Source organism: Eublepharis macularius, chromosome 1 (genome assembly GCF_028583425.1).
Source record: "Eublepharis macularius isolate TG4126 chromosome 1, MPM_Emac_v1.0, whole genome shotgun sequence".
Classification (NCBI taxonomy): Eukaryota; Metazoa; Chordata; class Lepidosauria; order Squamata; family Eublepharidae; genus Eublepharis; species Eublepharis macularius.
In genome coordinates, this window is record NC_072790.1 from 226,345,724 (window position 1) to 226,415,872 (window position 70,149).

The window sequence follows — 70,149 nt, forward strand, 5'->3', positions numbered from 1 at the left end:
AATGTGGGATTTAAACCCCACACTGGAGTTTGAAGTGGATGTGGAGATGGCACAAAGATTTGAGGAGAGGAATGATATATGATCACAGAAACAGAATGAATTTAACAGAGGTCCATTTGGAGAGGGGAAATGTGACAGGAAGGATGGCCAGCCCAGCAGGATAAAGGCCTGCAGGAGCCCAAATGAGAAGGGCCAGTGCATGGGAAAAATATTTAGCCGTAGGTTGAGATAAAACACAGAACATCTTGAAAATGAAAAAGCGATATGGTCTGGTGATCAACTTGAATTGCTAGAGAAGGCAAGAAGAGATCCAGTGCAGCTTCCAAGGTTGTGACATGTCCATAGTCTAACCACGGTAGCTCTCATTTCCATAAGTCCCTCTGAGCAGGAAGATCAGATTAAGGGTGGCAGAAAAGTAACTCAAGCTCTCTTTTCTTTCCCTTCCAGAGAGTGGCAGCTTCTGTACAGGTATTTTCAGCTAATGACAGCTATCGAGACAAACCAGCATCAGTTCCGGGCTCAGACCGCCACCTCTGACAAGATAGTAGACACTTTCTTTGAGGTGGGAGAGTATGCAAAGGTTTGTGACTGCTAGAAGTTTTCCCAGTCTATTTCTTCTCATTGAAGCCAAAAGTTCACCTCTCATACTGTTTGTTGCACAATGAATCTGGAGAGCTGGAAATGAAACTGCCATTTGAGGTCAACCCCAAAGGCTCCATCTTGAACAAGAGTCCCGTCTGGTTGAGCCTGTGGACACTTCTGGAATTTTGAAGATAGGTAGCGGGCACATAATAATAATACAAGCTAACTCCTTCCCTTTCATTACAGGCAACTGACACTACCAGATGAAAGACTAAAGGTGCTTCCAGAGCAATTGCAGCTGGAGTTTGCCTATTCCCTCAGGATTTAAATTTTTTAAAGTACCTAATTGTGTTAGAGTTATTAAATAACTTTCTTCGTATCATGTTCTTTCAACATTTTTCAACAAAAAGCTAGCTATCGACGTTGGTTTCCCTATGAACAAGTACACTGCTAGGGCTTTGAAGAAGGGAAAATATCTGGAGAGAGGGAATGATGTTAGCTAGGAATGTCTTGAATCTGCTCTCCTTTCCTCAGGTGTGGACTTTGGCCTCAAATTAAGCACTGAGTCCCAAGATGCTTACATCCCATCCCTGTTACTTTGTCCTGATGAGCCACAATTTTAGTCGCAACAGCTTTGGTTGCCAGGATCATACTCCAAGGATCCTACCCACGTCATCAGAAGGACCATTTCCCCATACCCAACTTGGGTTCCCTCCATCCACAAGAGAGATATAGGGAGCAGCTTTTTAAAAATAAATGAGAGCCCAAACAGGCTCAGAATACCACTAGCAAGAAAGGTTTCCTTGCCGGGGGGAGGTTATTTCCCCATTTTTGCTGCCCAAACAAATTATTTTTACCTGATTTGGGTCCTGAAATTCTGAGAAGGCAGGCTTATAAGTCTTTTAAATACTTAAATATGACTGATTCATCCTCAATCCACTTTTCCAAATAAAGCTGCTGAGCATGCTTTTTCAAAAACAGCATGTGGGGTGGGCTCCTTAACTCTTTTCCTGGCATTGTCCCACTAAAAGATTCACAGAGCTGCTTTTATACCTATTGGAGAAAATGTATAAGTACTTGTATTTTTTCTCCAGCTGTGTGTGTACAAGCACTTTAGGGCTGGCTTTTTCAGTGCAAAAATGGTATAGAAGTGTTAAAGAACCTTCTCTACCCTTGCCATCCCATTCTTTGAAAAAGTAAGCCCAGTAACTGTATTTGGAAAAGAGCGAGGAATCTTTAAAAGTGAAAATAATGTATATTTTGTCCTCTGAGCAAGTTTTAGGGATCCCCTAGAGAGGAATATGGACTTACGCATCTTTCAGGCCTGTTGGGAGAAATGAAGCAAATTCGTCCCACCCTAGAAAGACAATCAAGCAGATGACTGTGCTGGTTTAGCAGAGCAATTGGAGTGAATGTGACATCGTGGCCCCTGTCAGTGGATAAACACTAACCTGAGTTTCATTTTAATGATTTTTATGATGCCCTTCAACCATCGAGTATCTAGAACGGCAAGCAGCTCCGTTTAGTAAAGCTAAAAGTTCGTTTTAGTTCTGGCAGCTGCCACAACCTGTACAGGGGAGAACAGGAACAGGAAAGGTGATGCATTAAATCAGTGTTAGTTCCAGCATGCTACAATCAATATGAAGCTTGGTAATATTTTTTCCATCTTGATACATAGGATACCTACATAAGGACATACAACAAACCAATTAGTCATGAAAGCACTACAAAGGGAAAAGAATAGCAGATTCCCACCCTCCCAATGTTGTCTGAAGATGGTATACTATATTTTGGTAGAATTAAGGAACTGGGAGGCTGACTAGATAGACCCTGTGTTACCTCACTAGAGAGACCTTCTCTCATGCTTTACACACGGATTGCCTGCTTTTGATTTTAATTTCTCTCTCAGTTACAAGTAAGACCTTTTCTCAGGCGTACAGTTTGCCTGCTTTTCCCTGACTGAATGTTCTTTCACAAACACACAGCTCAGGCTTCCACACAGGTTATATTTCTCTCGGACAACATAAACAAGCTCAGGCTGCACACAGCTTGCCTGCTTTCTCCTGACTCAATATTCTCTCAGAACTGCTTAAAAATACTCAGGCCGCACACAGCTTGCCTCTCTTACCCTAACAATCTTTTCTCTCCACTCTTCAGTCTAAAACAGCATTCACTCTGCCCACACTCTTAGTCATCAACCAATCATATCACTCATTCATCCCTCTCTTTCACCCTCTTCATCTATACCACACCAAACATTTAAAGACACACACACACATTTACTTAAAATCATTACACCCTGGTTCAAATTCCCCCCTCAATCATGAATTTTGTTCGTGACCTCAGGTCAGTTGCACACACTCAGCCTAACCTACCTTACAGGGTTGTTGTGAGATAAAATGGAGGCACTGAGGAACTATATATGAAGGCATCTGTTCTTAACCAAAATCATTATGGACTGCACCTTTTAAGTTTACTGCTCTGTGAAACTTTTATGAAATTGTATTCCAAACATCAAATCACAGGACAAAGTTCATGAAGTTACAATCCAACTGGTTAAGCATGGATTCCAGGAGGCCATTTCTATATGCTTTTACCCTATAGACCTAAGTCACCAAACACCCTAAACACTCTGAAGCTTCAGATTACATCAAGGAACCAGTGAAGCACAGCCTTACCTATTCCTGCTGATGAGAACAAAGAGCACCTGCAGATTGTGACTATAACATAGCTAACCTAAACTGAGCTTGACGCTCATTTTATATTTCAAGTTGAAGTCTTAATTATATTAACTACATACAGCAGTTGCACATACATGGATCAGGCCATTATATTGGTGCTGAATGCTAACTTTGGAGTGTACTCTCTCCTTTGCCCTTGACAGAAAAGACTATGGGCTATTTGGAGCTGACCACTCTGTTCTTCCTGCTCAGCCTAACCTAGGACATATTGGTTGCTAGGCAACCTTCAGAAGCACTTTTCAGCTATCTGCAGAGATCAGAAGACATTCTGCAATAGAACAAAGTGGTGGTGAGCAATATGAAAAGTCAAATTTTTAGGCCATGCAATCAGTTATTACATAAACCGATACAGAAATAGCTTTATTAGCTACTGCAGCATTAAAAAAGGGAGAATGCTGATGCAAAATTTATCTGTGATCCTACCAAAGTCCACCCATGCATTTCTACTATAAGAAAACAGATTGGAATTTTAAGGCTGTCTTTCAAATACTTCTTTGCATCATAGGAATATTTTGCATAAGTGAGACTAATTTTATATTTACACAGTATGATATTCAAAATGCCTACAGTGGAAGCTCCTTCAAAGTCAAATTTTGCTGGCACAAAACACTTTGAAGACTGGTTAGATCAGAGAAAGTGTAGTTGTGTCAGTTCTTCAATCTAACTTCCCAGCAGAACAAGCATTTCAATTTCCAAAGATAATTCCAGGGAGAAGGAAAAGATGAAATTCACTAGAAGTCTTCATTATAAAAATAATGCGTGGACATACAATATCCTACCTGAAACATGCTGGTTTACAAACAAAAGTTTACATGTTTCATGCTAATTAATCATATTTTATTTCCAACTGTATTTGCAACTAACAAAGTTTCCCTGTCCTTCGTGTGACATGTAAGCAGAACACACACATTTCAAGCCCAGAGAGGTACCATTTATAGGGCAAATTCAAGGAAAAAAGTAAGAGGGAGAATATGCTATTGTTCAGCTATACTTCTACTAGAAAAATAGCATACAGCTCTAAGTGTGCATTTGTGTCAGCCACCCACAGGACTGCCGATTAAATGATTGTCCCTACTTCTGATCTACAGTCATAGCAGGATGCAATCCATTTTCCCTCTGCCTTATTCATCCCTTCTCTATTCAACTTACATCTCTTCTTCTACCTGCTGCCATGGGAACAAGGAAGCATACTCTGCAATACCAAGAAGTCTTTTTAGTCTAGTACTTTGCATTTAAAAAGAAACATATGAACACCAATGTGTAAAAGCTCCTTGCAGATGGAGAGTTACTATGGCAGATCCACGTGTTCCACTAAGGTGCTAGCTTTCTCTTTGCAAGGAGTTCATAAATTACTACAGCTTCAAAAACTATAGAGACAGCTATTTCCATGAGGTATTATAGGTTTATTTCTTTGAAGCCATATACTTTTATTAAGCATTAGAAATCCACATACAAAACTGAACTTCAGCTCTGCATATAATAAAACAAGAATGGTCATTCCAAAAGGAGGTGCTGTGCTTCTATTAAGATACAATCCATGCCCAAGAGATTCTACATTGCTGAAAATTAAAAGTAATGCATTACAGCCACTGAGATTGTGTCTTTGGAAAACAGGTTTTTTTAAAGTTTTATTTTTAAAAATATTTTCATCATGAAAGGACACCAACTTGAAAAGGGGGTAAACAATTATTACACAAGGCAAAGTGTTACTTGGTTAATTCAAAACTTTTATAAAGAGATGTGGAAAAGTACCTAAAATAGTTTCTTCTTGTATAAAATTTCAGTAATAAAATATTGCTTGCAATAAATAAGAAATGTGAATTTCATGAATACTGGTTTCTCCATTTTCTTTGTACCTAAAAATTGTATTTCATCCATTGACCTCCCAGATTATTAACAAAGGGACTTCTGACTGCCTGTACAGTCATAATTTGTCTTCAGTGATTGGAAAGAATGTTCCTAGTTGTGGGAGAAAAGTTAGACGACTTCCAGAGTCAAAACTAGTATCAAGTTTGTTTTTTAAAAAAGGAACACTGTATGTAACTTCCTTTGCATCTTGCAATACAGACAAGCCTATGAGTCTTCCCAAACATTTCTTAAGTGCACACAACTCAGATCAAGGAAGAGGGTAAATGCCAAGGTTAGATGCTGTTATATGGATATATTGGATTTCATCGCTGCCCGTCCCATCTGCAGACATGGTAATTTGGAGCAGTTCTTTAGCAGCTGTTCAATGGCAATGTGCCGGACATTAAGTTGTGAAGCCAAGGAATCTTTTTCTTGCACTTGCTGAGTTAGCTCTTCAAACACATCTGAAAGAAGTTTTGGCATGAAATTAATCTATTTTCAGAAATGCACATAATGAAAGTTGAAACTATGACGCTATTTCACTTTATTCAATAGTCGCCATGTATTTGAGGAGGGTGGGAGTTACGTGTATGTATATGTGGAGAGAATATTTGCTAAGCTTAACACAGAAACACAGTGCTGATTTTGTTTGGAACATTTAGAAACTAAACCAATATTCTTGTTTTTGTAAACATCATATAATCCAGCTTTCTCTCACCTTGGATTTGCTTGAGGAGTTTCCCACTTAGTTGCTCCACTTCTCCAAGAGTCATCATACTTACTGAAACATGAAAACAAAAACAGATCACAGATATCGAAAGAGGAAAGACATGCTAGAAACAGTAATGCAAGCATTCCCCTTAACTACTTTTATTTACATATCCATATCACACAGCTGTGTAAAGTGTAACAAATTAATATGCTACTTGCTCAATTAGGCAGAGTTGGGTTTCCCCCCCTTCCACTGTAACTATAAATCAGAATACTGGAAAATACTATTTAATTTAAAAGTTTAATGAAAATAGTAGACTTCCAGTAATGCAACACAACATCCTACCATGGCTTATTTTTGTATTTCCTTCAGGTCGCCACTGTTATGCTGATATTTTTTAACCTTATGAGAACAAAAATCTATTGTTCAGCTGAAACTGAAATGTCCATTATTAACTCCTGAACCCCCAGAGCAAGCACATTCTGCTAAGAATCCTTCTTAGCCGGTAGAGGATTGCTATAAACAAACACAAATCCTGTGCCTGATATTCTCAAACTAAACTCACACAAAATGTATTTAGTTCTAAGTGGATGCAATGCTCACAAAATGGTAAACTGCATAAAACAGGCATGCAGTGACACCTTAGATTAAACAGAAATGATGTATGTGACTTTGAGAATCTAAAATAAAGCATTATTGGGTCTATACTAGCTCAAGCTTGGAAGATCTCAATGATGTTTGAAGTGTGAATTACTAGTGGCATAGGCTTATTACATTTGTATCTACAAACAAACTGGGAAAAGACAAGATTTATCTCATTTTAGGTGACACGGGTTGCTAAATAATCTTGTTAAATAATAATAATATTTGATTTATATACTGCCCTTCAAGACAACTTAACGCCCACTCAGAGCTGAGAGAGCTCCTAGAAGCTGTGACTGACCCAAGGTCACCCAGCTGGCTTCAAGTGGAGGAGTGAGGAACCAAACCCGGTTCTCCAGATTAGAGTCCCGCACTCTTAAGCACTAAACCAATCCTGGGGACTGTGGTGCAGTCTGAAACTTTTATTCTATTTTTACTACTTCTCTGACAATTAACTAGTTCCATTGGTGAAGATTATGAAACTGACTTTTGTTAAAGCATTATGAAACTGACTTTTGTTAAAGCATATCAAACAAAAATAATCACCACTTCTACTTACATTGCTCCCTGCTATACTGAGGAGTTCTTCGGATGCAAGTGTTTGAGTCAGTTTTAGCTTTCTCTACCTCTGATGTTTGGTTATGACTAGACCATAAAGTACGGCTGCAACAAAATGTAGCACCTGTTTGTTGCAACATGTCAAGTCTAAAATCTCTGGATTCTCTTTGTTCCAAAATACTTTGTGAACAGTTTGAAATATTCCCAGAATTTCCATCTATCCATTTTGCAGAGTATTTAGGAACCTGGGAATCAAACTGAGGAAGTAGCTTTCTCTCTCTTTGATGTCTGAAGCTAAAGAGATGGTGCTGCGTTTGTTTGGAACTTTCAGAATCCAAATCCAGATCTTTGTTTTGTGCATATTGTATAATCCAGTTGATTTTCTTGCTTAAGATGTTTTTCACTTCTGCATAAGTGCTCTTGGAGAGTTTTGACCGTGGACAACTCTGGTTTGCTATTAAGTGGAATTTTTCAAAGCAGTCTCTGTGCCCTCTTAATGACCTTGTATGCAGAAGATCAGACTTTGGTATTCCTAAGAAGAGAAAAAATGATTTAAAAATTACAGGTTAACTTATAGCAAAAACTATACAGTTAATTTAGGGCTTGCAAATATTTTGTAATCTCAAAGAAAGCAATTAAGGACCACCTTATGTAAATATCTAGAGAAAAGCTCTTCCCAAGTGCAAGAAACATAATCCAAGTATCAAGAATTTATTGTTGGATTTCCTATTGAATTTTAACACTGTTTTACAGTATCAAGAAAGATGTATTGAGATCTTAGTTTATCCTTGCAAACTTGATGTGATAACAATATCCTTATTAAGAAGCAGGCTTCCAAAACCATACTGAGAAGAGTGCTTTCCAATAATGAACTATTCTCCCGCAGTATCCAGAAAAAGATTGGTTGCATGTGTCAGAATTGAATTTACACAGATTTCAATTACCCACTCAACACCCCAATTCAGAATTTAAAAAGTTCTCCCAGGCACAGGAGGGTTAAAACAGGAAATGGTATATCTGGAAAGATGTCAATTTTGGACTTACGTGTAGTGAAAGGGTAGGCAACCTAGCATGTATGACAACTAGCAGCACATCAGACTGTTTTGCTCAGAGATCCAAGATTCTCTCTGTTGTTCTCCTCAGCATAGATATTCACAGATTTGCTGCCTCTGAGTATGGTGGATCCCTTTGGCTATTAGCATGATGAATATTGTTGAATATCCTCCATGAATTTGTCTAACCCTCTGATCCTCACTTCATTCTAAATTCTACAACTTAGTTTACTGCTGAGTGAAATAGTATTCTCTTGTTTACCCTGATCTTCTCTCTCCCAAAATTATTCAACTGTCATTTTCTCATTTTTGTCATACACTTGCATGGTATCCTACAGTAAGAGTTACTTATTTTGAGTGGGCAAAAGAAGTTATACTTGACTGGGTTCTTCCTAAAACTTCAAAGAACGGTTAACACAAGAGAATCTAACCTAAGTGGCATTTTTGAACGAGTCTGCATTTTTAGATGTTGTCTCCAACTTATGCACACATGAGTTCTTTTGTCTTGTGGTGCAGAACCTAGAAGCAATATGGAGAGCAGAAACCAGATGTCCCTTCTCAGTCCACCTATCTTACAAACACTTAAGATCCAGAAAAGTGGGTGTGTTTTGACAGTCTAGCCTGGATCCACTGGAAATTTCTGTGGACAGAACTTAACTCTCTCCTCTGACTTCAGCCAAAAATGCCCCATGAAATGCTGCCTTCTAGGGGACAGGGGACCCCCAGGAGCTGTGTGAGGGGATCAGATATACAGAAAAATAGAGGGATGGGTGAAAATCACCCTCCATTTGCCTCCAAAATCATCCATGAGAACCAAGCCTTTGCATACAACAAAGACTGCTTTTCTTCAAAAGATTTCAGTTAAGAGTGCATAAAAAGGTCAAAATACACAGCTAAATGTTAGATCCCCTTGAAATGGATAATTCTGAAGAACAGATTAATTTTAATGAGAAAAACTATTGTATAGTTCAATTTTCCCAACTATTCTCCTCTCAGGCTCAAGCCAACATTTATATACTTATGAGTGGAGAGTGCAGATAGTGATGAATCTTTGAGACTGGAGCTGTGAAGTCAAACTCACTATGTTTCTCTGCTTTTGCACTTTTAATAAAAGTGCAAGTCAAAGGGCTCTTGACTGGTATCACAGCCTAGGGCCCGGGGGTTTCACACAGTAGCAAGGAAGAGGCTTTAACCAGTAGGGGAGAGAATCCAATCATACACCTGGAACAGCACAGGCCTATAAATGGACTAAGACAATCTGTGGCCCATCGCCAATTAGCTTCTGGACTGCTTTTATGGGCTTCTATACAGTGTGCCTTCTAGTTGTACTGGCAATAGCAGCTTTTAAGCAATATAGGATGTTTGGTAACAATATTATTCCTGTTCAGCTGAGAGCTAGAAGTTATGAAGTGGGAGAATAGTTGTTTCTGTCTCAGTTAACTCCTGGTTATGAGGCCCTTCATTAACCCTACACTGGGGGACTGAGGTGGGTGCATGGAGTGGCTAGTATCCTCTATGACTCTTTCCCCATTCTCAGATTCCCAGTGCAAACTACTGCCAAAATTAGATTGTCTGTTCCTCATATCAGATTCCAGGGAAAGACTGGGCATTCTACCAGCCACTTAACTCCCCACTGGGCAACTTGCCTGACCTGAAAGAAGTAGTCTTGCATTTCAAATACCTACACTGATTTTTTTGGAAGATTTCAACATTCATGCTAAGGGCACCTGTCAGAACCTGCTCAGGATTTCATAGCCTCTTTGGCTACTATCGGTCTGACTCAAGTTGTGACTGGCCCCATGCATAATGAAGGACATACTTCAATCCAACTGGAATCTGGGATCTCCTAGGGGATTTTAGGATACCAAATGACAGGTCTATTGAGGGCACAATGGAAGCTTGGAATTAGAAGTTTCTGCAAGTTATTGACAGAGTATACTACCACGCTCACTGGGCGACCTCTGAGGTAGCAGGACTGTGGCAAAGAAAGCCTAGTTAATCACTAACACTCATCAGCTATTCTGCAGCAGCTCAATGTTTAAGGTATTTTGGCACTTTCATGAACTGATTATTAGTTTTGATGCTTTAATGAAATTTTCTGCTGACAAATATGTTCAGATTTTAATGCGGGTTGTAATACATCTGATAGACTAGAAGTGTCTAGTGGACTATTTTGATCAAGCTACTGTTATGGATGTCAACAGGATCTTGGGAAGACCACCACATATGCTTGACCCTTGTCCATCCTGGTTGCTGAAATCATGTAAGGACCTTGTTAATGTGTCCCAGATATCCATAATAAAATCAACGACTCATGGCACCTTTTCTTGGTTACTAAAACAGTCATCCACATAAAAAACTACTGCTCAAGAAGGAGGAGATGCTCAATGATTGCCTGGTTTCTAATGTGCCCTTTCTGGGCAAGGTAATAGAAAGCAGTGGCAGAACAACTTTAGATCTTCCTGGCTGATTCATCTGCTGTAAATCCCTTTCAGTCTAGTCTTGGGTCAGGCCATCGGAGAGAGACAGTGGGTGACATTAGTTTATGACCTTCACTTTAATGTACACAAGTAACATGCCTTTTACTGCTCTTACTGGATTTATCATCACATCAGCCTTTGATACTCTGGCCATGACATCCTGCTGAGGCATTTGGAGGTAGACATAAAGATTAAAGGAAGTGCTATGGATTGATTTAAACTGTTCTTTATGGACAAGGCTTTGAGGGTTGCTGTTCAAGACCAACTGTGATCAGTGGTGAAAGTGTCCTGTGGGGTTTCATAAGGCTGAGTCTTACCTCCAATCCTATTTAACCTCTATGAAAAGTTCTTTAGAGAAATCATTGGTGGTACTGAAGTAGGCTGTCATCAACTTGCCAATGACATCCTGCTTTTTATCTCTTCCAAATCACTCAATGTGGCTGGAGAGATCCTAGTTATTGTGGTTAAATCGCTGAGGGTGAACAAGTTGAAACTGAATCCTGACAAAAAGTACTGCTGGTTAGGAGGGCTGAGGACTTCAAGGACACTGTGCTTCTCATATTCAATGTGGGTTCTGCTGAGTGCTGACACCTGCTAATGCAGTGAAGTCCCTGAGGATTATACTGGGCTCAGTGTTATTATAGGAGAAGCAAATTAATGCAGCTGCAAACAACGTTTTCTTCCACCTTCAATTAGGCTGGAAGATGGCTCCCAACTTTTACTTGGCTGATATGGCCACACAGATCCATGCTATGGTGACCTCAAAGCTAAACTGTTATCATGCATTCTAGATGGATCTGCCCTTAAAATCAACTCAGAAACTCCAGCTGATACACAGCACTGCAGCTTGTGCTAGGCAGACCATGCATATTGCACCCATTCTGCAATCACGTCTTTACCAATCAGTTAACAGACATGTTTCAAGGTACTGTTTACCACTGACAAAGCTCTTAATGTCCTCAAACCCACATTCGCTATGCTCTCTCGTGACAGCTTTGCTAATCCAAACAAAGCCTTTTGAAGGTGCCACTCTGCCAATATCCAGAGAATGTGCATTCTCTGTTGTGGCTCCTTCTTTTGAAAGCGCCTGCCTGAGTAGGTCAGAGAGGCTCCCATATTATCATTCCGCAGAAAGTTAGAAAAATGTTCAGAAGGGCATTTTTATAAAGGAAGAATCTACTGCAATATTTATTGGATATATCATCTTCCTTTTACTGTACTGGTTTTGTAACTCACTTTTTGTACTGTTTGTGGTATTCTACACTACAATATTTTTGTTTGCTAGAGCTGTAATCTTGGCCCTACTGCACTGCATGCTGGATGTCTAATGCTGTCTGATCGCATTGCTTTTATATTTTGTAACTTGCCTCAGCAAGAAAAGGAGGCTATAAAGTAAAATAAATATTAGCCAGTCAGAGTCCTAAATCACCAACACAGATCAAGATGGACAAGTCGTGTTAGTTGTCTATAGCAGTAGAAAAAAGCAAAAGTCCACTAGCACCTATAAGACTAACAAAATTTGCAGTACGGTATGAGCTTTCGTGAGTCGCCAAGAAATGCCCAACATGAAAATCTTCACTTATTAGAGGGCAAGCAAACTATTTTCTATTTAGTGCTGATTCATGGTACGAAAAAAGCACATTTGTTACTATTTGCAACATAGCTTTAGTGTAAATGCTAACTTGAAGAATTATCTCCCTGTACAGCACCAACCACACTAACAAACAACTTTCCACCAGAAACCTATTTACCTACAACTGGATTCACACAAACACCAGGGGCAGTTTTCATCAAAATGAGCTGTGGAAGTTCTTATTCTCATACACTTTCTCCCTGACCACCCCCAGGCTGGAAATGCGAAAGTGATTCATTTGCAGCAAACTACACGGCTTGTCATTTCATCTAATCTACAAATTATGGTTGGCTCTCTTCACTTCAAACCAGAATTAAACCAGGGTGTGTAATCCTGATTTGGAAGCAAAATGAGCCATAGCCTGCAATCTGAATAAAATCACAAACAATGTTGCAAGTATAAAAGAATCTGTTTTTGAGCAATGTGCAAGAAGAGCAAGCCTGTTTTTCAAGGTTTGATCCTTTAACAAAACAACAAGAATGTGGTTTTCTTATATGCAAGGCAAGTCTGTACTTCTAACTGCTCTTCACAGAGAAACATTTAAATAAAAATCCTACAAGGAACTCTTGTCCCAGAAATCATGTATCTATTTTCTTGGCTGTACACAGAACACAATACTTAAAACAGCAAGTTGATACATGCAGAGGAAGTCAGAACTACTCTAAAATTATCTCTAACTTTTAATAAGCATTTCAGAACAGCTCCTCTCCACCATACTTCTGAAATAAGCATTAGTCATTTTTTTGCAGCCTTACTCAATTGAAGATCTGATTGTATGCACTACCGATTAGTTTTTGTACCCAGCTCATGTTTCTCTTAACATCTGCTGGGCTTGTTTTCTCTTCTGTGCAAGTCTCCACTCTCCTGAGTTTTGCGAACAGCTGGGCAAGTTCAGAGAACAAAGAACAAACAGAGAAAAATGCAGTTTCCCTGCCAGAACCCACCAACTAATTATATCCTCCTTTACATCTCTCTTCCCCTCAAATGAAGAGAGTTCTTTTAGGCTTTCATGTTTGAGGAGTGTGAAAATAGTAATTGCAATGTTACATTTTTTTATTGCTCATGCAAGTCAGTGGGACAAATTCTATTAAATATATTAACCAGTTTTTAAACTATGGGATGCATCCTTCAGTTAATCATGTGAATGAAATTTGTAACTGGCTAATCTTGCTATAAAATAAGGGGGCAAACTGATCAAATTATCAAAATAACATTGTGCTTGCAGGAACATGGCATGGGTTTCTAATTTTTGTAATTCTACTCCTACTGAATTGTTTATTGGATGTCTTCCACTGCCTGATTACATTGTTTTATACTGCATGATGTCTCGAGTCTTAGCAAGAGATAAAGTATTAGAAAACTACAAAATTACCAGTCTAGAAAAATAAAATTGCAAGATACATGAAGTTCAATTTATTGTCCTGTTACGAGCACGGTATCAAAAAATAAGTAGATTTGGGGTAAAGGCACAACAAAAACGCAACCTTTCCAGTGCTGGCTGGTATTTTGCATTGCATAATCTGGGGGGGGGGGGGACTGTCTTTTTTTTGTTCCTTCTCCCATAATTCTGGCGATGCCTGAATGGAGCCAAAGTTTCTTCTGCTAGTTATGGTAAAGAACTTTTAAATGTTGTGGGCTTCCACTTATCTTTTGGAATATAAAATGCCATACTGAATTTAGCTAGGTTATGAACTCCACACACAAATATCAGAAATGTAAACTGATCAAGCAAAACATGTTCAAGATTAAGGGCAACTCAGTTCAGGAGATGGCCTGAATATACAAGGGTTTGCAATTACACAGATATATGCACAGCTTAAGGGCAAAAGTATATATTGGTTGATATAGCAATTCAGATAATCAGACTAGAACAAGAAATGTTTATAAGACATGTACTTTTTAACCGTTATACCTGATGCTAACTCAGAGCAGTATTTTGTTCTTTTGAGAGGCAGGAGGGTTAAAGATTTCACCCTGCTCAATATCACATACAGTGAACTTGAAACAAATGGGGAAATTTGGGGATAGGCATCCTCTATACAAGCTTAACATTAACACATCATTATAGAGCCAGGTTGGATCCGGACCACAAAGTTTTCAACCTGACAGAAATTTAGAACACTGCTAGAATGTATATAAGCAGAGTTTCTGCTGCATGTTGCTATTTAGACACTCCACATGCTGTGGAGAAAATGAATAGATTGTATGACTTGGTTCCATTAGTGGTCAAGCCTTCCTCCCTACAGAACATATGGTTCTGCTCATAGTGGTAACCTTCCGGCAACAGAAAAAGTAGTAAGACTCATCCTAGTAATTTTAGTATACTTTCAAACATCTCAACCAAGAATAATAAGTACTCTTTAAAAATAGATATTTACATACTTGTGGTTATAACACAATGCTGTACCTTAAGACACAAGTCATATTTTGTTTAAACACCTGTATCACTGAAGTGAATAATCCGTATCACACAGAAAGAAATTCAAATTATTTAAGAAAAAAACCTTGAGAATTTCACATAGTCTAAAGTTATGTATCACTACTATCACTTCATCTGGCAAACTGAGCATATCTTTTCATCTAATCAGTGAATCATTTCCCTTCTCAGAATCTAGTTTTCAGATCCGCCCATTGTCTTATTTTGGGATTTTCCAAGGCTGTCCACAAATCTACTTGCTGCACGCTCCTCTCCTGGTGGTATGCAGGATGCCCATCAGTTTTTATGCCCTCCTGTAAGCTGTCGCACAGTGTTCTTTAGAGAAAGCTAAGGAAGCACAGGAGTCTCTCTACTGCAGACCTGTATTTTCTCTATGCTTCAGGGAAATTTCTTGCTTCTGTGCATACCAGAACACAGGAGAGGGAGAACACAAATAAGAGGCAGATAGTAAGCCAAGTCAATATTATGACCCCCTACTGAAAGATCCAATATTAAATACTGAACTGCACTTACCTTCAATGTTTAGCTCAAAACAAATGTGGCAGAACGAGAGAGTCTCTTTTTCCGTTCCTAATTTGCATACGCTGCAAACATTATCATCATTCAAGTCAATGTTAACAAACTGCTCTTCACTCATAGTGTCCCTGCAAAATAAGATGTTACCCTGTTATCCGAATATAGCTTGAAGAAAGCCACATCAGAGCACCTCCATATTGCCATGTGTCAAAATGGGGGGAAAGCACCTTTCAGGTATCTTTTTCCAGGAAAACAAGTCTATATTTTCATGTCCTATAGACTTAAGTTTAAAATCTGACCTCTAGACATCATTTTGTTTTCTACCATTATATAATTTAAGAAAGTAGCATTACAGTTTCTCCACAGCTAGCTTATTTTCCTTGACCTAAATGTTTTATAATTTACTATGCACGTTGTTTAAATTATGTCCTATAAATCCTCAGCTTGATATAAAAGGAAAACAAAGAACTCATGCCCTACTGCGAACAAGGAAACTGCTATGTAGGACTTAAAGGGTACGTGCCAACTTAGCTTGGTAATCGCAGCATACGGTTTTTGCATTATTTTTACATCTAAAAGCAGGAATGTGCCCAATCACAACTTTTAAACACACACACACACACTGAAACCCCTGGGCATTATTTTTCTGTAGTACACAATACCTGAAGCTCCTGGCACTTTGCAGATGTTAAGCTGTGATGGTTACAGATTCTTTAACCACAAATCAGACCCCCCCCCCCCCATATTAAGCACGAGGTATAATTAACTGGTTTCAATTTCATTTGTGTTCAGCATCCTGTTTAAACTACACCCAGAATACAGTTTGGTTTACTCAGAGGCAGCCATGCTACATAAAGCAATGCAATGCATTCTGGTTTATTTGACTGGAAAATATTAACTAGTAACAAGACCTCCAATTCCTTTTTTAGGCAGATACAAAAACCTGAAAATGCTGTATATTACTTTTTTGTCATCTACTCCAGGTTCATTAGTTTTCTTCAAATGAACCTTAAAACAGTGAAAAGCCAATTAAAACGCTCCCTTTAAAGTTTACAGAAACTACAATCATAATTGTAACCTTCCCACAGAGAGGACCAAGCAGTCAATAGTTTACACAGCTCCAGCCTCATAACCATTTAAGAACTAGATAAGATACCCCCTTTTTACAGAAAAGAAAGGCTAAAGTTCATCAGCAAGAAGACTATACAACAAGCAAGACAGAGCCTGAATTAGAACACACACCTTTGTGACTCAAGTCTAACTATAGATTTGAACTTTAAGGGAAGATGTCAAACCCCCTTAAGCATCCTAAAACAAGAACGTTTTGTTTCTGGAGGTAGGACCAAGGGGGAACTGACAGTTCCAAAGACGATGGGTATCAATACACTTGGAAGCCATGAACCTATTCTCAGAAGCAAAGGCCATGTCAAGAGAAATGTGTATGCAGTACCTGCGGAGAGCCAATCTTCACTACTACACAGATTTGATTAATCTTTTATTGGTTCTAGTTTCACATGATCTCTTCTTCTACATTCTCCCCACTTTACCCCCTCTTTTAAAATTTGAACTGTTAGGACAATCCATGCATCCAAAGAATTGAGCTCCGACTTACTAAAAAACTGAACCCATGTTAGTCTTTAAAGTGTACTGGATTTTTTTTTCATGTTCCAGGAGCCCGTGAGGGGATGGTGTGGTGGCTTAAAACTAAGACCTAGCAGGCCACCACTTAGGCCAGAACCTGCTGCCTCTCAGTTACTTCCACCTCCCCACCTGGTAGCCAAATACTGTTGGGAAGCCCCTACTTAGTTCCCAGAAATACACCCTGTAGAGTAAGAAAAGAGCAAAAGTAGAGGGGTAGTACAGACATGTGCACCGCTGGGCTGCGACTAGAGTTGCCAACCTCCAGCTACGACCAAAAGTTCCCCAGGAGTTCCAACTGATCTCCTGACTTCAGAGATTAGTTTCCCCTGAAAAAAAAGTCAAGGCCAGGGAATAGATTCTATGGCGCCACAACCCTCCCCTTACCAAACTCTGCCCCCCCCCGGAAACCACCCCCGAATCCCCAGGAATTCCCCGTAGTAGAGCAAGTAACCTCAGCTGCGACTGAAAGCGCAACAGCCGTCCTTGGAAAGCACACAGGTCTCCCCTCCACCCCCGTGCCTTCACCTACGAAAGAAAGCAGGGGCGAGACTGCAATGCCACAGGCGCTGACTGGGTAGCGACCCGCTGGAGGGCCCTTAGGACTCCAGCACAAGGCCTGGGATTGGGACCAGCCCAGGGGGTGGCGACAGGGTCTCAGACTCCTACCCTTCTCCCTAGGCTGGACGCTGAAGGGGAAGAGACGTCACTGGCCAGGGGAGGGGGCACCTCTTTTTCCTACTCTCCCTCCCCCTCCCCTTTTTATTTCGCAACCAGGGGGGAAGGCTTCCTCACATGGCTCTACGCGGTTTTCAGCTGCCTCTCCATCCCACCCCCTCGGCCAACAGTCTCCCCTCACCGCGAATTCACACCGGCCTCCAGCTCGCCGCTGGTTTCTCCTTCCTCACAAATGGCGACAGCAGCCCTACAGCTCGGCCGAGCGAAGCCCCGCGCGCCCCACGCTCCGCCCCTTCTGCCTCCGAACTAGACCATCGCTGGTGAGGGAGAGGGAATTTTGTTACGCTTCCAAGGCTGCGAGGGAACCATCGTCTCCTCCCTCCCCCACCCCCCGTATTAGGTTCGTCCGTTTAACCAGCCAATTGGATTTCCTTAACCAAAAAACCTTCGCGCTTCTTACCCCGCCCCCCACAAAAAGCCGTTACGACACCAACCGCAGCTGAGAGGAAGGGAAGAAACGGGGTGACGGACTGCACGCGTCACGGGCAGAGGGAGGAAAGAGGGCGGTGCTCCCTCAAGGTTTTCTTTCCCGCTTTGTCTGTCAGTGACGTAAGCGATGGTTGACCAATTAAATCTCGGGAAGAGGTCTAAGGGGCGGGCTGAGGCTCTTGTTATTGCCAGGACAATTGCTAGGAGAAAAACGTCCTGCCCCTTTAATAGAGACTGACTAGAATGTAATTTACTAGATGATGTAATTTTCTCCCCTGCCTTGAAAAGCTTCAGCGTTTAACCAGTGTTGTGTAGTGGTTAGAGTACTAGACTAGGATCAGGGAGAACCAGGTTTGAATCCCCACTCTGCCATGGAAGCTTGCTGAGTGATCTTAGGACAGACACTCAGTTTGACCCACCCTCACAGGGTAATTTGAGAACAAAATGGAGGCAGTGAACAGCTTTGGACCCCTCTGGGGGGACAGGCAGGGTGTAAATGAAGTAAATAAATAAATGAAATTAGTTTCTCATTAAGTTTTGCCAAGCAAGCTTAAGTTTGGTTATGTAAGAAAAATGTTTTTGTGGAATTTGTTAATGACCCATAGGGTTGCTAGGTCCCTAAACCCTCCTGCTGGGGAGAGGGATCCAGTACGCCCTCGATCCTTGTGTGCATATGCTCCCAGCACCTATGTCACTTTAGGAAGTGACATCATTGCATTAGCCATGGGTGTGCTCCTGCACTTTGCATGGGGCGGCCAATTCTTTGAGAACTGGCCCCTATGGTGCCAAAATTGGCCCCAAGTGAAGCACGAGAGGACTTCTGCAGCTGGTGTGATGACATCACTTCTGGAAGTGACATTGTCATGTTTGCCAAGAGTGCATACGCCATGCTTGTGCCTGCAGTGCCTGCCAGTGGCTGGCAATTGCCCAGTGGTTTGGAGCCTCTTGTTGGTTGCCAGCTGGCAATCAGGCAAACCTCTGGGATTCCTAATGACGCAACGTAATTCCACATTACTAATTCAGAGGTTTCCAATACGGGCACCATGGCACCCACTGACATTTTTCTTAGGGCCCACTAAGTGCTTTTAAAAAGTGGGTGGGGCTCTTGCCAAGCAGGCTGCTGATTTGGCCACTGACGATCCAACTGGCTATGCAAATTAAAATAACATTTTGGTTTGACTGCAGCTGCCATCACAGTGTTTGTTTTATTCTCTTACCTAGCATATATATTTTTTTAAATTACCCCTCTTTTCCTCTGTACTGGGGCTAGTTTTGTGTGTGGAAATGAACTCAGTGATAATACTTGCATTTATTCTGTATGTATTTATCAAGGTGTGGCAAGATGTAAGGTGAACTTTTTCCACCGCTTCCATGACTGCAAAGCTGCATTCAGGAAGGACATTGTCCTTGTATCTTGTAACACATGTAATGGGACAAGGATACCACTGGTACCTGTGGATCCTTGTTATTAGAGAGAAACAAATTGTTACAGCCTCAAGGATGCCTAGTGAAAGAGCAAAAGAAGGAGGCAAGATACTACTATAAATTTCAGCAGCATGTCATCAGCTGGCTGGAGGTGCTTTTCCAAGAGAAGAATGGAGACTGTTACAATGCACTGATGCATTTCAACAACTGAAGAGATATGACTGTGGGCCATTTACAGTGTTAAACACCTGGTCTGTGGTTTGCGGCTAAAGATACTTGAATATCATAAGCCAGTATGCTCACACATGGATTGATGTGAAAGTGCAGCACAATGGGTGCTCCTGGAGAAGGAAGTCAGGGAGAACATAGCTGGAGGACAGCATACTGCAAAATGTTCAGAGAACTAATAAAAATGGAAATTACTGTTGTACTACATGAACAATCTCTTTACTGACATTTACAATCTCAGATTGGAACATGCAGTCAACTCGCCACAAAGTGTCTTGCTCAGGGAACTTTATGCAATGATGGCAAATGATATTTTCTAGGTACTGAATCCATGAAGCTTGCTGTAAAGGAGCCACAGACTTTGCTACATATTTCTTATGCAGGGCTTTTTTCCTGGGAAAAGACGTGGTGGAACTCAGTGGGTTGCCCTTGGAGAAAATGGTCACATGGCTGGTGGCCCCGCCCCCTGATCTCCAGACAGAGGGGAGTTTAGATTACCCTCCGTGCTGCTCCAGCGGCGCGGAGGGCAATCTAAACTCCCCTGTGTCTGGAGATCAGGGGGCGGGGCCACCAGCCATGTGACCATTTTCAAGAGGTTCCGGAACTCCGTTCCACCGCGTTCCAGCTGAAAAAAAGCCCTGTTCTTATGTAAGATACTGGTTTCCATTTAAATATTGCAGTTTTGTTTTGTCTGTATTATTATTTGCACTGATTCTCCCATGAACAGATGACACAGAGACGTATGCGGATTGTTACACATTGTTGAACTACCGTAGGCTCCATTATGTCTCTTGTGTTTTTTACAGAAACTATTGGATTAAGAGATTAGCATAAAGTAACCTGTTTTGCTGCTAATTATAGATGATACAAGAGAGGAGAAACAGTAAGTGTAATAGAATGGATAAAGTATGAACTGTAGGTAACAATTTATGTTCAGTGTGTAGTAGATCTGTTTTAACACAAATGTATATAACAGTTAAATCCTAAACAGTTACCTCCTTCTAAGCCCTTTGAATCCAGAAATTAGGATCTGGGAGGCCCAGGTTTGAATCTCCAATCTGCCATGGAAGCTCACTGGATGACCTTGGGCCAGTTGTTCCCTCTCAGTCGAACCTACTCAACAAAATTAAGTGGAAAAGGAAAGAGAGCCACCTGCAGTGCCCTCAGTTCCTCACAGAAGGTAAAAGTTAAAGGGAAGGGAGTTGCAATGTTAGCCAGGAAGCTGAGTTTTAAGAGAGATTGAAAGGCTTTGTCCATTTTCCCTCTCTACAGATTGCTGCTCAGAAGGTTTATTTCCTCTTAGCCTTCGAGAGGCAAAGAGGAAATCCTCTGAGCAGCATCTCCCTGGCTCTGTAGAGAGGGGAAATTATTAAAGTCTTTCAGACTCTTTTAAAACTCAGCTTCCTGGCTAACACTGTGACTCCCTTCATGTGATCCTCCTCATGTAATTCGTTTCTTGTAGCTTGGCTCTCAGAGAACCTGATAGACAGATTGTTATATTTTATAATGCTATAATAACATTGCAATTGTTTATTTAAAAACAAAGCCCTCTGATGGTGATACAGATAAAGTCCTTTTGTTTCCCCCAATTCTTTCTTTCCTTCCAAGAAACTTATCTGCACTAAGGAATGGATGTACCATTTTATCCTCACAACAACCAGGTGGGGTTGCAAGAATGTGATTTATCCAAGTTTACCCAGCATGTCATGGCAAAGTGGGGATTTGAACCCCTCTCTCACTTCTACATTATGTTGGCTCACCTGTTCTTTCCCTTCCTTGCAGACAGCTAAAAGTGTTTAACCTCCCAAATGAAAGCCAGTATGGTGCTTCCAGAGCAATGGCAAGTTGATGGTTGCCCTGCTTGCACAAGGTGCTTTAGATAAAAGATCAACTTAGTCTTAGTCTCTAATTAAGTGCCAAAAGGTACAATCCTATGCATATTAACCTGGGTCTAAGTACAATTGAACATAATGGGTCTTACCTCTGAGCAGACATGCGTAGGCTTCCTACGTTCATTAAACAACTTTCTTCATTTTGTGCTTTCTTGACATTTGTCTGCTGATGCTACCTATCCTTGCCAGGGCTCCATTGCTACGGTTTCAAAGATGGGAGTGCATCTGAGAATGTGCAGTGTCTTTCCCTCAACAATAAACACAGTCTACAAGCACATTTTTTAAATGTCAGCTGCAGGAAATTTATTTCCCCAAGCACACCAGGCCCAATTCAAATTGGGACTGTGGGGTGGGGGGAAAGGGATCTCTGCCCTCATGCCAGTTCCCAAATTGAAATGGGCTGTACAGAGTGTTATTTTCTTAATTTTATTATTTATTTTATTATTTCGGTTTATAAACCACCCATCCTCAGGGGCTCTGAAAGTTTCAGCTGCCTCTGGGGAAGGCGAGTTGGGTCAGGGGCTCAAATCCCCCAAGCACTGGGATTCCTTGGGTTGGAGAATGCTGGGGAACCCCAACTTGATTTGTTAAAAAATTATCTTAACAGTTTGTACCTAGATTGAATGGACAACATAGTCTTTCGTTTCCGCTTTGTAGGAGTTTACCTTACTTGTTTCAAGCATGTAGGGTTCCTCCTAGTCCTAGTGGAATAAGTGCCATACTCACACAGTGCAGTTCTAAGACCACTTTCCTGGGAGTAAAATTCATTCAGTAAATCTGAGTAGGATTCTGGAGTATACTGCTTTGGTGTACCTGTACTGGCACTCTTTTTATTTATTTTATTTAACAAAAATTATATTCCGCTTTTCTGCCCTCACTAGGACCACCAAGGAACCTAACAAATTAAAACATACATACTGTTTGCAGTAAGGGAAAATAACAAAGGGGAGTGTATACTGCAATCTCAGTCCAAATCTCTCCCCTCCACTCCCGGATGCCATTGAAAACAGTTGTAATTCCATTTCCTCGCTTTACAGGGCACTGCAATGTCCTTTCCAATTTCTTCTTACTACGAGGGCCATCACAGTCTTGGGACCTGGAAGCAGAATTGCGCTGATTGCGAACAGCCAATTTTCACTTAAATGTTTTGGATGAGCTAAAAACCAAGCATCCCAAATCCCATAGTTAAACCAAAGATTTTGGCCAAGAATTCCGATAGGCTATTTTAAAAAATCGTATTTTATTATACATTATCCAAGAGGCCATTCTTAGTAGTAGATCACCTCTTGACAGAAGGCAAACTACTCAGCACACCATAAACTCATCGCGTTTTAACCAATTGTAGGCATCCTTGCTTTCTTACTGGCTGCGCTTTCGCATGCGCAGTTCTCTCGAGGCGTCGCGCTGCGCATGTGTCAAAACTACATCCCCCAAGATGGCCGAGTAGACCATGCCGGCTTTCTCATTGGCTAGTTGGAACTGCGCGGACTTCTGTCGTTCACGTTTCCCGAGGAGCGCTTACGGTGGCCGCATAGTTTCATTGGGCACTTAGGTGTTGCGGCGGGCGTTGAGGAAGGCAAGATGGCGACTGAGCCGCATTCGGAGCCCCCCAAGGCGGGGGAGCTGCCCCTGCCCGCATATGGGGCCTGGTCCCCCAACGAGCTCCAAGCGAAGCTGGCCGAGATTGGGGCGCCCACGCAGGGTGAGTGGCGTGGCATTTTTTGTCGTGTTTGGACCAGGGACGACGTGTTTCGTTTATAGTCTCATGTTTTCAGGCCTTTGGAGGCCCGGAGTCAGATTCTTGGTCTGCTCCTTGGATGTCTTTGAGTTGGTCTCTCTGCTCCAGTCCCACCTCACAGGGCTGGTGTTAAGATAAATGGGGGGAGGAAGAACGCGGTTCTTTGGAGGAGGTGCAAAAAGAAGAATGTGCTGAACATTCAAGGCGAGAGATGGAACAGAGGTGTTTTGCCACTGAATAAGTTTTGCCACTGAATAAGTAAATGGTTTTAACCCATAACATAACCTCATGCATTTGGCCAAGGTTATTTTCCGCTTAATGACAGAGGATTAACTCTTAATGGAGGCATCGTACCGCTGTGTGAGTCCCTGGCAGGAGTAAGTTGTGAACCAAAGGAAGAGGCTTCCTAGTTCATAGCTTAGCCGTTGAGCTGCAGAGTGAGAGTAGAGATGAGCAGAAAAGAGACTAGAATAGCAGCCTTAATATAAGGTAGGAGAAGAAAAGGGTCTGAAAGGATATTTATTTAGCTGACCTGTTTTTGAGAACGTTCTAAAGTCTCATATAACAGTCAATCCATAAAAATAATAAACACAGAATCAAAAATTAAAGAGATACTATATTTTTAATAATTTAAGCAAATTAGGGAGAGCCTAAATGGGGTTTATTCTAAAAGGCTTGGAGGTTCAGTTGCAGGGGCCCAAGGAAACTTGGAGATTTCAGATCAGTGAGAAAATTAGTTAAATGAGAGATTTTGTCATAATAAATTGGCTTGGTGCATTCCATAGCTCTATGGCAACCAAGGAAATGGTATTTTGGGGTCATGTTTACCTCTGCTCCTCTCCAGGTAGCCGTGAAGAGCTGGTGGAACGGTTGCAGACATACACACTTCAGGTGAGTCTTTGTTTCTAGAGGCTAAAAATGGGGTTGTATCTTGTCCTGGAGGATAGGAAGCTGTTGTTCAGTTCTTTGACTTTTGACCTATGGAGTCCTGCAGAGCTCCATCTTGTCCCCCATAGTCTTTAACATTTATATGAAACTGCTGAGTGGATCTGGACATTTGGGCTGGGCTTTCACCGATTTAAAGATGATGTTCAGCTCTTGTGCTTCCTGCTGATCCCAGGAAGACTGTACAAATCCTAAAATTGTGCCTGGAGGCAGTTTTGTTGTGGATGCAGGTAAAAAGCTAAAGCTTCATTCTGACAAGATGGAAATCCTACCGGTGAGCAGGACTGACCTGGAAATTAAAGTATTTCCTGTACTGAATGGGGCAGAAGTAGGTCCATAGCATGAGGTGCTACCAGACCCAGCCTTACTGCTGGTTAAGCAGCTGGCGGCTGTGCCTAAGAGAGCCTTTTACTATCTTCAACTGATTAGCCAGCTGCAGCCTTTCCTGGGCAGAAAAGATCTAGCCACGGTGGTGCATGCCCTGGTAACATCTAGTTTAGATTAGTACAATGCCCTCTACATGGGAGTGTTTTTGAATAGTGTTTGGAAACTTCAATTGACAGAGAATGCAGCAGCCAGGATGTTGACTGGAGTGAGTTATAGGGACCGTATCATTCCAGGCTTGGTTTATCTTCACTGGTTCCCAATTTGTTTCTGGACCCAATTCAAGGTGCTGGTGTTGACACTTAAAACCCTAGAGCCAGCATACCTTAAGAAGCTACTTCCCTATGAACCAACCCAACTGTTACATCCATCTTTTGAGAACCTGCTCTGGGTTCCCCTGCCTTCTGAGGTTAAGCAGGTTGCAACCCAAGAGAGGGCCTTTTTGGTTGTAGCACCAAGACTGTGGAATTCCCTCCCCAGGGATATTAATCTGACCCCTTCTATCACTGTCTTCAGCTAGTGGGTGAAGAGTTTCTTATCATCTGGCATTTCCTCAAAAATTTCTCCTCTTTACCTTATGTTTCTCTGTTTTTATGTATGGCTTTTAACCTGTTTTATGATGGCATTGCTATACTGCTCTGTTCTTACTTAGCCATCTTAAGTCAGAGCCTTTAAGAACATTGGAAGATAACTGGGTGTTAAGAAGGGGGTGGGATGGGACTCTGTGTCAAAGAAAAGAGCATATGTGTATGAAATTGATACAGCAGGGCAGGAGCTGTCCTGGTTTAAGCATATCCAACTTTGGTATTGATGCCTGGACATTTGAAGAGATGGGAAGTAGCTTTCAAGTACGTTTTAGGAGACCTTGGAACATATAAACCACCTCCCCAGGGAGAGGTGGTTTATCATTGTCTTCTACCAGTGGGTGAAAACTTTTGTTTTGCTTGACTTGCCCTCAGCTCTCAGCAAATAAATGCCCTTCTTCCTGAATGTGTTATGTGTTTATATGTTTTTATTGAATTGTTTATGTATTTTTATATGCCTGGTGTTACATGGTGTTTTAATATTGTAAATGTTTTACTGTATTGATGTTTGCTGCCTTGGTCACCCTGTTTGAGTGGAAAGGTGGCAAAGAATTGTTTGAAATAAACAAACAATGAAGTAGCTGCAGAAACTGTTGCTGCTTCTTTTTGCAGACAGGGCTAGTGCTCAATAGGCCAATTCTGCGGGGAGATGATGGAGAGAAGTCAGCACCGCCCCCCATGCCAGGACAGGTAAGTGATTTGTTCAGGAACACGGTTGCAAATTTGGGAGGCTTTGGGGGGAAGTCCATAAGTTAGTGTAGAACAAATGCTTTTGCATTCAGAAAGTCCCAGGGTTCAGTCCCAGGGTTCAGTCCCTGGATCTCTGGGGAGAGGTGGCATATATGGGGAAGACTGAGGCCTCAGAAAGGCATTGCCCATAAGAGCAGACAGCGTTGGATTGATGGACGAGTGGCCACTTCTGTGCTTGTGTGACACATCCTTCGTGGGGTATTGCTGAAACTGAAAAAAGGCTCTCTTTTCCAAACCTGCATTGTTTATCTAAAGCTTCTTTGTGTTGTGCATTCTTGTGTTCTTACCCAAACAACAGTTCCTATTTCCTCCTCCTCTTGTTCTGGGACACCAGGGGCAGCCTGATGTTTTCAAACGTTTTAAAAGATTAAATTAAAGGAAAAGTTGTATAGCTTTTATGCATAATAAAATAAGTGACTCCCCAAGAAGATGGTAGATGTTGGAGAGCCACTTGCATCCTTTGATGGAATGTGAAAAATGAGGACCTACAGCAGTAAAGTCTTAAAGGCCTGAACATTCTTAAAGGGCACTGTACAGCAAGCTAAATTAACAAGAGTACTCTACTATCTAATTATCAAAAATACTCTATTTATATAAAGTGCTGGGTGCTCAACAGATCACAGCTGTGAATTTTACAATTGCTTCGTTCACATCCAAAACTCATACATATGGCAATACATTAATATACATATGTAAATTTCTCATGCAAAGGATAATTGAGCTTCAGCTGCCTGCAAGTCCAAGAGTCACCAAAAAGTCCTTCCTTGAATAATTCACAACTGGAGAGCTCTCTCTCTCTTCCTTGTTCTTAAACAGCTGCATGTCTTTAAGACTTTATCACTGTAGGTCGTTATTTTTCACTGATTAGTATACTACGCGGTGCCCCTCCTGTAATTACAGCCTTTGATGGAATGGCTGAAGAGCTCAGGAAGACTATTAGAAACAGAAGGCACTTTTTAATGCACTTGTGCTATGCTGGCAGTTCCCCACCTCTTGCTGTTCAGAGATACTTCTAGTTACGGATGGTAGGAGAGGCTTTGCTATGTGCTTCTAAATCTGTCCTGGCTGCTGCAAAGCAAGGGAGCAAGCCGACCTCACACCTGGCCTTGCTAACAAATGACACCATCATGAAGTTGCAAAGTTAAGTTGCTACCTATGCAGTGGCATCTTTAGCTGTCTGAAATTTTTGACAATATTAAAAAAAATGGAATATTTGGACCATGTTCAAATGAGAGGAAGTCTTGACTGCTATGCCAGCCTTCAAGCCCAGGCCTCCCACGGCTGCCTTCTTTAACTTCCGCAGCTCTCCGGGATCCCTCTGCCGCCGCCTCCGATGGGGATGCCACCGATGCAGCCCCCGCCACCCCCTCCGCCTCCCCCTGGCATGGGCCTCAACTTTCCCATGGGTGTGGGCCCCCCTCCACCGCCCCCTGGCCTGGGCCAGCCTCTTCGCATGCAGGCAGTGGATCCTTCTGCGTTGCCTGAGGAGGAGCGGCTGAAGCTGGCTCAGCAGCAAGCTGCCATGTTGTTACAGCAGGAGGAGAGGGTTAAGCAGGTATGGCTCTGCTCTTTCTCGTACGTGCACTGGCTTTGTACAGTGATGTGAAGAATCCTGGCAGCAGGGCACGCTTTGAGCAGCTGGTGCTCTTCCTCTAGCTTTAAGCAATAGACAGTGCAGCACTTGGCTGGTCAGAGGCGTAGGATTCCCTTGTCTCCTTGCAGCCCTAGGGCACAGTCCATCCTTCTGTTCACAGCCTATGGACTAACGCAAGCCCCTCTGCGGCTCTGCCTCTCATTCTCTTACCACTGTCGCCTTATAGCTGTTTGTGATGCCTGTTGACTCCCTTGCTGTCTGCCTTGTGGTACTGGGTTCACATTGCTTGAGGATCCACCCCCGCCTTAAAAAGCCTTGGATACATTTCCTGTGAGTGGGGCATGGTGGAGAAACTGGATCCAGGGAGGTTAATAATCCAGACTGTTAACTGCAAGGTCTGTTTATGCCAGCTCTGTTTAGCTTGCATCAACCTGGCTTCCTCAACTGGGTCGGACTTGGAAGTCCAACTCTTCCCCTCCGCGCCACCAAGTCTGGCCAGGTTCATATCCACTGGCCCAATAGGATTAGCACAGAACTAACCATTTCCCATGACTTGAGCTTTTCCCCATAACCTGGGGGGAGGTTCAGCTTCAAGATTCTTGAATCTGTGTGTCTCCCCACTCCCCTTTTTAGGCTGCTGTACTTATGGAACAAGAGCGCCAACAAGAGATGTCCAAGCTATCTCCCTCAGTACCAAGGTCTGCTCCAGACATAGGCCCAAGACCTCAGGGACTCCCAAGAGGTGAGTTTCCTTGGATTAGAAAAAAAGGGCCGTGGTCCTTTACCTAAATTCCTTGTACAAGGTGTTGAGCAGTCCTGCAGAAGCCTCTCAAGTGCAGGATGGAATTGATCCTGGCCCATTGATGTATTCTTTTTAGTCATTCCCCACTAGTTCTCCTTATGAGGAGGGTCATGTTTGTAGTGGGATGTCCCAGAGTTCCCCCTCTCTGGCCTCCTAGAAAAACAGTGGACAGAGGCACCATGGAAGTGTGAACTTTGTTTCAGTGAGATTAAGACACTTGGGTACTTTAGGAGCTGCGGGGTGGGGGGGTGTCGCTTGTTGGTTTTTCTTGGTGTGAACCAAACACAGCTTCAGTTGTATGAAAAATTTGTTAAACCCTCGCTAAGGTCACTGTAAGGCATTGATACTAGGTAATTTGCTGTGATACTAGGTAGTGAGTTCATAATCAGAATGAAGGTCTCACAACTCCTTCTGGGACTCCTTGTCCAGGGATGCTGCTTTGAAAGAGAACTCTGAGCGATGGTATTTTTTTTTAAGTTCTGTTGCTCCTAGTTACAAGGAAGTGCAAGGGACTCTGCCGGGCACTGAAGTGCCACTTCCTCTGCAGTCATGTTGATCCCCCTTTGCATTCCCTCTGGTGATGATGTCAAAATTTCAAACTTGAGAGATCATTTTTTTTAAAACTTCACTTGAGTTCTTCTAATATGAAAATATCTGGAGTGTTTTGTTCCGTATATTGTAGAACACACACTGCTCTATTGGTTGATTTCTGCTGGCTATAGTTTACAGCCTCTAGACTCCACCATAAGTGGAAGCGGTTGTCCTTATTATGCCATCTTTGTGGTGTTCCCAGGAGCGTTTAGCCATTTGAACTCTGAGCCAGATAGGCTGATGAGCAAGTCCATTGTTCATGAGACAACACACAGTCTATTACGCTCACCATGAATTCTAGAGATAGGACAAGCTAGACAACCAATATAATTTTTTCCAAGGAGTAGGAGACTGGCAGGTTGGATGTGAGTGTGGCTGGTTTGCTTCTCTTCTGGGGATTCACTCACTTGCCCTGTTCTTAGGGAGTACTCCTGTGGCATCACCTGTTGGCTTGCCAGGCCCAAGACCACGAGGCCCACCACCACCTCCTGGAGAAGACAGTCGTGAGGTGAGTCTGATTCCTAAGGAGCTTGGTGTCACAGTCGCTGGGAAAGCAAAGGGTTGTATAACCTAACCTAGTCTGCATGGGGGGAAGTCATCTGGGGAGGTTTTAAGCATTTGGGTAGTTGATAATCTGTGCAGACTTTGGACCGGCGCAGACTAGGCTGTTTGGTGTTGCAAGGGGGTGTTGGAGTCTGCATGGAGGACCTGAATAAGAGTCCAGGTAAAGTTCCAAAAGAAAAACCGAGGGAGATTGTACATGGACTCCGCCATAGAAGACAGCACTGAGTACAGCTATGGAGCCAAACATCAGGAAACGCAGTAGAGTGGGAGCACATGTTGGGAGATGATCCCAGCTGCAGGAAGAGATGGAGAGTGATAGGAAACAAAGCATTTGGTTTTTCCCAGGCTTCAGAAAGGGAGAAGAATGCTGGTGAGCTCAGAGCTGAGCGTTCCGATTAGGTGAAGGTGTGGCAAAGGATGTTCCCGTGACATGGGAAGTCTTCTAAATGGGGAGTGAAGGAGAAGCAAGTTAGAGATGTTCTAAGTGTTATATCACCATGAATTAGAGTTCTAGAAGTCCATACAGGCTGGGAGAAAACTGCATTTGTTAGAAGCTGATGTCACTGGAATTTCCTTCATTAGGTAGGAATGTGTCAGGGATAGGAGACACTATGCCAAGAGCCCCTTGTCTGAGCCGAAATAATTTGAACAGTGTCTAAAAGTTTTTGGTGCCTGAACAGATGGGTTTCTCTCCGGCCAGTTCATATGTCTCTGAGCCCATCATGTTCACCATGAATCTTTCATTTTCTTAGTTTGTCATTGTGGGTGTAATATAGTTGGGCTGGGAGTCTCCACTCCTGCCATCTTGCTTTCCTTTAGTCTGTAAGTGACCCAGAATTGCGCTATTTTGGGACTCATGTGAATGATCGGCATGAGGTGGTCAGAGGCTCGATTTGAAGTGGGAAAGTAGGGAATGAGGCCAACAAAGCGGGGGCGTTTCTGGTCCCAGTACTGATGTGCCTTGGGGCTGGGTGGTCAAGCTGTGGACATGCTAAGAAACTAAAATGAAGCCAGTTCTGACTTGTAAGACTTGTTTTCTTTTCCAGATTGATGACTCCGGTGTGGGCCCCAAGATCCCTCAGGCCCTGGAGAAGATCCTGCAGCTAAAAGAAATCCGGCAGGGAGAGCTCATAGCTGTGCCCAGCGCTACAGGTAATAGGCTCACAGCCAAGCAGTGTGTGCATGCTTCTTGAAGGTGTAACAGGAGGTTGTCCATAAATGCTTTAAGTCTTCCTTCATGGACTCCCTTTTAGATGTATGTATCTGTTTAGACTGCTTGGGAGTAATGAAAGCAGCATAGGAGCAGTAATGGGTAAAATTTTAGAAGTCATGAGGAAGAAGAGGAGCTTCTTGCCCTTCCTCCATAACAAAGAAAATTATGTAGAATTGGCAAATGTGCTCTGTAAGAGTAATTCCACAAATTATGTACTGTTTGCTTGGTGTGTTCTGGTTCTTCGAGCACCAAAGGCCCTGTTTTCGTTTAACTACTCTTCTGGCTCCCGAGTTTTCACCAGGCATGCTCGAGGATGCCTTCTATTTTCTCTCATAGGAGTGAGAGACTCTTTTTTGGTAGGAAAAATAGAACATTTTGGAGTGCTTTGGGGGGATTTCCGTATTGGCAGAGGGTTGTTGGGGTCTCTGAGGTTGTGTGTGTATGTGTGTGTGTCTTTTTACTGTCTACTCTTGAGACTTGTGCCTTCCTTGCAGATGATGACATGGATCTGGCCTTAGCTGGTATCTCTGCTTCAGATGCAGAGGAAGATGCATCTGCTCTGTCCAAAAAAGAGGTGAGGGGCCCCTGTTTTTTTGTGGCATAAGGGACATGCATCTGTTTTGCCACAAAACCATCCACTGCCTTGTATTATACAAGTAGGAGCTGCAGCAGGTAGCAGCCGCTCTGCAGCATGCAGTTAGCCCAACTGCGCTGGACCTATGATGGCTGCAGTTGTTCCCTGTTAAAGCATGGCTGCTGCATTGAAATTGTACAGGAACAGTTGGGCCTTATCTGAGAGAGGTCTCAGTGGGAGGAAAGCAAAGTTTTCCCTAGGTTGGCAGAAAGAATCTGTTGTAAAGAATTGGCAGTCACTTAGGGAGAGCCCAGGGAAGAGGCTGCCCTGCTAAAGATCAGTGTGGGGGCATTGTACCAATTAAGCCCCCTTTGTCCATTTGACAGAAAAACCGGAAGCGACGGAACCGGAAGAAAAAGAAGAAGCAACACATGGCCCAGAAAGAGGGCCCAGCTACCCAGGAGGCCAAGGGGCGTGGAGCAGACTCAGGGCCTGAAGCCCCTGTGGAGATTGAGTATGTCACAGAGGAGCCTGAAATCTATGACCCCAATTTCATTTTCTTCAAGAGGATCTTTGAGGCTTTCAAGGTGCGATGGAGCTTGGGGCTTAGTGGCATCTTTCCCGTTCTGTTCTCTTCCCACGCCAAATTGGAGGGACTTGCTGCATTTGAAGGAGACAGCCGGAGCTGGGATCCCATCAGGGGTCATGGTTGTTTCCCTGATACTTGATGAGGCCATACAGCTAAACATGCTTTTTTCCTTTGGCGGGGTGGTTAAAGTTCCTTTCCATCCCTTTTGGGAGAAGTTTAGGAATTGTCTTGGGGAAGTGATGCAGGTTTTATGAAATGAAAGACTTGTACACTAATGATCATGGAAAATTGGTTAAATGCTTTCCTGGAATTGAGGGTAAACTGCTGCCCTCTCACCCCTAGTCCTTGGAAAATCCTAAATTTTCTCTGAGACTCATATTTGCTGGCTCTGAAAGTACCCCCCCCCCCAATGTGCAGTGCATTGTTAACAAATTTCACGATCATGCAAAAACTAGCAGGGAATGTCTCGCTGTTGAGTAAAATTTGGGGCTTTAGGCATTTGCTCATTACTGTTGCTAGGCTCTCTAAAAGTGCCAAGGTTTGTCCACCTAGCTTTTGGGGAATGTGGTTGGAATTTAGATGTTATCTAGTAAAGAAACGACTGTCTGAATATGGTATGGGTGGCTGCCCAGCTTCCCTCTTTGTGCTGTTCGGTTTCTGGAAGCTGCTGCCTTCAGCACTTGGTTCTTCTGTCTCTGCAGCTGACAGATGATGTAAAAAAAGACAAGGAGAAGGAACCAGAGAAGACAGACAAGGTGACCAGTTCAGCTGCCCCCAAGAAAAAGGGCTTTGAGGAGGAGCGGAAGGACAGCGATGACAGCTCAGATGATGAACAGGTAGGAGCTGTCTCTCCCCCCTGCAAAAGAAAAGTATGACTGACTACAGGCCAAAACAACTAAGAACAAAACCTCCATGTTCAAGAACAGCCCACCTGTAGTCACTGGATAAGTGTACATGAATAGCAGGGTATGGGAATCTCTGTGCCCTTCCTGTAAGCTTCATGGGGCATCTAAGTTGGACTTTGGGGTGTGTGTGAAATCTGTGTAATGTTTAAAGCTGAAATTAAATGTAAGTAACTAATAGGAGGAGAAATGGCAATGTGTCCTTCTATAATGTGCTTAGGAAAAGAAGCCAGAGGCCCCCAAACTTTCCAAGAAGAAGCTGCGGCGAATGAACCGCTTCACTGTAGCTGAGCTCAAACAGGTACTGTCAAGGGCGGTGGGCCAGCAAGGCAGATGCACTGACTTAACTGATGATAGAGGACTTGAAAGTCTTGCTCCCCTCTTGCCCCGGTTTAATCAGAGGTTGGTTTCTCATGGGTTCTTCCTCCAAATTCTCTTTTTTCATTACTGGTTGTGATTTGAGAGTCCTCCAAGGAGTCCCATGTCCTCCAGAGTGTTCTAGAAAGAGGAACATCAGGAAGGGGCCGTTGTCTGTGTCTTCTGGGCTGGATGCAAAAAGAGGTAGTGGGGCTAAGAAGTTATTATGCTGTTGGATATGGACTTTTTGTTTTAATGATCCTCTGCATTTGTGGAGCTGTATGTGATTACTCAGCGGTGAGGAAAAGGTATTCTGTCTGCTCGGAGGCATTCTGAGCCTGTAGGCTTGAAGCCGGCTTGGCCTTTGTGAGTCATGACTGAATCAAGCCTTGTTGAGCCCCCAGAGCAAGCCGCCTTCTTGACACTGAACAGCTGTGAGCAAGGAGTATGGCCTCTGGGGTCTGAGCTTTCCCAGTTCAGCTCTGTGTCCGTTCTCCCCCACCCACCCCCCAGCTTGTGGCCCGCCCTGACGTGGTGGAGATGCATGATGTGACAGCCCAGGACCCCAAACTCTTAGTCCACCTGAAAGCCACCCGCAACTCTGTCCCGGTCCCTCGGCACTGGTGCTTCAAGCGCAAATACCTGCAAGGCAAGAGGGGCATCGAGAAGCCACCGTTCGAGCTGCCTGAGTTCATCAAGCGCACGGGGATTCAGGAGATGAGGGAGGCCTTGCAAGAGAAGGTAGGACGTTACCACACTCCTTTCTGGGGAGGGGCTGCTCAGAAGGGCCTGGGCTCTGTAGCCTTCGTGTGAATGTTAGGCGCTTGTAGTGGCGCCCTGGAGGACATCCTTTCTTCTGCACTGTGCTCTCAAGAAAAGCCAGCCGCAAGGGAGTCCTGAGAATCTGCCCAGAGTTCAGCTTTGCTGTGGTTTTGAGAGAGGAGAGGTGGAGTGTGGGTGTTCCTCTGCAAATGTTCATACTAACGGAAATGATTCTGGCGGGGCAGGTATTCCTCTTAAGAGAAAAAAAAAGCCTGGCCTCTTGTTTCCTTCTTGTGTGAGCTGCTTCCTTGGGGTGGGTTCCTGCTCCAAAATGCACAAACCTTCAAAGCTGTCCTGTGCAGAGTCCAGCCTGAGGTGCATGTGGCTTAGTACTGTCTGCTGGTGACACTACAGGATCTCAAGCAGAGGTTGGACTTTCCCAACTTCCAAAATGCTTTTCAACGTAAAGGCGCACAGGATCAAACCAGAGAGCTTCTGCTTGCAGTACCTGTGCTGTACCCCTGAGCCATGGCCTATTTCCAAGGATGTTTTTGCATGGTTACAGCAGTGTCTACAATCCCTAATCAAGGTTCTATGTACTAAAGGAAAATTCTGGTTGTATGCTCACAACAAAAACTGAATCCTCTGCCTGACGGCACTGATGCAAATACTGACTCTAGCCTTCATAGTCTTTGGAAGACCAAGGAGCTGTAGAGCCCCAGTGGCCATTGTCAGTCTGACTCCAGAGATTCTAGTGGTGCTGCCTGTTTCCTTCTCCACCCCGTATCCAAAAGTTTTCTTAAAAAGTAAAGTTGATTTTCTGCGCTTGCATGGAATCAGAACTGATACACCCTCCATGAGCCCGGGATTTTGGCTGCAGAGAGTTGGTGGTTCTGGGCCCATACACCTGCCTGTAGCCCCTGCACGGCCACCTCCTTTCTTGGCAAGAATTGTTTGGTTGCCAGTCATCTGAATCTGTCCCTGGTGAGAAAAGGTTAAGCCCCTTTTAAGAGCTTGACAAAACTTTGCTGTGAATGTGACTCTAACTGTGTAAAGTTCTCCCCTGCTATGCCCCTTTCCAGGAGGAACAGAAGACCATGAAGTCCAAGATGAGGGAGAAAGTGCGCCCTAAGATGGGCAAAATCGATATCGATTATCAGAAGCTGCACGACGCCTTCTTCAAGTGGCAGACCAAGCCAAAGCTGACGATCCATGGGGACCTGTACTACGAGGTAAGGGCTTGGCCCTGCCTTTTCCCTGGGGAGGGTGGGAAGGAGTGGGGTCAAGGAGGAACAATCCTGCCAGTCCCTCGCTGACGCCTCTCCTTCCTTTGCCAGGGCAAGGAGTTTGAGACTCGGCTCAAGGAGAAGAAGCCAGGCGACCTGTCGGATGAATTGCGCATTGCACTGGGGATGCCTGTGGGGCCGGTGAGTGGCAAGAAGCAAAGGCAGCTTTGGGCTGTGCCAGGAGCTCCTGGTGAAGGTTGCAGAGGTGAAATGGGATGCAAGCCCAATTCCCCAAGCATCCACTAAAGAAGCAAAACTTTTCTGTCTAGAGAGACGAGAGGGAAACAGCCTTGTAAACTAAGGTGGGGTGTATGCGTGCCTCTATATAGACATTCATTTCTTTTAAAAGTTCAACCTGCTTTTTCTCTTTCCCTTTTCCACCCTTGCCTACCCCCCCACCCCACCCCCCACTCCATCTCATGGGGGCCCTGGAAATGTATTGCAGTGCGTATGGGTTCAACTACTTGTTCATTTGATCTAGATCCTGCATTTTGACCATAAGGCTCTCAAAACTGCTTAAATGTTTAAATACAATGTTAACTTCCTCTTCCCCCCCCCCCCACTCCCCACCTTCCCAATATGTCAACCCCGTTTGGAATGGCCGTTGTTTGGATGGTGAGTGCTCTGGACCTTTAATGTCCTGGAAGCTGTGCAGGGGAGTGGGGCAGGGGCCGTACTCCCTCTGGTGTCATTTTGTGGGTGATTTGGAAGAGTGCTTGCTGGGAGGAAAGGATTGCATTTTTGGTATTGATGTGGGGAGCTTGGAGGGGGCAAGGACTGAATGTTGAGTAGGGTGAGGGGGGGAAATGATGTTGCTAGGCAGGGCTGGGATGACAGAGGGCAGACTTGAGAGGGAGCGAGTCCGGAATGGGATAGGGAGGGATGGGGGCCAGTGGAACTAGGATAGTGTATGTAACCTGGGAGGTTTGGGGGGCTAATGCTTTGTTCTTTGGGGTTAATGCAGAATGCACACAAGGTACCGCCCCCGTGGCTAATTGCCATGCAGCGCTACGGCCCGCCACCCTCATATCCCAATCTGAAGATTCCAGGCTTGAATTCTCCAATCCCAGAGGTGAGTGGGAATGTCTTGGTTGTCCCGAGCAGCTACAGCCTTGACGAAAGAGAGAAGGTTTTCTAGGACTAACTTCTGGAAATATAGAGCAGAGGTTGGCAGCCTAGGTATTGGTGATAGCACAGCCCTTGTGATCCTTTGGGGAGAGAGGTTCTGTAGCCTAGCCAACTTTGCAGACCCTCTCTGCAGGGAACCTGCATTTCAAAATTGAAATTCAAAAGATGCTTGCAGTAGCATAGCCAAGAACTCTGGGCACCAGGACAAACATGTTATCGGGTCCTTTTTACACTCTTTGTGGCTTAAGTTCCTTGTAGGTGATGGGGGAAGTGCTGTCAAGTCATAGCTGACTTATTGCGACCCCAAGAGGCTAACAGGTGGTTTGCCGTTGTCTGCCTCTGAAACCCTTGTCGTCTCTGGAGGTCTCCCATCCAGTTACTAACCAAGGCTGACCCTTCTTATTTGTAGGAGGGCAGTGCAGATACAGTTTTTCAGAGTTATACGGAATGAAGAATACATGTTGTTATAGTATATTATATTATACAGAATGAAGAATAAATGGGACTTACCAAAATGCACTAAAGTTACTAAATGGCTTCCATGATGCATTTAGTACTATACACAAAGTTGGACAGCAAACTTTTACCTTTCTGGAAGAACAGCTGCATTCCACCTGCAGCCCAGGCTAGCTTCCTGGATGGACAGTAAGGCTGTGCTGGTCCAGCGCAGCCAATCGGTGTGTCCCCTAAGTCTAGATGCTGCATCTCTGAGGCAGCCAAGACTGAGCCTACAGCACCTCCAGTGGTGGGAAAGAATGGTTGGTAGCTCCACTACAAGGCTGCTGCTGCTCTAGTCAGGGAAGCGTTTACGGTAATAAAACTGTTACATCAGCAGCTGTGACAACTGTCCCAATAAAGTGGGGCCCCAGGGGTCTAGGAGCATGCACTCTTGTCCTATGGGTGCTACACCATTAGATGCTGAATTGTATATTTTTCTGTAAATTTGCATTTCACTTGTGGAATACCCACAACCCTGATTCTCCACAAACTGGCAAATCAGTAATAGAACAAGGGAGTTTTGCGGTGTTTGGCAACTGTGTAGCAAAGTAACATTGCTTTAAAGGATGGCCATAGGTTCCCTTCCCAGTTCCTCCCACCTTTGGTTGAATGAGACAGCAACTGGCTTTTTTACCTCGTTTTTCCCCAGGGATGCTCATTTGGGTACCACGCTGGGGGCTGGGGCAAACCCCCTGTGGACGAGACTGGGAAACCTCTCTATGGAGATGTCTTTGGGACCAATGCAGCTGAATTCCAGGTATGCATCTGAGGTGGTACCAGTGTGTGGAAAGAACTGCCCCCTTGTCCCCATTTGTTGGGCATGTGCTGGCAATGTGCAGAGGGGGGTTGGCACTGATGCGTGTTTCTGGCCTTTCCACACCTTAGACCAAGACAGAAGAAGAGGAGATTGACCGGACTCCATGGGGAGAACTGGAACCCTCTGATGAAGAATCATCGGAGGAGGAAGAAGATGAGGAAAGTGATGAAGAGAAACCAGATGAGACAGGCTTCATCACCCCAGCAGACAGGTTGGCACCGCCTCTTTCTGCAGTGTAACAGGATGAGTCTTGTTTGTGTGCGTGTGTGAAGGGATCATACTGGCTTGATTTTTAACCACTTGACCTGATCTCTCCCTAGCGGCCTGATCACACCCGGTGGCTTCTCCTCAGTGCCTGCTGGTATGGAAACGCCTGAACTCATTGAACTGCGTAAGAAGAAAATCGAGGAGGCCATGGATGGGTGAGTGCTGACTTGTCTCTACAGGAACTGAACCTTTCAGGGAGCCAGAAGTTGGCTTTAGGAAGGATGTTTGATCTTTTCTCCAGCCATCATTGCTGTAGAGGCAGTATCAAAATAGTGGAGAATACAATTGGGGAGCACCTGTCCCTGTTCTTCTTTACATTCCTAAAGAGGCCACATTGATTGTATGACCCAGCCTCCCCCTCCCCTACCTTGAGGAGTGATCTGTAGCTCACTGCTGAAGCACCTGCTTTTACATCTTCGCTTCGAGATCTTAACTGAAGAGAAGTGCTATAAAAATTGAATAAATAAAAATGAATAAAATAAAATCTCCCGGGTAATAGGTCTTGGGAAGCATTGTTAGCATCATGAAACCCTGGATAGCTATCAGTGTGTTTTGCCGTATCAAAGGCTAGTCATATTCAATCAGTTCCACACACCTGCAATGAATTCAGCATCAAAAGAATCTTAACATTTCTTACAGTCAAATTTCTGTGCTTTATGAATATTCACGGTTTGTAGTGGAACCTTGTGAAGGGGGTGGAGCATGGCTAAGTGGGAGAGGTGGGCACTTCCCGCTTTCTCTGGCTAGGAAACCTTAATCACACGAAACAAATTCATCCAAATTTGGTGAATGTGTACAATATGTCCATGGTGCAGAATTTCAGTTCTTTTCAGGTCAGAGTCCTTGCTGCCCCACACGGTAATAAGAGTCTTGTGTGATTCTTCCTCCATCATCTCTGCTTGGCTGCTTTGTCCTACTAACTCTGTGTAACTTCCTTCTGGCTCTTTGTTCTCTGCAGCAGTGAGACGCCGCAGCTCTTCACAGTGCTGCCGGAGAAGAGGACTGCGACTGTGGGTGGTGCCATGATGGGCTCCACTCACATCTACGACATGACAACAGTAAGGAAGGGACAAGGGCTGGCTGGTGGCGGATCCCTAGTGCTTCTCTTGCTCCAGCCTTTCCTGCTTGACCTTCCCAATGTCCACTTGCAGGTGATGAGCCGCAAAGGGCCAGTACCGGAGATCCAGGGAGTGGAGGTAGCCTTGGCCCCTGAAGAGTTGGAGCTTGACCCCATGGCCATGACGCAGAAGTACGAGGAGCACGTGCGGGAGCAACAGGCCCAGGTGGAGAAGGAGGACTTCAGCGATATGGTGGCTGAACATGCTGCCAAGCAGAAGGTGAGGTGGTTTTCTAACCCAGTATATATATAAAAGCCTGCTGTGGCCCATCAGTCTTGACTCTTTTCCAGCGGTTGTCACGGAATGTTGACAAAAAGTGCAGCTTCACTGAGGGAAGTGTAAGGATCTTGGTTGACCAGTGGGCATCCTTTGCATTGGACTTGGGTGGCAGATGCTCTGGGTCATTGATGATGAGGTTATGGACTGGTTGGGAGGGAGACAACAGTAGCTGCAAAGGAGCATGATCTGTATTGGGACAGGAGAGATAAGGAGGTGATGGAAGGGGCAAAGGAAAAAATGGTGGTTGGAGAGAAGAAGTGCCTGGTGGGAAAGAGGGTTGTGGTGGAAAAGAGATGTTCAGGTATGTGTGAATTTTCTTGCCACAAAAAATTATGGCAGCAGCCTAGTGGCTGAAACATATGCTGTGACTAGCTTTTTCTCTGCTCCCACAGCAAAAGAAGAGGAAAGCGCAGCCCCAGGACACCAGAGCGGGTGCCAAGAAGTACAAGGAATTCAAATTCTAGTTCCAGCATTCATCAGTCACTTTTTTGTTGTATGTGGTTTTTGAACCCCTTGCCCCTCTCTATCCCGACCTGAACTTTCTCGTGGCCAGGGAACCCTGGGCTGTTGTGCTCGTATTGCCTCTTGCTTATGACATAGATGATTTTGTAAATAAAGTCAGAGTTACTCTCTGGTGATCTTGTTTTCCAGCCTGGGAATCCATCTAGTCCCACTTTCATACTGATCTTAGCACTTCCAGTGGCAGTAGAAGGGTAACTTTGAGTCTAGGACTGCGGGGAGCAGTGGTTTCTTGAAAACCCGTGAAAGACAAGGCCCTTGCAGAACTTCCTCCCATTAGAATCCCATAGGCCATCCCCTCATTCTCTGCAAAGCATCCAGGAGAGCTACGGTGCCAGCCATCCTCCTTTTTCCACTTCTGAACCCCAGAATTAATCCTCCTCTCTTGCCCCTAGCCTCACCTTGTTGTACTTTCTTTCATGGCTGCCCTCTAAAGCCCCTTGGTGAGGACTTGGGGTGGGGGGAGTTAGGTTGAATTGTCTAGCAGTGGTAGTTGGGGTTGCAAAAGAACGAGTGGGAAGAACGTTGTCGATACTGTTCCATCTGTTTAGTGCCCCCTTCTTTCCAGTCCTTTGAATTTCCAAGTAAAGGGTTCTGCAAAGGCATGTATTTAAAAATACGAAACCTTGGCTAACACCCAAATGCTGCACACCAGGAGATTTCAAAAGATATTAATTCTGAATGACAGGAACAATCACTCCTTCGCTTTGTTGGGCAAAGTAGGGAGGAGCTGAACTTGATGTATTCTTTCTCTTGAACGTAGAACTTGCTAGTAAGGTCTTTCACCCTGTTTTCTGCTGCCCTGTTTCTCTTTTTCTGTAAGTCTTCTGTCCAGTTCCCAAGGTGCTTCCCTAAGTTAGTGTTCACAGACAGAGGATATGGATGGCGGGGTGGGTGGGGTCTGATTCTGTTCAATCCCTTTAGCCTCAGTTTCTCCTTCCCCTACATCAAATTAAAACATTAATGACTTGCATTTCAGGACGGATGTGAACACAAACAGTGCTTGTAAAAACATTTCATGGTGTGTTAAGTACTATGAAAACCATTCGTGTAATTAAGTGGAATTCTTTTTCAAGGCTTTAATAGTCTGTGGCCAGGAGGGGACAGAAGATCCACACCATATCAAGATTTTTAACACTGGTGGGGTGGTGAGAGGGCTGCCTCTGTGGTTAATGGAGCCACTCACTCCACTTCGGCTGATAAACAACAAGTATTTCATTTCTTCTAGCTTCCAAAGTAGCACTTGCTTGGTCCTCCAAAGACAATCAAGTTCCAAGTCTAGAGCAGTCATTTGGCATTGTGATACATGGGTACCTTTGTTCTAAACTCTATTTAGCGCCACAAAAGATGCATTCAGAAAATGTAAACAGTTCTAAATATAAGAATTAATATGAAGGCTGCAGACCTACATAAAACAAAATTGAAGTCCATTGGCATTTTAAAGTCTTATAAATGCTTATTTCTGCATGACCTTTTGTCAGTCAGAGTTCATTTCTGATGCAGTCCTGTGTAGCAGGGTGGGTGTGTGGGGTGGTGGAGAGTGCCCTCAATTTAGAGTTGACTTATGGCAACCCCTGGTGGGGTTTTCATGACAAGATACAATCAGAGGTGGTTTGCCTGCCTTTGCAATCCTGGTCTTCATTGGGAGGTCTCCCATCCAACTAACCAAGGTTGACCCTGCTTAGCTTCTGAGCTCTGACGAGATCAGGCTAACCTGGGCTATCCAGGTAAGGCATGTTTGGAGTGGGGATCCCATTGAAATCAGTGAGATTTGTGAATTGTAATACCTTGTCTAGTCAGGAGAGGGAGCTGTAGCTAAAACTATCTGTCCTGCAGGCAAAAGGTCCCAGTTTCAATCAAGTCCTCTAAGGCTAGAACAGGATTAAGTGATCTGAAAAACTGGAAAGAGGCTGCCAGGCAGAGGAGGCAAGGCTGTCTTCAATAGACCAATTGCCTGATGGTCATGGGGCAGTTTCATGTGTGTACTTTCCATAGGAGAAGCCATATTTCTTATCTCTTGCTTGAAGAGGTTGAATTGGCAAAAAAGAGCAGCATTGCAACTTAAAGGCTAATAGAGTTACTGTGGGCTAGAGCTCTCATTCAGAAAAATTAGTCATGCTAAATGTGCCACAAGCATGCCCCCCCTTCCAGTTCTACTGTCACATGCACATAGCTGTGGTGCCTCTAGAAAGAATGGAGGAGGGGTAGCTACTGCAAAATTCCCTTTAATCTCTACCTTCACTAGCAATGACTATAGAGGAACAGATTTTTGTACCATGTTGCCATTCTAACTTTCATGTAAGAGAGCGACAGATTTGCACCCTTCCGTGCATTAATTTTTGTGTAAAGCTGTGTACACTTGCTCAGAAATTGGCTTTAACCCTGGAAATTAAACTGCCTTTCTTACATATTGCAGACAGGGGACGAAGGGCTTGCCTAAGGCTTTGTGGCTCAATTCTAGGCATGTTTGTGTGTGGAGATAATTTCTGCTGCTTTCTGTGGAGCTTACTCCCAAGCAAATAGGAGATTTGAGTCCGCAGGGCCTCGCAAATCAAACTCTTCACAGCTCTGCCACACTGCTTCTGTGCTTTCTCTGTCCGTGAGTGTCAGAGCCATTGTGAGAGCCAGCTAGAAGCCTGAATGTACATCTCTTGTGTGTTTGGGCTGTGAAAATAGAATGCGCACAGCTGAGGTTGTGCCTCCTCAGTGGTGTGGGATCTCCCTCCTTCCCTTCTGGATTGTATCCTGTTGTGTGCCAGCTGTGTATGCTTCTGCCCCCTGGGTTCCATCCGGGGCAGATTGTCTGCTCCTGCTTTTCCTACTCACATCTGTCTGTCTTTCAGCTCTCGAGGGACCATCCTACAATCGATGCTTTGTGGCTTGTACCTCTGCCCTTGATCTGGGTAGTAAAGGAAGGGGAGGTGGAGGGAGGCAGTGGAGAAAGGAGGGGCAAAGCACAAATGGGATTTCTCCAATTCCAGCACGTATGTTGTTGTGCCTCCCAGCCAGGCCGGCCCCCGCCCACACATGGTGCACAATGAATGTCCAACTGGTCCCCGGAACAAAGAAAAAGCCTGAAGAAGAGGGGCGGGAAAGAGGCATTTTCTGCTCCAGTTCTTCAAGGAGCAGCAAGTGTGTGAACCAGAGACTTCCTGGGACTCCCAGAAGCTGGCCAGTTTTGCTTTGGAAGGAGCTGGAAGTGCGTTGGTGTGGGGGCGAGTGCAATTCTATTTCTGGTTTAGAAAAGGCCCATTGACTTTGCAGCTCCTGGAAGGCAATCTACTAAAGGCTTGCTATTATTGTGAGAAAAAGTTACTGAACATGACTAAAGTTCTGTGTGTGAGCAGCTGAGAAGGGGGGAAAGCAAGAGTTTAGAAGAGGGGCTGGAATGGGTAGGGAAACTGCAATGGTTAATATCTTTCTTACAGAAATAAATGTTTGGACAGTGAGTGAGCAAACAATAGGGTGTCTGTAAAGGAACATCTGCTGTGATTAATCCCCCTTCTAATCATCTTGTCCATCAAAAATTTTAATGAAGCAAAATAATCTTTTCCTCTCGAGGCAGGGAAGGAGGTGAAGGTGGGGGTAATGAGAGTGCTGGCTGGTGTTTTGCATTTTCAGAGGACCTCGCAGTCTGTACTTTCAGAGGGCCTGAGATGTTAAAACTGGCCTGCTGCTAGACTGCCTAGTCCCCTTGGAGGAGTATAAATTGCAGACAGGAGAACAGACAATGTAGTTAGTGCAAGCAGGAATAATACTTCCGTTCTAAAATGGCCTGTCTGCTGTAAGGGTTATGATGTCAGACTAGAGAGGGGTAGCCCAGGTTCAAATTCCTGTCGCCGTCTTGGTACGTGATCGTGGGCCGGCCATTCTTAATGAGAGGATAAAATGGAGGAGGGGAGAGAACCACACATGCTACTCTTTAGAGAAAGGGTAGGCTAAAAGTATAAGACATAAGTGATGCAGGTATCTAACATAGGAACATGTGGGCAGGTGTGAGTAAATTGAATAATTGGACTTCAGTTCTATAGAGCTGGAGGTGTCCTATAGAAAGTCATGCAAGAAGCCTAGCTATGCTGATGGCTACATCTGCCCCAATATGGTCTCTTCCGACTGGCAGCCAATCTGCTGCAGCTCTGCTCAGTCTTTCCAGCCTGATTCCCTTTTGTGTTTCCCTCAAGGGGTATCTGAAGGGGTGGTTACAAGGTTCTCCAGGTGTGGTTTTCTATCATTCCAGAAAAGGGGCCCTTGAGCTAAAACAGATTCTGCAGATGGCCCTAGTACAACTTTGATTTCCTTCCCTCTGGACTGCAGGCCTCCATGAGGCATTAAAACTGCCCTTGAAACTCTCTTTCAAAATGTGGTTTGCTGTGGGATTATCTGAAAATGCTAGACTACCTTAGAGTTAAACCTCAAGCTCCATGTCACCAGTTCTGCCGTGCTGTGGCCTTCAGGGTCTCAGGTAGAAGTCTTGTGCATCAGCTGTAACCTGAGAGTTTTTAACTCGAGATGCTGGGGATTGAACCTGGATCCTTCTGTATGGAATGTTCTACCAGTGAGTTACGGCATCTTCCCACTATTGGCAGGGGGGAGTCTCCTGGTGTTGTTCAAGAAACCCTTTGGGTTTGTGGATCTGGTTGCCTCATTCGTGTCCCTGGCTAGGGCCTTTGCATGCACAAGTTTCTTATTCAAACAGGTGCAGAACACAGCAAAAGCTCTTTCAAATTGCTTTTCTTGTTTCCTGTCTGTGTAGTATGCCTGTTTTTTTACATTTTTGGATGATTTATTCATGTTTGCATTTGTTTGGTCTTTCATTCCATGGGACTACGCCCTTGGGTTCTAATAACCCAATGAAGTTCATTCATAATTTTGAGAAGCGTAGAGGGAAATGGGGAAATGTGATATATGATTAGTTGAACAGCTGTGGTAGGGGGCCTGGGGTAGGAAGCAAAGCTGGCTTGTCTGTACAAGCAACCAGTGAGTCCTTAAAGGCAGCAGTTTTGGAGGGGGGGGCACTGAGGAAGCCATAGTGATGCATCTCCCCGGATCCTTTTGCAGTGTACCATGAGGATCAGGTGCGGCTCATGTTGTAAATATTGGCCTTGCAAAGAAGGTAAGAAGAATACTGCTAGATCCTGTTTGTTACAGGATTAGCCAGTTACTTGGTGTTTGCCTTCTGGAAACTATTAATCACTATCCTATTTTATCCCACCTTTCTGCGAAGGAGCGCCTGGTGTCATACATAGTTCTCTCCGGTTCTGCAGTGGGGAGAGATGTGGCTCATTGATAGCTCAGCTGTCTCGTGTGCAGGTGCCCCAGGTTCACCCCCCTTCTCTCCAATATTCCATGTAGGTTCTGGGGGAAAGACCTGTCTTTCCTGCGACCAATTGAAGTAGACTATACTTCAATTGACTGTACAAAGCTCTAGATGTTGCTCTCTGATTGGCCCAGAATACCCCATTGAGCTTCATAAGGATCCAAACTTGTATGTTCCCTGTCCTAGTCCGATAGCCCAGCCATTATATATTTTAAGGTACATTGCTTTAAAACATGGAGGTTTTACCTACCCATCGTAGCTAATAACTACTGGTGAGAATTGCCTTATGTATTTATCTCAACTCCTCCAACATCCTCAGTGCTGGAAGCCACCACCACACTGTGTACTACTGAATTCCATAAATTAATGATGTGCAAGGTGAAAAGGTGCTTCCTTTTGCTTGCTCCAAGTCCACCACGAATTGATTTCTTGAGTGGTCCAGTGAGCTCCAGCAGCACGAGGAGCAGAGGAAAAATTCACTGTCCCAGCTCTCTTTTATTTACAACGGTACAAGGGCTCCCAGAGTTCTAGTTACAGTCAAAAGGCAGATGACATCAGCGGGGAGTATAATTTATAGGGAAAGCTATTTGATATAGCTGGGAAAAATGAAAAGAAAATCACTGATGAAAGTGTGCACGGAACTCCTGTGCAGACATTCTGTCACCAGTGTAAATACTCCTACCTCAAGCAGCGATTACAAGTGTGTGGTTTCTGAACCCCACAAAGGCAAGTGCGTGCAGCATATATACAGTCCTTGCACACACAGTGGAGGTGATGGAACCGAGTCAAGGATATGACACCATCTGCATGTTACTACCTGCCCTCAACCTCTGAGCTGCCTGGACACTCAGTGTAATGCTTCGCTTTTTAAGGCGAAAGGAGGGAGTACCTGTCATGTTTGTATCTGCTCAAAGACCACAGGGCAATATCCCTACATTTCTTACCGTTTTAGCCACACACCAAGACAGCCAGTGTGGTGTAAGGGTTAGTGTGTTGGCAACAGGGTCTGGAAGAGCCAGGTTCGAATCCCCACTATCTTTAAACTCACTGGGCAATCTTAGGCATGCTTCTCTCTCTCTGCCTAACCTATCTCACAGGTTTGCTGTGAGGAGAATGATGTAGTTCTCTTTGGAAGGAAGGGTTGGATAAAATGCACTAAAATAAAACAATGATTGGCTTAAAATCACCCAGTGAGCTTCATAGCTGAACAAAGATTTGCACTGCCCAATGCTTTCAAAAGCCAGGGACAGGTGAAGGAGAAAGGGTCAGGGGCAGCGGTTCTGGTTTCTTGCTTTAAACATCGAAGTATAACTCCACTCTCACACTCCATGCCCGCACAGCTATCTTCGGGACATAAATGCTGGTTATACGCCCTTCTTTATAGATCTTACCGCCAGGACCCAGCTCCAAGAAAACCTCAAACTTTATATAATGCACTAAGAATGTAAATGATGATAAAAAGGAAGCTCTCTGCATATGAGCTGAGGCATCCTTGTAGCATGGTCCAGCCAGGGCTGAACCCACTTCCAACATGTAGATAGGCTATGGAGCTCTAAATCGAGGGCTCGATACTCTGCACACTCATCTTGATTTTCGTTCACCGTTTTCCAAGTGCAAGAAACAAAGGGTTGGTGGTGGAGAGTGCCTTCAAGTCATAGCTGACTTATGGCGACCCCTGGTGGGGTTTTCTTGGCAAGAGCGGTTTGCCATTGCCTGCCTCTGCAACCTTGGTCTTCGTTGCAGGTCTCCCATCGAATTACTAACCAAGACCGACCCCGCTTAGCTTCCGAGGGCTGACTAGATCGAGCTCATAGGCGGCTTTGGCCCTTTCCGCCCACCGGCAGGCAGCAACTGAAACGCGCTTCTCAGAGGACTCCCACAAGCACATATTCGAAGCTTGCACAAATACATTTCTCGGAGTGCAGTCACTTGGGCGCATTCCCATGTAACAGCTCGACACGTGCGTTCGCGACACGCAGGTGCACCTCAGGGTCTTAAGCCGGGCCTTTCCGAATACGTGCCCGCCCGGCGACCCTCGTCACCACCCGCGTGCGACGGGGCTTCGACGCTCTTGCCGGGCGGGGAGGGGGCTGCAGCCCTCCGCCTCCCCACCACGCATCATGGCGCTGCGCGGGGACGCCGCCGGCTCGTAGGCTGTGCGCAACGCTGCGGCTCCCCCTCCCCCGGCCCCGCAATCGGGGCTTCGTCTGCGCCGGCCTCGCCGCCTCTCCCGGCAGGACGATGCGGCGGGCGACGCAGCCGGGCTCTCCCAGGGCCCCCCCGCCACGTTCCCGAAGGCTGAGCCGGTGCAGGAGCCCGCGGCGGAGCTGGAGCGCACGGCAGGGCAGCTGCCGCCTCCCCGGGGAGACACAGGTGCGTCCGGGGGGCGAGGAGAGGCACCCACCCGCACTCGGGCAGGGAAGGAGGGGCGAGAGCCCGGGCTTCCCCGATCCCGCTTGGAGCCCCTTCTGCTTAACCGGCCGTTCCCTCGCTTGGGTTTTGTTGGTGCAAGAATTCCTCCGATCTTGATTCTTTTTTTTGGCACTTTCCCTTGTGAATTGGGGTGGGCTCGGGGCTCGGAGGCCGTGAGAACCGGGGAAGCGCACGCGCGCGCGATAGCTTGCTACAGTGTTTCTGCAACGCTGGTATGCGTGAACGTGAGAATGCGATGTAAAATAACTGGGGTAGAATGCCGAGTTCTGTGAATGCTTTGCTTTTCTTCAGAGGCGGGGAGATTGACAGGAGGGGGGAAACGGGGCTGAAAGCAGTAATACCCCCTCTCGGTTCCTCTTTGTTCCCGGAAAAGAATTGCCAAATATATGAGGCTGAACCCGAGTCACCCATAGAGCAAGGTTTAGCATCTGTCAAATCATAGTTACATGCCTGCAAGCTACTTGCAGGCAAATCAACGGGACTTATTGCCAGGAAAGCACAGTTAGGACCAGGCTCTTAATTCCATTTTGGGGACTGTTTTTAAAACTGGCATTGTCTAACCCTGAGATTTTTGTTGGAGGGGAGCGATTAATAAAATAAGAAAGATCTGGAAATGGGGAGGGTTTGAGGGCATTTCTAGGCGACGGGATGAATTTAGGATGACACATATACACACACCCCAGCCCTACTATGAGCCAAAGTAAAACGGGTGGATTTGGGGTGCCGTTAAGGGCTGTGTGGCCAGATACAAAAGGATCCTTCCTTTCTTGAAAGTCGTCTTTTCAATCAGGTGAGTGTGGGAGAATTTCCCAGTGGGCCGGGGCCATCCATGAGTGCTGGTGGGGAGGGAAATTGGGGATAGGGAGATTGCATCATTACCCAAAGGTTAAATAGAAACCACACCGGGCCCAGATACGCCCTCGCTGCTTCCTTGAGGGGTGCTTCTGGGAATCTTTCTCCACCCCTGTGTACTGGGCATGATTTCTTGTGCCTCCCTGAGTCCGGGTGAACACTTTGCACATCCTCAGGAGCACTTCCCTTTCCAGCTGCTAAGCAAAAGTGATTGTAACCCGGGAATGAAGTATTGCATAAGCAGTTGCTTGGGATGGTGAAAGGAATTTGGGGGGGGGAGGTGGAATGGGGGGGCTCAAAGAAGCAGCAATGTGTTAATTAAACCTTCTTTCAAGGAGTGCAGGGCAGTATGCATAGATTTCTCTCCCCTGTTCTCTCCCTTTGAGATAGACGGGGCTGAGAGCGACTGGCCAGCCCAAGGTCACCCAGTGATCTTCCTGGCAGGGAGGAATTTGAACCTGGGTGAATTATATCACACACACTGGCACAGGAATCACACCTCGGCTTCTGTTGTGGTGGCACACAAGTCATAATTAGGCCCGCCTCTTGGACCCTACCGTGCAACTTGGGACAGCAAGTCTCTTGGGCTGGTTGCTGGGGCAAGGTGAGGGGAACGATTATTATCATGATATGGGGTTGGGTAAATACTATGTCAAGAAAAACCAATACTTGGTACCTTAGGTCTGTTGTATATATATGTATGTTTGTAGTAAGCTTCTTTTGTGTAATTTCATCAGCTATGGATAGGACAGAGCACCGGATGCCTCTCTTCCTCTCTGAACGCCTGTCTGGTTAAAACATACATGTACAAGCTGGCTTCTGCTGGGGTTTTTCATAAGGACTAGAAACAGACACCACCAAAAGTCTAAGGATACTGAATCAGCAAATTCCGCAAGCATGGAATGTGATCTAAGTGTCATTTCCATCTCCAATAAGGATCAGATGAGATACTTTTGGTCTTGAATAACATGATGAGGCAGATTCAGGGGGAACGTTAGGGAATGTTCTGTAGGGGAAGAGGTGGGATCTCCCCCTGAGATTTTCAAGGGAAGCTTGGATTGCCTTGCCGTTGGGATTTTGACCTTCAAGGATATGGAAGGCTTGTAGAGAGGAAAGAAGTAATATGAAGGAAACCAATTTAAAGGTTGGCCTTGCATCGTATATTAGAATGAAGAATGTATTCTGGATTTGGAAAGACTGACTGCTTTTCCAATTGATTGTATTGTTTTGTCTCTCCCACCTGCGCAAATATTAATACCAATCTCCACCCCTGTGCAGCACGTAATCCCACAGGCAAAGGGACTCCATTTAGGTCAGCCAGTCTTGTTTGCTGGAGTCGGATTTATATTCTCAGCAGCTGGATTAATATTTCTAGGGGCTAGATTATTATTTTAGACAGCTCAGAAAGTGCTTTTTGGCTGCATGAGAAATACCGGACATGTTGCTGCTCAGGTTATGTCTCTTGGTGTTTGCCAGGGGTTTGCCTATATCTGCAAATCCATTTTGAATGGCTGGTTCTGGATTCTATGACTTTTGTCTGGAGAAATTGAGAAGTGGCCTTGACTTTTTAGGACAAAGTTGATGCACCTTCCAGGCAGCCTTTGTTCCTTTTTTGCTTCACTTGGGATTTTAGAATTATTAATCCCTTTTTGTCTGTACTGGAAAGCATGTCCATAGCTTCTACGTATGCTGTGTGTCTGGGGACTGATTTGAACCCAGGTTTAGTCCCAGAACCTGTTTTTAGTGCTGGGCCCAGGACACTGAATGTCTGCACTAATAATCATGGAAAGAGGGAATACCTCTGTATGTAAAGAGCATTTCTGTCTCTCTGCGCACTGGAAAATGCACAGAAGGCTCCTTAAACAGATGCTCCATTGTGAATAACTAATGCCTCTGGCATTCGCAGTGACAGTGAATGCAGAACGGATAATCCTTACTGTGTGGAAGCAAAGAGTCATTGATCCCAGTGCGGTAGCCATGATGCCGCGAAAGCTGAAAGGAGTCTAAGTTCACCATGTTGGTACGAGATCCCCCTTCATCTCGTACATGAAGCGGTGGTGTGGATTTTCTGGGACAAATTGAATCGGTGAATGTTTTCTCTTTCAATTTTAAATCAATAATGTAAATATTTTTTAAAATTTAGCAAAAAGAAGGCAGATATACCATGGACAACCTGGCCTGTATGCAAGCACTGTCCATGCTTCATAGCCCACATCTAGCCCACCCATCTAAGATGATTGATTTACAACACAGCAGCCCTGGCAGCCATAGATAAAGAGATTATATTTGCAGATGTGGCATGGGAAATTTTCCACTCCACATCACTGGCATGAAGTAAAACCAGTCTGCAAATATGGACTTGTGTGTGTGTGTGTGTGTGATGAGTGAAGTTAAAAGACCGTGAAATGCTGGAGGTATGGCCTGTGACCCATTCAATGCAAACCTTTAAAGAATTCCAGATAAACGATTGCGTTTTGCAGGTAGACTTTTGAGTTTTGCGTAGACACATTTGCATTTCATTGCCCTTTAACTCACAGTTCAGAATTTGTGTATGTGTGTAAGTGTGTAATATACACATCTCTGCCAAACCTTTTGCGTTTTTAAAATGGACTCTAGTCCATTAAAACTAGTGCTACAATTAATCTATGAGTCATCAAAGTGCCACACAAAACTCCCTTTTCCGTCTTTCTTAGTAACAACAATCTCCTGTGCATCTGAGATAGGCAGAACTTCTGGATCCAGGGATGGGTGGTCCAGCCAGGCTAGAATCCTTGCTGTCCAGAATCTCCAGCTATGCGAAGTCCTCTGGTAGCTTGGGGAATGTCTCGTCTGTTGGAAATTATCTTGTTTCTGAAGGAGGCGTAATCTAGTTAACATAACTCAGGCATCTAGATCTTCCTGTTCTTTGTTGAAAAGACAACTCAGCTCCTTCACCTGTCATGTAACACTGGTTTGCATTTGGGTTCATGCAATGAAGAACACCAACTCCTGAAAAAGCGTTCTGTGTCATTCTAAAGTACTGCATTTTTTTCAACCTTAGAGAGTGCAATGGCATTGCTTGCTCTGTGCTTCCTTTTTTCCTTCCCTCTACAGTATCTGCCAGATCTGTGTTGAAGATATGGCTGAGACCTGATGCCCTTCAACTATGTTGATTCTTGGCATAAATGAGTTATGTGGCTGAGATATAAATATCACTCTCTTGGCAGTGGAATGGGCTCAGGTGTGGCACAGTGGGGGGGGTGCTAGGTAGAAAAGCTCTGAGCTCTGGAGTGGCTGAGGCCTTGGTATTTGGCATCTTGGAATCTAGTGAAAAAAAGGACTTTAAAAGAATGTATAAATAAATGGGAAAATTCACTAACTTACTGAGTTTTGATTAGTAAAGAGTCCAGTAGCACCTTTAAGACTAACCAACTTTATTGTAGCATAAGCTTTCAAGAACTACAGCTCTCTTCGTCAGATGAGTTTGGATTGAAATTAACTTACATTCTTTATTTAAGTTTGAGGTATTATTTGACCATTTTTTGGCAAATCGAATTCAATTTATTTATGTTGTTTTTTCTCACCAGTAGGGACCCACTGATTGTTTTTTGCAATCTTAATGCAATCCTATGACTGTCAGCCACAATGATGCCCCATGTTTAAATCCCTGATCCATCAACTCCTTTTTAAACAGGACCAACACTTTGACTTGCACAAGGGTCAGTAACATTGAACCTTCCTGTTCTCTTGCAATATCCCCTTTATTCTCCACTCTAAGTTATTTCTACTAGTACCACTACTACTCCTTCTTCTTCCTTCCCCTTCTTCCTTCTTCTTTCTTCTTCCCCTCCTCCTCTTCCTACTTATTATTTGTAGCCTGCCTTTGACCTTAGACTGGAGGTGGATTACAAAATATCACTGCAGTAGCACTAGGGTCACAGAACTGAAAAATGGTGTAAATGAAAAACGTTCTAAGGCATGCTTCAGGTGGGTAGCAGAGTTGGCCTGTAGTAGAAGAGCAAGATTCGGGTCCAGTAGCGCCTTAAAGACTAACTAGATTTCCAAGGTATGAGCTTTTGAGAGTCAGAGTTCCCATAATGAAGAAAGAGGGCTACAAAGGTAGAGGAAATTGCAGTGAAAAAAAGGGAGGTGATGCATAAAGTAAATAGTACAATAGAATATGATACTATCTCTTATAGAAATGACTGCTTGCCCTTTCCCTGGGAAATCAGCTTCTGTTGTTGATTTGTCCAGGGGAGAAACAGGTTAAAGAACCCTTTGCTTGTGTCTCAGTTATGTAGGGGAGGAATTTGATAAAGGGAAATTTAGGGGCCAGAAGCTCTGCCATGTTGTTGAATGGAAGCCCCCGGTGGGTCAGACAGATCCCTTCGTAAGACCATCTGTAGTTTTGTATTGACCCTTCGGCATAGGGTGTCTGTGGGCCTGCTCAAGCACAGCTCCCTTCTTACCCCCTCCCAACTGCAACTGAACTGGAGGAAGTGGAGCGTGACTCTCTCTCTCTCCCCCTCTTGTTCCTTTTAGCCACAACGATGCTAAAAGAAGTGCAAAAAGTTGACTCTTTCAGCTGGGTAGCCGTGCTGGTCTGCAGAACAAGATTTGGGTCCAGTAGCACTTTAAAGACCGACTAGATTTCCAGGGTATGAGCTTTTGAGAGTCAATACCCTGAACATCTAGTGGGTGTTGAAGGTGCTACTGGACCTGACTGTTCTTGTTCTTCTACAGACCAACACGGCTACCCACCTGAAATTATCTTCATGGAAGGCACCACATTCAGCTGCCTGGAGTGGAAATCCATGAACCTTACCAAAAACTTGCATAAGTACAGACTGATAGCACTTTTTGTACCCAAAAGTTGATGGCTCTGCTTTTCCAAGTGCTTCCCCTATCAGTAAATAGGAGATTGTCAAAATGTCTCCTGAGCCAATCTCCCATTTCCTAATGGGAGCAGCAGCATTTGGGATTTTCTTCCTCCACTACCGCTAGCCATTGGTTTGACCCAGTATCTCCAGTTGCTGTTGGGCCCCTCTGCCAGGTTGTGAGCCCTGGTCCATACTGGGCTCCCAGCACATCCATACTGACCCCCAGACTGCCAATTGCCAGTCTGTCGCCTGACGCATCCCTGGTAGATGGCAGCCCGCAGTCCCCTCCCCAACTGGTTCCAAAGAAGGAGTTTCCACCCATCTATTTGTTCTGTGCCTGGATATTAACATCTGTTACCAGGGCTGCTTCCACACAGCAGATTTGCTTCGGTTCAGCATTCAAACAAGAGTGGCTTTTTAAAAAAGATAACCCATATGATGTCACACCCTAATGGCCCACTTGTTTACTCTCACTTTTCTGTGATCTTCCCCAAAGATTCAGTCAACACACAACTGCATGCTGTGTGCATAGGAAATTGCATGTTTTTGAGTGTTCACACCCACATCAGCACCATTGTCCTTGCATCGGCCCCCCATAACAACTGTTTCCACCTTTCTGTGCCACTTGAGGGCCTTTATTTAAAAAAATTGACATCATGGTTTTGCCTTAAACTATAATGATTTGTCAATTAACAATTTGAGGGGGGGTGTCCTCTGGTGGTGCAGGGGGGCAGAATGGCAGCCATGGTCAGCTGGGGCAAGGAATGTGCAGGATGTTCTGTTACCTGTGCGAAGGAGCATGAAAGGACAAGGAAAACCACCACCATGTGGGTGCAGCATAGGTTACCAAACAGTGTGCCCCTACTATGTAGTGCCCCAGTCATTGGGCTTCTCAATGAGAATGTTATAAAGGTGTTGGCTACATCACTTTGAGAGTCACATAAACTGTTCTCATGTTCTGTTGTCTTTGCTTTGGCTACAGCTGGCAATGGTTGAGGAGCATGAGTGCAAAACTTTGGGGGCAATCTCCTCCAAATTACATATCGCGCATTCTCAAGGTTTTGGAGGAGGTTGCCCCCAAAGTTTTGCAGTTGAGATCCAGTTGAGACCCGGGCCCTGTGGGGACGTACTTCAGTTCCGCTGGGCCTGTAAAACAGAGACGTTCCGCCAGGCCTATGAGAGTGGTTGAGGAGCTAGTGAACTATCCTGCTGGTCCCTCGCCTGTTTTTCTTTGCTCCAGTCCACTTTTTAATGAGATCTGTGGATTTTATTTTTTTATGATTTTAACTATTTATTGTATTTTAGATTGTGGGAGGGCGGGATATAAATCCAGCAAAATAAATAAATAAAATAAATACTGTGCATCTGCTGTATGGACACAACTTTCCCCCCCACTTTCCAGTGCAGCAGTGGGAATCGGCTAGGAATGATTTCAAATTTCTGCTCTCTGCTATTTCATCTCCCCCCCACACACATATCCCCATTTTAATTTCACTTCTATTGTGTAAATTAAACCTGCAATTCTTTATGTATGTGTTTTTCAATGTTATTCATGCGCCGGTACAGTGTTATATATGTATACAATGCATAGATATGATGTACACTGTCTAAATTGCATACAGAAATTGTCCAATGTGCATACATAGTAAGAATGAATCTACAGTGAAAAGCCATGAACCGAGACTGTAGACAGAAATAGAAATGGATCTAAAAAGAACGGAATAGGAAACATTTGCTCAGTCCCAGAACTGGGAGCAAATATTTAATCTCAGTCGGGGTTTACCTTGTCCTAGATCATGACCCTGGGGCATGCAATAGGTGCAAAGCCCTAAGCCATGTTATTCTCTTAGAATTATTCAAGTGGCTCTGAGCATGGTGAAAGGACCCTTTGCCTTGTGAGGGAGGGAGAATACTTTGAGGCCCGTGTGCCAGCTTCCCCACCCCTGAAAATTGCAGCCCTCGGTCTCCCTTCCTCGGGCACTTCCTTTTCTCTCTTAAGGGAAGGATTTGATTCCCCCCCCCTCGCCAGTGTTCTGTATTTTGTGCCCTGTTTGAATTAAATAAGCATGAGATTGTCACTGCCCGAGGAAGCCATTTAGTCCTTCCTCTGTTCTGGAGTTGGGGAAGATGTGTTGTCCATGCTGGAGGCTTCACTTTAACAGAAATATATTTGGGTGGGGGGTGAGAAAATGCTGGGAGGGGAGGCTGTAAAAACAGATGCCACATCTTTGTTTCCAGTGGCTGGAGAAGCTCTAGAGGCAACCCCCTACTCTTCTCCACCCTGCAACGTCTGTCGCTTCTGATTCTTTACTCCAGATGTCCACCCTTTCCAACTGGTGAGGTGGGCGGAGGGAGCTTCCCATCCAAGTGCTAACCAGGCCCTGCTTAGCTTCTGAGATCAGACGAGATCGGGCATGTTCAGGGTGGTATGGCCGTAGGCTGGTGGGCAGAGGGAGCTTGTGCTTACTTTTGGCAAATTCGGACACAAGATCACTTTGCAGGGGGACAGTCAATTTTTTTTCTTCTGTATGGGTTGTTGTGCCTTTAACAGTCGCAGAACAGGCAGAAATTTAACAAATGCTGTTTTTGTTGACATGGAGATGCTCTGATAGATGAAAGTTCCATGGATATATCTTTTCCTCTCTTGCACAGCAGCCCTACCTGGTGGGGGGGGGAGGTGCCCGCCCTGCTCACCTGTGCAATGGTTAACCACACTCACGTAATCAAATGACACATTTTTAAAATGTTGGGTTTTTCTCTCCATCTTTCAGTGCATGTTTTCAAGTGAAGAAAGCCCTTTAATTCAGCAGCAGAATTTGACTCAAGCCCATTTGCAGTTCCAAGGCTCTGGCTTATGGAAAAACAATAAGAACATAAGAGAAGCCATGTTGGATCAGGTCAATGCCTCATCCAGTCCAACACTCTGTGTCACACAGTGGCCAAAAACCCAGATGTCTTCAGGAGGTCTGCCATTGGGGAAGGACACTAGAAGCCCTCTCACTGATTTCCCCCCCCCAAAAAAACACCAAGAGTACAGAGCATCACTGCCCTAGACAGAGAGTTCCATCTATATCTTGTGGCTAATTGCCACTGATGGACCTCTGCTCCATATGTTTATTCAATCCTCTCTTGAAGCTGTCTATGCTTGAAGCTGCCACCACCTCCTGAGGCAGTGAATTCCATGTGTTAATCACCCTTTGGGTGAAGAAATACTTCCTTTTATCTGTTCTAACCTGACTGCTCAGCAATTTCATTGAGTGCCCACAAGTTCTTTTATTGTGAGAAAGGGAGAAAAATATTTCTTTCTCAACCTTCTCTATCCCATGCATAATCTTGTAAACCTCTATCATGTCACCCCTCAGTTGTCGTTTCTCCAAGCTAAAGAGCCCCAAGCGCTTTAACCTTTCTTCATAGGGGAAGTGTTCCATCCCTTTAATCATTCTAGTTGCCCTTTTCTGCACTTTTTCCAGTGCTATAGTATCTTTTTTGAGGTGTGGTGACCAGAATTGTACACAGTATTCCAAATGAGGCCGCACCATTGATTTGTACAGGGGCATTATGATACTAGCTGATTTGTTTTCAATTCCCTTCATAATAATCCTCAGTATAGCATTGGCCTTTTTTAGATTGCCGTCGCACACTGTATCGACATTTTTAGTGAGTTGTGGTAAGCTGCAGTACTGCAGCAAGCTCTGCTCATGACCTGAGTTCGATCCCGGTGGAAGCTGGGTTCAGGTAGCTGCCTCAAGGTTGACTCAGCCTTCCATCCTTCCGAGGTTGGTAAAATGAGTACCCAGTTTCCTGGGGGTAAAGTGTAGATGACTGGGGAAGGCAATGGCAAACCAACCCGTAAAAAGTCTGCCAAGAAAACGTCGTGATGTGACATCCCCCCATGGGTCAGTAATGACTCGGTGTTTGCACAGGGGACTACCTTTACCTTTTTATCCACCATGACTCCAAGATCTCTCTCTTGGTCAGTCTCCGCCAGTTTGTGTGCCTCTGAGGATGGGCAGAGTGCTTTTCCTTGCACAACCAAGGAAACTCAGCCAGGCTTGACTCACATAGGATTAGCATGGAAAATGTTTCCGGGGGGGGGGGTCTGATCTTGAGCGCCAGAACTTCTAATGATTGTGAAAGCAGAACCAGAGAAATATAGTTTATTGTGGAATAATTGAATAATGCAGAATAACGGTCTGTGTGTGCACATGTGCTTGACCATGCATGGCACATCTGTATATGAATTCCGTTCCTGAGCAGGGGCAAGTAGCTTACAATTGAAAGTGGTCACTAGGACAGTTTGTTCCTATGGGAGCCACAGGAGGATGACGAGGTCTGGCAAGTCCCAACAAGTAAACATGTGGCTACTCTCTGGAAGGATAGTGAATGCTACTGTTTGGTTACAAAGGGCCTGAACAGTAATCCCTAGCGGCTTAGAACCAGGTATCCTGGAGTCTGTAATCTAGGGTAGGGAAATGTATCCTAGTAGTTAGAGCAGATTACTGGAAATTGGAACTGCTGTGCGCTTGAGAGGTAGCATTGTCAGTCTGAATGGGCCCTACAAAATGCTCTGAAAGCAGGTCAGCTGCATCGAGCTCTTGCCTTGTTTAGTCATAGACAGTAACCTGAGCCCACGTAACCAGGCACGGCTTTCCTAGCTGAGCCAACGAGATGGTGAGAAATTGATACCTTCTGGGACTAGGCAAGTGGCCAGTCCTTTCCATTGTTTTCCTCTGAATGGGCAAGTCAAACAGCTGTAAGCTGTACGAAGCAGTAGGCAAGCCAGGGGCCAGTCTTTGGTTAATTATTATCATTTTTATTTACTGTTTATAGTTTTGAAATCTACAGTTTGTTGTTGTTGTTGTTGTTGTTGTTGGTAGTAGTAGTAGTAGTAGTAGTAGTAGTAGTAGTAGTAGTAGTAGTAGTAGTATAGTTGTGAACATTGTTTACCCTCACTACAATCCTGGCACTGTACATAGTTTTTTCTCCTCTATTTTGTTCTTACAGCAACAACCCTGTGAGGGGAGTGACTGGGCCAAGTGAGCTTCCGTGGGCAGAGTAGAGATTTGAACCCGAGTCTTTCAGGTCGTAGCCCATCACTCTGACTACTACTGTATGCCTTGGTGATTTCTACATCAGTGAATTTGTGACAGAGGCTGGATTTGAATCCAAGTCTTTGAGGCCCAAGTCCCAGCTCTTTAGTTGTTGGGCCACAAGAGCTGAGGGCGGAATATAAATGTAATAAATTAAATTAAATTAAAATTAAATATGAGTTGTGAATAGGCTTGCTGACTTCCAAGTGGGGCCTGGAGATCTCTGAGAATCACAACTTATACCCAGATGACAAAGATCAGTTCCCCTGGAGAAATGGCTGCTTTGGAGGGGTGGGCTGTGGCATTTTACCTTGCTGAGTTCACTCCCCAGGTTCCATCCCCAAATTTCCAGGAATTTCCCAACCCAGAGTTGGCAATACAGCTGTGAAGTGCAATCTTGATTTACTAGTCAAGAGAGCCAGTTTGTTGTAGTGATTAAGAGTGGTGGGACTCTAATCTGGAGAACTGGGTTTGATTCCCCACTCCTCCACTTGAAGCCAGCTGGGTGACCTTAGGACAGTCACAGCTCTCTCAGAACTCTTTCAGCCCCACCCACCTTACAGGGTGATTGTTGTGGGGATAATAATAACATACTTTGTAAACTGCTCTGAGTGGGCATTAAGTTGTCCTGAAGGGCGTTATGTAAATTGAATGTTGTTATTAATGTTATTTATTTATTTACTTCATTTATACCCCACCTTTCTCCGCTTGTGGATCCAAAGTGGCTTACATCTTTCTACTCTCCTTTATTTAATTAAAGGTAAACTCCACTGAATTTAATGGGACTTGCTCTCAAGTACGTGTGGACTGGATTGTAGCCAAAGCTCAAGGCTGTAAAAAAAAAAATCCCATGCTCCTTCTGCCTTGGTGCTCAGAAATTTTGGGGCTGGCAGCTGGGAATTTGGATGGCTGCCACGTAAATGATCAGCTTTCTCCTTTGCTTCAGGCTTTGCCCCTTGTTCAGAGGCCTTGATTTGAATTTCCAGGTTCTTCTCCCAAAGGGGTAATGGATCAGCAAAACAAGGATTTTTTTCTGGCTGTCAAATTTAGTGGAAGGGGGGCAGGCTGGGAGGAGGAAGGGTGAAAAGGTTGGCACAGGCAGGAGGGAGGGGGACCGGATGCCCTTTCCGTCCTCTCCCTGCCTGGAACATCCACCCTGCTGTGTGTCCCTTTCACCCCTCCTGTTGCCCTTAGCTGTCTAGCCAGTGCACAGATATATTGAAAGACAGGGGAGTTGATAGACTGTGCCACCCCCAGCACCCGTCCTGAGGCCTGCCCCCATTGATCAAATGGGATTTGACCTAGATTCTCCTGCAGGGAAATGTGATCTACTAGTCAAGAATCACAAGTCCCAGGTCTTCCGGGGTCTTTGCCAGAAATAAGGTCCAATGGTTTGGAGCAGGGAACCTGATATGTCCGATTTTTTCCTCTCAACTTTTAGTTCAGTTTCCAGGCTCACATTGGATTATTCTGGATGCTTAAACGGGGGTTGTTAGGATGGAGATCTCAGCAACCTCTGAACAGTGCCTAGTGAGGGATCTTTTTGGAAAGGATTTTGGTTCTGTTCTTCCACTTTTCCATCAGCCAACCTTCCCGGGATGTTGGGGTATCAGCAGGCGCAGAAATAGGTCCCTTGCCTCCTAACTGGCGTGGGTTACAGATGTCTATCCCAGCCTCTGCCCTTATTTGTTGTGTTGTCTTCCAGGCGCAGTTTGAGGTGATTACTTTGATCTGTAATTCCTTTAGGCACCTCTGCAGACCTTCTCTGCCTCTCATATGATTCATCAGTGTCTCCAAAATGGATGGAGGAAAGCTGTCTCTTCTGCAGGGGCTGTCCCTGTTTATTTACCAGAGACAGTCCTTTATTTTGTAGTACTTGGCCTTAGTAAATCACAATACCTATTTGGGGGCATTCTTATTTCATTTTTTAAATTACTGTGACTGGCTAGAGTTTCATAAGGAGCTGTAGAGGAGTTAGCCGTGTTAGTCTGTAGTAGCAAAATCAAAAAGAGTCCAGTAGCACCTTTAAGACTAACCAACTTTATTGTAGCATAAGCTTTCGAGAATCACAGTTCTCTTCGTCAGATGCATGGAGGGCAAGAAGAAACTGGTCAGATATAGAGGAGGAGAGGGGAGGGAGGAGTAGATGCAAACAGCTGCTTCTGATATGGAGATCAGTTTGCTTCTGTTAAGGAAATGTTGGACAAGTAACAGTTGAAAAGTCCATTGGACAGCAGTCGGAGAGCCAAGCTGCAAGACCAGGACACCTACATTTCCTATCAAAACTTGAGAGAAGCTGACAAGTGTCCAACTAGTGTCAGGCATCACTTGTAGTTTGGCTCTCAAACCCGGTTCTCCAGATTAGAGTCCCGCGCTCTTAACCACTACACCAAACTGGCTCTTTTCGGTCCTGGCTCCAACCTGGTGGAACTCTCTGTCAGTAGATACTCGGGCCTGCCAGGATCTTTTATCCTTTTGGTGGGCCTGTAAGACAGAGATGTTCCACCAGGCATATGGTTGAGGCTAGCCTTATATCTATCTAGTGAGCCTTCCTACTGATCTCCTGTCAGGGGGAGGAGCTGTATAGTTATATCCTGCCCCCCCCCTGGAGTCATAATGCAACCAGAATGGCTGCTTCCTCCTTCTCTCCCCTCCCCTTAAGAGCTCCCCCTCAATGGCAGGGACGGTTTGTAGGGACTGCTATCTTGGGAATCATATTTTATCATATTTTTACTGTATTTTATGATTGCTATGTTTTATGCTTATGTTTTAAATATATTTATATCCTGTTGTGACCCACCTTGAGCCCGCTTGCAGGGAGGGCAGGCTAGAAGTCCAGTCAATGAAATGAAATGACCGACGGTATAAGGCAGTCTTGTATCTTCATGTGAGTTGTCATAAACAGATGAAAAGAGTAACTGACTAGCACTTCACGGATCTCCTGCAATCGTGCGTGTCCCTAAAAAAGTATGCTAGGGCAACCTGGAGGGCACAGCCAGCCAAACGCATGAGGCTGCTGTGTTCATATATGCTGTGTTCATATATAACAAACCACGGTTCATTGATTATGAGCATGAGTTTCTAAAGTCCTTGGCCTCTTGTGAACCCTTCCTGTCTCCTTATGTGCAGCTCGGATATTGAAGATTTTTGAGCTCCTGAGCAACTGTAGTTTTCATGATGTCCAAATCAGGCAAAACATCTACAAGCAGTTGGTTCTCTTGCCTACAAACTGGGATTCCAAGCCTAGTTTATTCCTGAGTTACAGGCCAGAGCATCAGCCACAGGGGACGGTTTTGTCTGACTCAGACATCCCAGCAAACTGTTGGGAAATCAGAAACCGTCAATATTCAAGCAATGTACAAAGAGAGAGAGCATACAGACATGAGGCTTGAAGTGCTATCCTAGCATTGTTTAGGATTCGTTTATTTTTATTTGTTTTTCTTATTTATAGTCCACCTTTCTCACTGGGACTCAAGGTTGATTAGACAGAGTAAATCAATACAATGAACAGGATGGAACGTTCAGTGAACAATACAACAAGATATGTATTGCAGAAATCTACAATCAACCAGAAATCTGAAAAGGGACCTCAAACGAAAACATAACATGAGGTTGTTAAAGGATGCAAAAATTTTATAGTAGGGTCCTATTTACAGCAACAGACGGCATCAGCTGTACACAGTTGTATAGACCGTTGTCTTAAACCTTTATCCAAGTAGCTTTCTAAAACATTCTGTAGGATACAGTCCTATTATATATGTATATCCTGTCAAGTTGCGACCGATGTATGGCTATCACAAGGGGCTTTCAGGGCAAGTGAGGAGCAGAGCAGAGAGGGTTTGCCTTCCTTTGCAAGAAGTGAGGAGCAGAGCAGAGAGGGTTTGCCTTCCTTTGCAAGAAGTGAGGAGCAGAGCAGAGAGGGTTTGCCTTTCTTTGCAGTCTTCCTTGGTACAATCTTATTCCCTGTGTAGAAAAGCCTTAAATAATTCAGAGTTGTATAGTTTGTGGAAAGCTAGGAGAGTGGACGCCTTCTTGGCATTAGGCAGGCTGTTCCATAAAGTGCAGTGATCAATCCATTGATCCTTAGTGTTAAAATAAGGATATTAGAAGCTCAAGACTGTATGAAAAGGGAAGGAAAAGTCTGCTGCCCAACTAATCAGGGGCAGCTTTTAACTAATCTAAATATTTTAAATGGATTGACCAATTCAATGTTACATGATGTCCTTCTCATGTGAATGTCAGTTATCACGCCTCCCTCCCCCATGCCTGGAAAAGTTATATTTGAATCAAAACTTTGCTCCACACGCACATTGCTTTGCTTTTTTATTATATTTATTGATAGTGGACCTGGATATGGCCATTTTGCTAGGTTTGTGTTTGCTAGGGTTGCCAGCTCCAGGTTGGGAGATTCTTGGAGATTTTGAGGGTGGAGCCTGGAGAGGGCAGGGTTTGGGGAGGGGAGGGACCTCAGCAGTGTATAAATGCCACAGAGTCCTCCCTCCAAAGCAGCCATTTTCTCCAGGGGGGCTGATCTCTGTGACCTGGAGACCAGTTGTAATTCTGAGAGATCTCCAGCCTCCATTTGGAGGTTAGCAACTGTAGTGTTTGCTGCTGATATGTGTTTTATGGTTTTACTGGTCTTTATGGATGTGTTGCCCTTAAAAAAATCATTTTGTTATAATCTACCTTGGTAGCTTATGCTGAAATCAGAATAGAAATCTCTAAAATATATTTAGAGGAGATTTGGAGCCACATGGAACCAAACTACAGGGATGCAGTGTGGCAGTAACTGATGAACTGGACCATGTGCACCTCAGTCCAGGATTCACAGCCCAATGTCTCTTCATCAGTGATTTTGGAAGTTCTATGTTTGCTAATGATCTAAAACTGCTATAATGTGTGTCAGCCTCTGAGAGGGCTAGATTTATTGGAAGGGTGTGTGATCAAAATTGGGAAAGAATCTTTATAAAATTTGAAAGCCTATCAGAACTCTGCACTTTTTGATCCCAGATGAGTGGCAAGAAGGCACTCTGCACATGCTCAAAGGCACCATCATTTTAATTATTGCCAGCACTGATGACCCAAATGCATGTCTGATCTCAAGGGCCATCTTCTTTTGCTGTCTAAAAAGATGAATGCTGGTGGCTATGATTTTTTTTTAAGAAGTTACCTTGGCTCAGACTTGGTTCTCAGTATTCCTTCTGGCCCTGGGTAAGATAAAGAAACATTGTTTGACATTGGGATGGGGGAAAGATTGAAAAGTGGAAATAGCAAGGGTGGAGAATGAGGGCAGATAAATCCTCTGTTAAACAGAGTTAGACTGACTAATCCTCCTGTTTCCTTCTCTTCTTTAGCCTCACACAAAGGCTGCTTCTGTCTGCAGCAATGGAGGTTATTTTGGGGACAGGTATATTCACCTATGTGACTAACAGACTGGGGCCTTGCATCCAGGCCTTGTGTTCTAAGACAAAATATGCCAGAGGGCACACAAGCTCAGAAGCCCTTCTTTGTGATTCCAGATGTGCGTGGTAGATGCATGACTGAAAAACAGAAAAAGTGCAAAAGTTGTCTGTTCAAGAATTCCAAGCAGACATTTGGCTCTAGGAAATTTCACCTTTTAAAGGAGATGTTTAACAAGCCTGCATTTAAAAAAAGAATGGTTTCCAAATTCTCTGCCTTGGGAGTTCCACAGTCACATAGCAAATTTTCCTCCTCAAAGTTGCAACCTTACATATGGTAATAATTCTAGGAAGTTCAATTCCCTGTTGAATCAGGACAGATGTTCTAGATTTAACTCAGCGGGACGGTAAAATCCTAACGTGCAAGGTGCAGGGGTTGAAGCCTGCACAGAATATTACACCATTCATCTCCTAGTGCTAAATATGTATAGAGACTGGTTCTGGTAGCTTAGTGTTTGAAGAAAGTATAGTCTGCACATACTCAATAAATGAATAGTTCTTTATTATTTTTTCACTGAAAATGAATTCTGGTGCTGATCTTTGAGTTCAGGCTAAGCTACATCGTCTTCTGTTCCCTCGGTGACATACACCAATCTCCTATTCAGCTGGGGATGGTTTCCCAGCCAGGATCTGAGCCAAGTGTCAAGAGGCTCCTTCTGTAGGCCAAGTTCTTCAATAGTAGCGCTAGGTCTTAGAGGCAGTCCTGATGCCGGACGTCCGCAGGAGATACCAGGCACTTGGAAGGGGTCCAGAAAAGAGCTGGGGGAATGATCCGAGCAGTGGGAACCTAATCTCCTGTTGTTCAAACCAAGGTGACTTGACAGCTGTCTCCGGTTTCCTCTGTGTAAAGAGATTGCCCAGTTGTGGGATGCTCTTCGTTCAGATGCCAGGGGGAAAGAGAGCTGAGGCCCAGGAATTCAGGGCTGAGACCAGGGAAGTCAAGTGAAGTTATACCGTAAAAAGGGACCCTTACATGTCATCTGTGCAGGATAAGTCTGTGAATGGGAAGAAAAGTCTGAGAGTTAAACTGAAGGCCTCCATTTGAAATTTCTGTGCTGAGGTAAGTTGCTGGATGGGTTGATGGTGAAGGAGGGATGAGGTGGCTGTGGGTTTCAAAATAAAGGGGTGTTGGAGCCCAAGGCCAACTGGATACCACACATTCTGCCTCAAGCCGCTCTCCCGAGAGTTGTGGTTACTTTAGTGGCACAGAGAGAGAGGCACTCTTCATATGCCCGATGTCCTCTTTATCAGTTGTTTCACTAGGCAGCCTACTGAATGTGAAAGAATATAGCTTAGAGGCCCCTGGAAGAGTAATGCCAGGAGAGGCAGCTCAGAGTGTGAGGAAGGGAAGGATCTGGGATGGATTCAGAGACGAGAAATACAAAGGTGGGGAAAAGAAGAGTTTGTAGGGAGCCTTTAAGCAGTGGCTCTTTAAAAAGTAACACAATTTATTCCGGTGTATGTTTGATATATTGCTGGTGTGGATGTACACTTCTGATGAAGCAAGTTCTGTAGAAGAGAGCTTCTGCTTGTATATATTTTGTTAGTCTTTAAGGGGCCACTGGACTCCTGTTTTATTTTGCTGCCACAGACTAACATGGCTAACCCTCTGTGAGGAGACAATAGAGGAAAGAAAGGACAGCTAAGCTTAATTCATGCTGATGTTCAGCCTTGGCACCTTTATTCTATGATAGGGTTAATTCTGGGGCCAACTTCTTTCTCGCACGCACTTGTTTTTTTAAAAAATCACCCATCCTCCAAGTAGCTCAAGGCCTCATACATGATTCTCTATTTTATCCTTACAACAACCTTGTGAGGTAGGGTACGTTGAGAGCAAGTGACAAACCAAGATCACCTCCAATGAGCTTTATGGCTGGCAGGGCAGGTAGGGTGGGATGTGGGTCTCCCATGTGCTTGTCTGATGTTCTGTCTCCTATACCACGATGCGGCTATGAAATAATTATTAAGAGGTTATCTTTGTAGGTTTCCCTTACTGCCAGCAAGCCACAGCCAGCCTTCCCCATCCCCAGCATTTCTTGGCTTAGGGCACAAGGTTTCCGGTGCTAGCAGGTTTCTAAAACAAGTGTCATCTCAGGACCTCTTTCTTGGATTTTAAGCCCCAGGGAATGAGTTTGTATGCTGTGCATCAGGTATGATTAGAGCATGCAACAGAGTAGAGAAATCTCCTCCTCCTTGTTATCTTTGATTCACACATGTAGAAACAAATAGATCTCTCGCTGTCTCTTTTCTGCATGAAAATACTATTCGGGTTTTTTTACTTGCTGCGAGCTGCTTTTTGCTGAATTGCTCTGACAACTGATCTCTCTCACTCTCTCATTACTTGATGTCTCTCCAGTGAATGCATGAACTGCCTGCATTGTATGTGTGTTGACTTTGTAGAGATGTGAAGTCCTGAGAAATATGGGGGGAAATGTTTCCCCCCGAAGATTCCCCCCTCTCATTTTTCTGATGGAAAAAAATGAGAAATTTTGGGGCCACCCCACCCTCCATGGAATGCTTTCTTTTTTAGAATGTGTGGGATGTTTTTAAGACAAGGTTTTACTCTAAATGTGTAGCATGAAAATGTTTATGGAAGTCAAGCTACAGTATTGGATTATGATAATTCCTGTGGCTTTGGCCCCACAGAAAATTTCTGCATGTTCAACTGACTTTGCACAAGTGGAAGGGCTAAAATTACTCCTTCTGTTTGTGCCATGCAAAAGTGATCCTACTGTGTGTTCTGCGTGTGCAAGATATAGCAGGATGTATTTTTTGAAATACCATTTCAAAACCAAATTAAACAACATCATGTGAACTGTCTATTGTACATTCCATCTCTCCCTACGCATACTGTTATTTCGTTAATAATTATGTTAAAGCATTCTGTGTCGCTACAGCTGGTGGGTTACTGCTTCCGCAAGTGGAACTGCGCTAAGTACATTTTTTTTTCTGTTCATGCGTTATTGGATCCATCCCAGTGAATAGTGTAGGTGTATAAAACATATTTTTCAAGGATATGTTTATAATTTAAATGTGAATAGTGCTGGCAATGATTAATATGCTGTAATGTGTTTGATAGAACATTATTAAAGCATACACTATTTTTCATGTTGTAATTTGATATCTAAGTGTTCTGGTAGGCCTAGTATGACTGTATGAAACTGAACAAACAATATACTTTATTTTGTTTACTACCAACATTTCTTTTTGTTTCTTTTTTCCTATCTCTCAGATGCAAAAAAGAGACATATTCTAATGTTAGCACAGGATGCAGCAGTTTGTAGCTCTGTATATTTGCAGTTTTGTTTGTTGAAAATTAAAAGCATTTATACTTTTAAATTCCATAGCTATGCCATGTATATTCTAACTGCATTATGAATTATACATTTCATATTGTTAAAGCAAGTAAAATAAGTTTTGATAGGAAAATAACCATCGTGTGTATTTCAATTTTTTCCAAAATGTCTGTTCACCCCACCCCAAATGGCTTCCGAACATCTGCAAATTTTGCATCTCTAGACGCAAAGTGACAAAACCTCTGCTTCTTTGGGGGGCGGTTTTGACACATGCAACAGGTCACTTGATGGTGTGCTTCTGTCTAGGTGCCCCTTGCTGGGTGAGGCTGGCGCTGCTGCTCCTGCTGAGACCGGAAGTGACCAGATCCTGCCTGCTGGAGTCCCCATGCCAAGGCGGACTTCCACCTGTGCTGTGCCTGGATAGGGTCCCCAGGATGGCCTGTGCTCCACTTTCACTGCTTTACAGCCCCAAGACGATGTCCCGCAAGAAGGCACTCCTCCTCCTCCTCTTGGCCTTCAGCACCGGCACCTTGTTGCTGCGTCAGAGTGCCCACCTTGGCTGGTAGGGACTGGGACAGGGGAGGGGAGGGGCTGAGAAGAAAAGCATATGGAAATGAGGGAAAGGGAGCCATGGAAAGTAGTGGCTTGGATGGGAGAGTGTAGGGTTGGATGGGAGAGTGTAAGGGTTAAAAAAAAATACAGGGTTGATGGGGTGGGGATTGTGAAGGAAAAGGAAGTGTGTGCTGGGAAAGGGACAAGACAGAGGAAAGAAGTGGAACCAATGAAAGGGGTGATAAATAGGAGGATCCCCCAAAAGGTATGTCTGGAAAGAAGAAAAGGAGAAAACCTTTCATAAGGGAAGGGAAAAGGTCGTGAATTAATGGGATTAAGAGAGTGAGCAGAAAAGGGTGAGGGAGCCAAGAAAATGTATGACATGAGAGCCAGTGTGGTGTAGTGATTAAGAGCGCGGGACTCTAATCTGGAGAGTCGGGTTTGATTCCTCACTCCTCCACTTGAAGCCAGCTGGGTCACCTTGGGTCAGTCACAGCTCTCTTGGAGCTCTCTCAGCCCCAGCCACCTTACAGAGTGTTTTGTTGTGCGGATAATAATGACATACTTTGTAAACTGCTCCGAGTGGGTGTTAAGTCATCCTGAAGGGTGGTATATAAATCAAATGTTGTTGTTGTTGTTGTTGTGATTATGACAACAACGATGACGATGATTGATACTGGAAGGAATGGTAGAGAGTGTGGCCTGTCCTAGAAGAAAGGGTTGTGACAACATTCATTAAAGGGATAGTGATAGGAAGAAGGGTGATGTTAGAGAGAGGGAGTAACTTGGCTAGTCTGACTCCTGACTAGTCTTCCGCTGTGCTTCTGCTGACAGGTTTCCAAAGTCGCCATCTTTCAGTTGTGCTCCGCTGCTGTCCCTGCGCCCCAAGCACACTGCTGTGGCCTTCCTGAAGACCCACAAGACAGCCAGCACCACAGTGCAGAACATCCTCTTCCGCTTTGCTGAGCGGCACAATCTGACGGTGGCGTTGCCCCACCATGCTTGCGACCATCAGTTCTGCTATCCTCGCAACTTCTCAGCCCGCTTTGTGCACCCATACACCCTTCCGCCTCGCTTCATTGCCAGCCACCTCCGCTTCAACCGTGAGGAGTTGCATCGCCTCATGCCCAATGACACCATCTACGTCACCATCCTGCGTGAGCCCGTCACCATGTTTGAGTCACTTTTCAGCTACTACAATCAGTACTGTCCTACTTTCAAGCGGGTGCCCAACGGTTCCATGGAAGCCTTCCTTGACAACCCTCACCGCTATTACCGACCTCACGAGAAGTTTGCTATGTATGCCCGGAATACCTTGGTGTATGACTTAGGGGGTGACCCTGAACACAGTCCGGGTGACCCCATGTATCTCCCGGAGTTCATCCACCAAGTGGAGAGCATCTTTTCTCTGGTAATGCTGGCTGAATATTTTGATGAGTCTTTGGTCCTCCTCCGTCACCTTCTGGCGTGGGACTTGGATGACATTCTCTATGTCAAGTTGAACATGCGCAGCCCGGAGTCCAAGCTCAACATCACCTCAGCCCGTTTGGCGGCTCAGATCCGCACCTGGAACGCCCTTGACGCCCGCCTGTATGACCACTTCAATGCTACCTTCTGGCGGAAGTTGAACGAGGTGGGCCGGGACTGTGTGCAGAAAGAGGTGCATGCTCTGCAACGGGCCTGTGAGCGCCTGGCACACCGCTGCTTTAGGGGCCAGCCCCAGCTGCGTCCTGCCATACAGATCAAGAACAAAGAGCTCCGCCCCTGGCAACCCAGCGCCAAAGTAGACATTGTGGGCTATGATCTGCCAGGGTCGGGGCCTCCCTTGGATGAACAGTGCCTCAAACTGGTCATGCCCGAGGTACAGTATTCCCGCTACCTGCTGAGGAAACAGAGTCTTAGGAACCGACGGAGGGCTGCCCCACATCGGCCTCTCCCGCCCCGAGGACTTCTGCGCCCCCCCCGACATCCAGTTCCTAAGGTAGCCTGAACTCCCATTCAGCAGCCACAACCCTGGGGAGGTTGCTATTTTGACTCACACTGCAGCTTTGGAGGAGTCTTTCTGCTTCCCTGCGGCCTGCCCTGCTAGCTAGGGGGCTGTGGGAAAGCTTCTCGACTGCTCCATATTCTGTGAACTTCTGCAATACTTAGTGTGTGGGACTTTTGGTTTCAAGAGCACAGGGTGGGGTGGGGAGAACAGGATCTCATGGTCCAGTTTGTTGGTGATTCTCCTTGGGTATTTGGAACTGTAGGACAATCGACCCTGTTTTGCCCTCTACACACTCAGGACCTAGCGTCTGGATGAGCAGGACTCTCCTCTGGATGTACTGCAACTGCGTGAACTGTATTTGGCCAAGTGGGCTTTTTGAAATCCAACTGGTCGTTCCCAGTTTGGTGTGTTTTCTTCCATACTTCTGAAGGGGTGTTACTGGTGTCCGGAGAAACCCGAGGAACTCTGGCCCCCATTCCTCCTTGTGGA

General features: G+C 44.7%; 3 protein-coding genes across 6 annotated transcripts; 2 read left to right on the plus strand and 1 right to left on the minus strand.

Moving 5' to 3' along the window:
* Window positions 1-4,711: 4,711 nt before the first annotated feature.
* On the minus strand, window positions 4,712-18,020 carry C1H21orf91 (chromosome 1 C21orf91 homolog). 3 transcript variants are annotated; one of them, XM_054980651.1, is made up of 5 exons: window positions 17,978-18,020; window positions 15,199-15,329; window positions 7,085-7,615; window positions 5,890-5,952; window positions 4,712-5,635 (listed from the first exon to the last, which is right to left on the minus strand). In XM_054980651.1, exons 2-5 carry the CDS (start codon window positions 15,320-15,322, stop codon window positions 5,475-5,477), a joined length of 879 nt encoding a protein of 292 aa, XP_054836626.1. In that variant the 5' UTR covers window positions 15,323-15,329; window positions 17,978-18,020; the 3' UTR covers window positions 4,712-5,474. The 3 variants fall into 3 exon arrangements, with proteins under 3 accessions (XP_054836626.1, XP_054836617.1, XP_054836609.1); XM_054980642.1 differs by lacking the exon at window positions 17,978-18,020 and adding an exon at window positions 17,699-17,804; XM_054980634.1 differs by lacking the exon at window positions 17,978-18,020 and adding an exon at window positions 17,067-17,098.
* Window positions 18,021-23,085: 5,065 nt separating this feature from the next.
* On the plus strand, window positions 23,086-39,943 carry SF3B2 (splicing factor 3b subunit 2). 2 transcript variants are annotated; one of them, XM_054995205.1, is made up of 21 exons: window positions 23,086-23,253; window positions 24,134-24,180; window positions 25,815-25,892; window positions 27,256-27,507; window positions 28,180-28,288; window positions 29,362-29,447; window positions 30,550-30,655; window positions 31,211-31,290; window positions 31,677-31,877; window positions 32,581-32,715; window positions 33,002-33,082; window positions 33,652-33,879; window positions 34,983-35,132; window positions 35,238-35,327; window positions 36,151-36,258; window positions 37,462-37,569; window positions 37,698-37,840; window positions 37,950-38,051; window positions 38,855-38,954; window positions 39,048-39,233; window positions 39,686-39,943. In XM_054995205.1, the coding sequence occupies exons 1-21, from the start codon at window positions 23,133-23,135 to the stop codon at window positions 39,755-39,757; spliced, it is 2,583 nt and encodes an 860-aa protein (XP_054851180.1). In that variant the 5' UTR covers window positions 23,086-23,132; the 3' UTR covers window positions 39,758-39,943. The 2 variants fall into 2 exon arrangements, with proteins under 2 accessions (XP_054851180.1, XP_054851188.1); XM_054995213.1 differs by lacking the exon at window positions 27,256-27,507 and having other exon boundaries at window positions 23,089-23,253.
* Window positions 39,944-67,552: 27,609 nt separating this feature from the next.
* On the plus strand, window positions 67,553-69,677 carry GAL3ST3 (galactose-3-O-sulfotransferase 3). The gene is made up of 2 exons (XM_054999542.1): window positions 67,553-67,680; window positions 68,505-69,677. Exons 1-2 carry the CDS (start codon window positions 67,553-67,555, stop codon window positions 69,658-69,660), a joined length of 1,284 nt encoding a protein of 427 aa, XP_054855517.1. The 3' UTR covers window positions 69,661-69,677.
* Window positions 69,678-70,149: the final 472 nt, after the last annotated feature.

What these genes read in the sequence shown, in the direction of transcription:
- C1H21orf91 (XM_054980634.1), bottom strand. An exon ending in TTTTGAGCTAAACATTGAAG is followed by an intron (nt 7,616 to 15,198) that starts GTAAGTGCAGTT and finishes TTCTCTTCTTAG; the next exon opens with GAATACCAAAGTCTGATCTT. An exon ending in ACTCCTCAAGCAAATCCAAG is followed by an intron (nt 5,636 to 5,889) that starts GTGAGAGAAAGC and finishes AACTTCTTTCAG; the next exon opens with ATGTGTTTGAAGAGCTAACT.
- SF3B2 (XM_054995205.1), top strand. Translation starts at nt 23,133, where the DNA reads ATGGCGACTGAGCCGCATTCGGAGCCCCCCAAGGCGGGGGAGCTGCCC. An exon ending in ATGGGGACCTGTACTACGAG is followed by an intron (nt 35,133 to 35,237) that starts GTAAGGGCTTGG and finishes TTCCTTTGCCAG; the next exon opens with GGCAAGGAGTTTGAGACTCG. An exon ending in ACATCTACGACATGACAACA is followed by an intron (nt 38,955 to 39,047) that starts GTAAGGAAGGGA and finishes GTCCACTTGCAG; the next exon opens with GTGATGAGCCGCAAAGGGCC.
- GAL3ST3 (XM_054999542.1), top strand. Translation starts at nt 67,553, where the DNA reads ATGGCCTGTGCTCCACTTTCACTGCTTTACAGCCCCAAGACGATGTCC. An exon ending in CAGAGTGCCCACCTTGGCTG is followed by an intron (nt 67,681 to 68,504) that starts GTAGGGACTGGG and finishes TTCTGCTGACAG; the next exon opens with GTTTCCAAAGTCGCCATCTT.